The 62,641-nt window shown below is 40.5% G+C and overlaps 3 protein-coding genes across 5 annotated transcripts; all 3 read left to right on the forward strand.

Annotated features, from left to right (window-relative positions):
• Positions 1 to 6,403: 6,403 nt before the first annotated feature.
• Positions 6,404 to 17,444, forward strand: LOC131955072 (uncharacterized). 2 transcript variants are annotated; one of them, XM_059319022.1, is made up of 5 exons: positions 6,404 to 6,547; positions 12,031 to 12,157; positions 14,067 to 14,160; positions 15,101 to 15,331; positions 15,829 to 17,444. In XM_059319022.1, the coding sequence occupies exons 2-5, from the start codon at positions 12,031 to 12,033 to the stop codon at positions 16,772 to 16,774; spliced, it is 1,398 nt and encodes a 465-aa protein (XP_059175005.1). In that variant the 5' UTR covers positions 6,404 to 6,547; the 3' UTR covers positions 16,775 to 17,444. The 2 variants fall into 2 exon arrangements, with proteins under 2 accessions (XP_059175005.1, XP_059175006.1); XM_059319023.1 differs by lacking the exons at positions 6,404 to 6,547; positions 12,031 to 12,157 and adding an exon at positions 12,265 to 12,301.
• A 9,990-nt stretch (positions 17,445 to 27,434) lies between these two features.
• On the forward strand, positions 27,435 to 36,752 carry LOC131955075 (uncharacterized). Of its 2 annotated transcripts, none has more exons than XM_059319029.1 (14): positions 27,435 to 27,529; positions 28,168 to 28,220; positions 28,571 to 28,625; positions 30,066 to 30,122; positions 30,402 to 30,462; positions 30,634 to 30,721; positions 30,962 to 31,051; positions 31,220 to 31,255; positions 31,366 to 31,444; positions 31,618 to 31,665; positions 32,071 to 32,153; positions 32,332 to 32,408; positions 32,750 to 32,820; positions 36,395 to 36,752. In XM_059319029.1, exons 1-14 carry the CDS (start codon positions 27,476 to 27,478, stop codon positions 36,491 to 36,493), a joined length of 951 nt encoding a protein of 316 aa, XP_059175012.1. In that variant the 5' UTR covers positions 27,435 to 27,475; the 3' UTR covers positions 36,494 to 36,752. The 2 variants fall into 2 exon arrangements, with proteins under 2 accessions (XP_059175012.1, XP_059175011.1); XM_059319028.1 differs by lacking the exon at positions 36,395 to 36,752 and adding an exon at positions 34,274 to 34,872.
• Positions 36,753 to 45,729: 8,977 nt separating this feature from the next.
• Positions 45,730 to 59,803, forward strand: LOC131955076 (toll-like receptor 4). Its single transcript, XM_059319030.1, has 4 exons — positions 45,730 to 45,747; positions 48,764 to 51,268; positions 57,568 to 57,731; positions 58,889 to 59,803. Exons 2-4 carry the CDS (start codon positions 48,784 to 48,786, stop codon positions 59,084 to 59,086), a joined length of 2,847 nt encoding a protein of 948 aa, XP_059175013.1. The 5' UTR covers positions 45,730 to 45,747; positions 48,764 to 48,783; the 3' UTR covers positions 59,087 to 59,803.
• The last annotated feature ends 2,838 nt before the right edge of the window (positions 59,804 to 62,641 follow it).

The following is a 62,641-nucleotide window of genomic DNA, read 5'->3' on the forward strand; positions in this document are numbered from 1 at the left end:
CAACAATTTTCAATAGGGCCAGTTTGACAGATCTTCCAACTTGAAAATATGAACAAATCAATGTTTGTACTGATCAAGGTACAGCCATTAACACATCTTTTTTTTTCGGCAGGATAAATAAATAAATAAAAAACTATTAAAAAACAGCAACCTAAAAAAATAATACTCGGGTTTTTAATTGAATTATTTAATTTAATAAATCAGTTTGAGTATTGAATGAATTAATTTGATGTTTTGTTTAAATAAATTATGCATTTTTGAGTTATTATTTTTCGTAATAGTATCCGAACTTTATATCTGATGTGTGGAAATTACAAGTAAGATAACCTGAGCCCCTTCCCCTTCAACCTGTAAACGTCCACAAAACGCGAATTCATTATGACCCCCCCCCCCTTCTCCCCCCCCCCCCCCCCACCTCCACCCCACCCCGCTTGGACGTCATAAATGGATGCCCCAAAGGTACAGGGTGGTAGTTCGGGTCTAGGAAGAGTGATTTATTTTGGGTAAAAGGCTGTATAAAGGGTGGGTAGGGCGTAATATGATATTTAACTAAGTTGTGCATTGCAGCCTACAGACCGTTTTCAAACGGGAAACTGGGTCGTCTAGTGTATATTTACATTTCCATTCAGAAAATATAAAACACCAAATTGTGCGTAGCTTTTAATTTAAAAAAAAAACAAACCATCAAGTAAGTCTAGTCGTCAGCACGACAAAACCATAAAATCGAGGTTGAGGTTTTCTAACGTTTATTTTAATAAACATGAGCCCGATTAAAAAAAAATAATTAATGGCACTTTCGAATCTTTTCCCGGAGCACTTAAAGATTAATGTGATTTGGGGCGGTTCAATATTTGTGACAAGGTAAGCTTGTTGCGAGTAATTTCTCTTTGGCTGCCCAAGCATTTAAATTGTTACAGCTGGTTTGTTAGCGTTCAATTAGGCACGATTTTTTAAAGAACAAATCATCTGTCAACATACATATTTATAGATTTGTGAGGACGGGGAGTTAAAAAACAACAACAGCCTAGCACATACTTGGTATAATCTGTATGTGTGTAGCTCTAGCTCACAGGAGGTTTAAAGGTTTTTTTTTGGGGAGGGGGAAAATAAAAATGGTGGTCAATGGAGAAATACCCGGGGGTTCAGGTCAAGCGTAAGGGTTGTGTCCAGAGGGTTCAAATGTGCGTGTGTGTGGAGAGGGGTAGGTGTTGTGACCCCCGGGGGATTCAAGTCAGGTGTAGGTGTGTGTGGAGGGGGGTAGGTGATGTGTCCGGGGGGTTCAAGTGTGTGTGTGGGGGGGGTGAGGGGTGTTGTGTCCGGGGGGTTCAAGTCGGGTTTAGGGGGTTGTGCCAACGATTTGTTTATTTAGGACCACTAGAAAAGTGTTTATGACAATGTTCAGAGTTATTTACGTTAGCGAGTTCTAGAGTAAAGTTGATACATGTAAACATAGACGATCGGCAATAGGTAGACCATAGAGTAGCATTGATAAATGTAAAAATAGGCATCGGGAAGATGTTTGTATCGCTAATGCCATCTTAGAGCAATGGTCAGTGTATGCTTAGCAATGGTCAGTGTATGTAGCTTAAGACCAGGGGACATCGCTACAAATGTGAAACGACCATTGTTACAAACTTAAGACACCAGAGGCCATTGCTTGAGACTTAAGACACCAGTGGCCAATGCTACAGACTTAAGACACCAGGGGCCATTGCTTGAGACTTAAGACACCAGAGGCCATTGCTTGAGACGTAAGACACCTTGGGCCATTGCTACAGACTTAAGACACCAGAGGCCATTGCTTGAGACTTAAGACACCAGTGGCCAATGCTACAGACTTAAGACACCAGAGGCCATTGCTTGAGACTTAAGACACCAGAGGCCATTGCTTGAGACTTAAGACACCTTGGGCCATTGCTACAGACTTAAGACACCAGAGGCCATTGCTTGAGACTTAAGACACCAGAGGCCATTGCTACAGACTTAAGACACCAGGGGCCATTGCTTGAGACTTAAGACACCAGAGGCCATTGCTACAGACTTAAGACACCAGTGGCCAATGCTACAGACTTAAGACACCAGAGGCCATTGCTTGAGACTTAAGACACCAGAGACCATTGCTACAGACTTAAGACACCAGAGGCCATTGCTTGAGACTTAAGACACCAGAGGCCATTGCTACAGACTTAAGACACCAGAGGCCATTGCTTGAGACTTAAGACACCAGAGACCATTGCTACAGACTTAAGACACCAGAGGCCATTGCTTGAGACTTAAGACACCAGAGGCCATTGCTACAGACTTAAGACACCAGAGGCCATTGCTACAGACTTAAGACACCAGACTTAAGACACCTTGGGCCATTGCTACAGACTTAAGACACCAGACTTAAGACACCAGACTTAAGACACCAGAGGCCATTGCTACAGACTTAAGACACCAGACTTAAGACACCTTGGGCCATTGCTACAGACTTAAGACACCAGACTTAAGACACCTTGGGCCATTGCTACAGACTTAAGACACCAGACTTAAGACACCAGAGGCCATTGCTACAGACTTAAGACACCAGAGGCCATTGCTTGAGACTGAAGACACCAGAGGCCATTGCTACAGACTTAAGACACCAGACTTAAGACACCAGACTTAAGACACCAGAGGCCATTGCTACAGACTTAAGACACCAGACTTAGGACACCAGAGACAATTGCTTGAGACTTAAGACACCAGACTTAGGACACCAGAGGCCATTGCTACAGACTTAAGACACCAGAGGCCATTGCTTGAGACTTAAGACACCAGAGACCATTGCTACAGACTTAAGACACCAGAGGCCATTGCTTGAGACTTAAGACACCAGAGGCCATTGCTACAGACTTAAGACACCAGACTTAGGACACCAGAGGCAATTGCTTGAGACTTAAGACACCAGACTTGACTTAAGACACCAGACTTAAGACACCAGACTTGACTTAAGACACCAGAGGCAAGCACTGCTGCCAAAACTTGTGATGGAATCGATTTCTCTCGGCGTCAGCAAGCGGGTCACATGACCTGATTGAGTATAAAAATTAGGGCATATCGATTGACCAGCAAAAAAAAATTCCATTGACGTGACACTGCGCTTTTGTTTTCTTCCTTGTCCTAATTGTGTCTCATATTTGCGACTCATATTTGTGTCTCATTTTTGTGTCTCATATTTTTGTCTCATATTTGTGTCTCATATTTGTGTCTCAGATGTCTCGTGGTGACATATTTGTGTCTCAGATGTGTCACACGCGCGGCAGTGTGTATCAATTTGTGTCTCAATTGTGTCTCGAATTCCTGTCGTATTCCTGAATTAATTCTGTCTTGATCAAGTCATATTGCTAGCAAAGTAAACGCGAAGTTTAAAGCAGTTTTTAATTGGCAGTCGCTAAATAAAAAAAAATCCTATATTGACATGAACCTTGTAATCGACCCAGTTTGAGGCCAGGGTCACGTCTTTGTTGACTCCTCGGTCCCATGACGACTTATCGTGTCGCTTTTGTGTCGATTCAGTCAAGCGTGGTCGTCTCGTCACGTTAAAAACTATTTCCAGAACAATTCTAGACTTCAGCACGCCGAAGAATATTTGAATGGACGTTTTTAATTTCCTGGGAATGTCGGTTGGTCAGTCCTGGATAGGAAATTTAATTCAATAACGTACTTTATGTTTGGTGTAATTATTTAATCCCTGGCGCTGTGTGTGTATGTATGTATGTGTGTGTGTACGTGTGTATGTAAGATCATGGCCCAGGTAATTTTTGAATTCGCGTTTTAAAGCATTTTTTTCTTTCTTTATGTTCCAACAGGTGGGGGGGGGGTCCCTCGTCGGAGAAAACTTAGACCCCCAGCCACTGGTTGAAGTATAGACCCCCATCTACTGGTCACTTTGAAGCATAGACCCCCATCCACTGGTCACTTTGAAGCATAGACCCCCATCCACTGGTCAATTTGAAGCATAGACCCCCATCCACTGGACACTTTGAAGCATAGACCCCAATCCACTGGTCACTTTGAAGCACAGACCCCCAGCCACTGGTTGAAGTATAGACCCCCATCCACTGGACACTTTGAAGCATAGACCCCCATGCACTGGTCACTTTGAAGTAAGACCCCCATCCACTGGTCACTTTGAAGCATAGACCCCCATCCACTGGTCACTTTGAAGTAAGACCCCCATCCACTGGTCACTTTGAAGCATAGACCCCCAGCCACTGGTCACGTTGAAGCACAGACCCCCGGCCACAAGCCTTTTTGAAGTGTAGAGAACAGAAGCCGTTATTAGCAGTGAGCTAGAGAGTGAAGAAAGAAATGTAAGGATGCTGGAATGTCTGACCCGTGGGGAGGCTCGGCTGATCGATTTGTTCGAGAGGTTAGGCCTTGGACTCCCCGGGGAGGGAGACGAGAATTGTGTTAGAGGAAAGATGAATGTTAGCAGAGGAGGAAAGATGAAAGTTAACAGAAGAGGAAAGATGAAAGTTAACAAAGGAGGAAAGATGAATGTTAGCAGAGGAGGAAAGATGAAAGTTAACAGAAGAGGAAAGATGAAAGTTAACAAAGGAGGAAAGATGAAAGTTAACAGAAGAGGAAAGATGAAAGTTAACAAAGGAGGAAAGATGAAAGTTAGCAGAGGAGGAAAGATGAAAGTTAACAAAGGAGGAAAGATGAAAGTTAACAGAAGAGGAAAGATGAAAGTTAACAGAAGGAGGAGATATGAAAGTTAACAGAAGGAGGAAAGATGAAAGTTAACAACGGAGGAGATATGAAAGTTAGCAGAGGAGGAAAGATGAAAGTTAACAAAGGAGGAAAGATGAAAGTTAACAAAGGAGGAAAGATGAAAGTTAACAGAAGGAGGAGATATGAAAGTTAGCAGAGGAGGAAAGATGAAAGTTAACAAAGGAGGAAAGATGAAAGTTAACAGAAGGAGGAGATATGAAAGTTAACAGAAGAGGAAAGATGAAAGTTAACAAAGGAGGAAAGATGAAAGTTAGCAGAGGAGGAAAGATGAAAGTTAACAAAGGAGGAAAGATGAAAGTTAACAAAGGAGGAAAGATGAAAGTTAACAGAAGAGGAAAGATGAAAGTTAACAAAGGAGGAAAGATGAAAGTTAGCAGAGGAGGAAAGATGAAAGTTAACAAAGGAGGAAAGATGAAAGTTAACAAAGGAGGAAAGATGAAAATTAACAGAAGGAGGAAAGATGAAAGTTAACAAAGGAGGAAAGATGAAAGTTAACAACGGAGGAGATATGAAAGTTAACAGAAGAGGAAAGATGAAAGTTAGCAGGAGGAAAGATGAAAGTTAACAGAAGGAGGAAAGATGAAAGTTAACAAAGGAGGAAAGATGAAAGTTAACAGAGGAGGAAAGATGAAAATTAGCAGGAGGAAAGATGAACAACCTGAATTTAGAGGGAAGACAAAACTAAAAACGTGACGCCAATTCTCGGGTACAACAAACCCTAATCAAATATTTAAAGCGGCTGTCGTCGTTTCGGTGTCCAAAAAGGTCGTGACAGAGTGGGGTGTCCGCCCCAAGGTATTGATATCAACACAGCGAGGCGTGGTTACACATTCCATTTCAGATGTTATTTGACCCAGTTCATTATAAGCACAAGGTTTGTGTACTCATACAACTCCTGGGTCCACAGAAGTCTTGCTGTCTTGCTGTCTTGCTGTCATCATGCTGTCTTGATGTCTTGCTGCACGTCACTTAAGTTCTAGTTTCGTTAACACATCCCATTGACGACATAAGTATGCCATAACATAAGGAATCATGTTTAACACACACACACACACAAATATGTATATATATATGTATATATGTATATATATATATATATATATATATATATATATATATATATATAACACACACACATATATATATATATATATGTATATATATATATATATATATATATATATATATATATATATATATATATATATATATATATATATATATATATATATATATATAATATAAAATTATCACAAACATGATTTAGAATTATTTGTCTACTGCTGGCATATTTGCATGTAGCAGCAATACCTAGACCAATACCCACGCTGGAGCGTTTTTATCTGTACTGTTAGCAGCAGTTAGCAGCCTTTTTACTACCAGCTGTGTACGACACCCGCCCCACCCCTACGCTACTGTAATCGTTCAACTAAATATTGACGATTATATTATGGCTTTGTTTTTAAATATGCAGACAAAACCAGGATTGAGGTTTAAAATAAACGATGTCTTAATATCGTTGTTTTCACGGTTGGGAAATAAACTTAGCTTCCCTCCCTCTCTCTCTCACGCGTTCTCAGACTTTCTCACAACTCATGATAAAAAAAAAACCGATGGGAAGCGATGTGCGGTTCGTCTGCCGGCGCGTGGGGGGATGTGACGCTTTTGGACGAGTCCATTTTTACGGAACACGGTGGGAACAGGAATAAAAGACTAAATGACGGCAGCTGAATGCTAGTATTGGATATCACACAGCAATGTACGGATCGGGAAATTCTCTCACAAGGTAACACATTTTTACGCTAGTTATTTTTATTTTATGAACTGTGTTAATCGGCAGAGTAGTCACGTTAGTGTGCCTAGAATTTCAGTTTTAATCATAGCATAGTAGTGTGGGGGTGGTGTTTGTGTGAGGGTGGTGGTTGTGTGAGGGTGGTGGTTGTGGTTGTGTGAGGATGGTGGTTGTGTGAGGGTGGGTGGTTGTGTGAGGGTGGTTGTTGTGTGAGGGTGGTGGTTGTGGTTGTGTAGGGGTGGTGGTTGTGTGAGGGTGGTGGTTGTGTGAGGGTGGTGGTTGTGTGAGGGTGGTAGTTGTGGTGGTTGTGTGAGGGTGGTAGTTGTGGTGGTTGTGTGAGGGTGGTGGTTGTGTGAGGGTGGTAGTTGTGGTGGTTGTGTGAGGGTGGTGGTTGTGTGAGGGTGGTGGTTGTGTGAGGGTGGTGGTTGTGTGAGGGTGGTGGTGTGAGGGTGGTGGTTGTGTGAGGGTGGTGGTTGTGTGAGGGTGGTGGTTGTGTGAGGGTGGTGGTTGTGTGAGGGTGGTGGTTGTGTGAGGGTGGTGGTGTGAGGGTGGTGGTTGTGTGAGGGTGGTGGTTGTGTGAGGGTGGTGGTTGTGTGAGGGTGGTGTTTGTGTGAGGGTGGTGGTTGTGTGAGGGTGGTGGTTGTGGTGGTTGTGTGAGGGTGGTGGTTGTGTGAGGGTGGTGGTTGTGTGAGGGTGGTGGTTGTGTGAGGGTGGTGGTGTGAGGGTGGTGGTTGTGTGAGGGTGGTGGTTGTGTGAGGGTGGTGGTTGTGTGAGGGTGGTGGTTGTGTGAGGGTGGTGGTTGTGTGAGGGTGGTGGTGTGAGGGTGGTGGTTGTGTGAGGGTGGTGGTTGTGTGAGGGTGGTGGTTGTGTGAGGGTGGTGTTTGTGTGAGGGTGGTGGTTGTGTGAGGGTGGTGGTTGTGGTGGTTGTGTGAGGGTGGTGGTTGTGTGAGGGTGGTGTTTGTGTGAGGGTGGTGGTTGTGTGGGGGTGGGTGGGGGTATATTAAAAAAAAGAGGACATCACTTTTAATAGCTGACAGAATTATTGACAAATTCCGTTTTAGAAAGGTTTTCATCCCTCGGGCTTCTCCCATTGAGTGGGTTGTACACGAGGGATTGGGGTGGGGGTTGAGGGGGGTGTAGAAGCGGAAGTAATTTAACATTGTAAACATTTGTTGCAATACTTAACCCTAACTACTGCGTGTCGATTAGACACCACACGCAATTGCAAACACATTTAAACGTTCCCACAACTCAACTCTAACATAGCTAGAGTTGGATTAAGGGTTAGTGTTAATTCACTGTTAATAGTAGTCAGCATACTACGCTCAGGCTCCAAAAGTAGGGTTAGCATCAATACATACCAGTTAGCGTTAGATTCTGTAAGATACACGCTATTGCAATACATACCAGTTAGGGTTAGGTTTTGTAAGGTACACGCTATTGCAATACATACCAGTTAGGGTAAGGATCTGTAAGATGCACGATTTCAATACATACAAGTTAGGATTAGGGTTAGATTTTGTAAGATACACGCAATACAAATCGCCATTAAACAAACCGTATTTTTTATATTGTCAAAGGTCAGCCTGACATGCAGGTTCTAAACAAACAAGGGTGTCAAAAATTTGGTCCGATCACGTGACTTGAATAGGTGCTCCAACCTAGGCAGGTACAGGGATGGGTGTGAAATAGTTGAAAGGTGTCACTAATCCGCTCTCATTAATCGGCAGGTCTATATTACTAACTGTTGTACCAACAGAGAGAGGGTAATACTTCAATATTTGCAGCCCATCCTTGGAGTGAGATATACATATATATATATATATATATATATATATATATATATATATATATATATATATATATATATATATATATATATATATATATATATATATATATATGTATATATATATATACATATATTCAGACAGACAGACGGACAGACTGACGGACAGACAGACAGACAGACGGACAGACAGATAGACAGACAGACAGACAGACAGATGGATGGATGGATATACAGAGAGATATGCAGAGAGATGAACGAAATATACAAATATTTAATACAGCTAATCTTTTACTTACAATTGACCAGTATGAAAGCCATATATTCGCGTGTTTAAGTTTAAGTGTAAAAAGAGCGTTATAACGGAGCACAAAACTGGCGCTCTGATTACACTCATTAACGTCGTTAATTTATTCACTTACTGTCCGTCGCTAAAATAAACGAATTTTAACTACTTGTAAATTTATTGTCGTCACGTCAGGGTAGAGCATATTAAATAGGCGAGAGTTTAACTTGAGCGTTAAATTTGTGCGAGAGTTTAACTTGAGCGCTAAACTTGTGCAAGAGTTTAACTTGAGCGCTAAACTTGTGCAAGAGTTTGACTCTGAGGTTGCGATTGTATCGAACCTAAATAAATCAGTGGCGGTTAAGTAAGAATCGACGTGTCCAGGTGTGAAGTAATTAGTCTCACCTGGATTGCTGCCCCACTTGAGGCGGCTGATTGTCTATAGAACGTTTTGTTTTCTGGCTATGTCAGATTTTAGCTGATACAATACTGTGTTTTCATAGAAGTGGCCTAGATTGATGTGTATGTTGACAGAAAGATGGACGGACAGACAGACAGACAGGAAGACAGGCAGGCAGACGCACAGACAGACAGACAGACAGACAGACAGACAGACAGACAGACAGACAGACAGACAGACAGACAGACAGACAGACAGACAGACAGACAGACAGACAGACAGACAGACAGACAGACAGACAGACAGACAGACAGACAGACATTTACCAATGCACCCATGATCTTTTGGCCACAGTTCTAGAGCAGTAGGTTACTTTAACACCTGCATCTATTAGGTTAGTGTCGGAGCCTAATCCAAGGCAACTCCCAGATACATTCGGCAAGTGTCGGCAAGTTTCGGCAAATTTCGGCAAATGACAGGGTTGAGGTACGGACTATTGACGGGAGCGATGACGTGTACACGAGTATTGATCTAAGTCGCTTCCAGATTGTCATACTCTATGACCCCCACCCCACGGGCCCCCTGCTTGTACCTTTCTATTTCAATCAAGTCATCCCAGCAGCATACACTATGGCGTTAGTGACACTGTCATGACAATCACATAATCACATACACTATGACGTTAATGACACTGTCATGACAATCACATAATCACATACACTACGGCGTTAGTGACACTGTCATGACAATCACATACACTACGGCGTTAGTGGCACTGTCATGACAATCACATACACTACGGCGTTAGTGACACTGTCATGACAATCACATACACTACGGCGTTAGTGGCACTGTCATGACAATCACATACACTACGGCGTTAGTGACACTGTCATGACAATCACATACACTACGGCGTTAGTGGCACTGTCATGACAATCACATAATCACATACACTACGGCGTTAGTGGCACTATGTCATGACAATCACATAATCACATACACTACGGCGTTAGTGGCACTATGTCATGACAATCACATAATCACATACACTACGGCGTTAGTGGCACTCTGTCATGACAATCACATAATCACATACACTACGGCGTTAGTGGCACTGTCATGACAATCACATACACTACGGCGTTAGTGGCACTCTGTCATGACAATCACATAATCACATACACTACGGCGTTAGTGGCACTATGTCATGACAATCACATACACTCTGATGTCACTGACACACGGTTGAAAGTCATAACCCAATGACCTGTGACTCGTGACCTGAGACATACACATTATATGACGTCTATAACGACAAAGTCTATGACACTGATATACACACATATATAACATCACGACATACACAGTAAATGACATCCCGACTAAATAACAACAGTGACGCACCTACTACTTTCTATGTTTACAACTTAGTATCTCCGCATGAAGACAGGGCAGCCAGGTTCCGATAACTCGTTCACACACAACTTTACAAGTGAGTTATTCCGCCTTGACTCAGCCGCCAGGGGCCGATAACTCTGATGATATACAGTCTCGTTTACAAATCCGCTGATTTAGTGCCAGCGTTGTTCCCCTTGAGTCGAGTGCCCGCCCAAGTAACCCACATCTGGTTTGTGTTATGGTTAGGTTAACTGATGATGGAGTAGCAGATGCAAGGAAGAGTGGGGGTGGGGTGGGTGCGGCGCCTTAACCTAACCATCTCAGCCGTACATAATTAACAGAGCTAAAACCCGTTAATTATCAAGCGGAGAATTACCTGCGGAAACTCGAAAATAATTAAACTCAACAATCACCATTGACAGGATGATGAACTCTTATTATCTTGTTTTCTAACGACCTTCAGCCAAGTTTTCTCCCTTGGTTTAAACTTTTACAAGAATCAAGTTTCACAAATTACGTACAGTGTACAGGTGTGTACGTCAGGGGTAAGAGGTGGGGGGGGGTATGATGTATCGGAGATTGTGGAATATTTTTAACACGGCATTGAGTATGTGTTTGAGTAAAATTCCCTTAAACCAATACTACAGGCCATCTCTTATTTTTTACAATTATGGGCACAAACTGACATCATGAGCACAAACAAGACAATTATTGGCACAAATTGACAAGCATAAAAAGGCAATTATGGGCACCAAATGACATTAATGATGCTAGGAAATCGAGAAAATGTCAAGTTTTAAAATTCCCACAACAATTTGTAATGTTTGAGGGCATTTAGGAGGAGAAAGCAGGATGATTTTATTCCCCAGATCATATTTAGGATCAGTGGCGTAGCGAGGTCGGGTGTCACCCGGTGCGGCACTTAATGGTGTCACCCCCTCAGAGGCGTTGCGACCCTTCCCGGGGACAAACTTTAAAGTTTTCGATTTGCACCCCCCCCCTCAAACTTTCGATTTGTACCCCCCCCCCCGCCTCAAACTTTCGATTTGCACCCCCCCTCAAGTTTTTCTCTATATATTTTGCTATTTTTTGCCTTGGTGTCACCCCCCTAAATGGTGTCACCCGGTGCGGTCCGCCCCCCCCCTCGCTACGCCCCTGTTTAGGATGTTCCCCAGATAAAAGTCAGGTCTATTCCCCAGATGATAGGATGTTTCTATTCCCCAGATGATAGTCAGGATGTTTCTATTCCCCAGATGATAGTCAGGATGTTTCTATTCCCCAGATGATAGTCAGGATGTTTCTATTCCCCAGATGATAGTCAGGATGTTTCTATTCCCCAGATGATAGTCAGGCTGTTTCTATTCCCCAGATGATAGTCAGGATGTTTCTATTCCCCAGATGATAGTCAGGATGTTTGTATTCCCCAGATGATAGTCAGGATGTTTGTATTCCCCAGATGATAGTCAGGATGTTTGTATTCCCCAGATGATAGTCAGGATGTTTCTATTCCCCAGATGATAGTCAGGATGTTTGTATTCCCCAGATGATAGTCAAGATATTTCTATTCCCCAGATGATAGTCAGGATGTGTCTATTCCCCAGATGATAGTCAGGATGTTGCTGAAGTGGAAGTACCGGTGGTGTTGGAACAAGGGGAGCAGCCTGGCCGTGCTGTGTTTCCTTGGGGGTCTGTGCATGTTCTTCTGGCATGTCTCACTAAACTCTGCTGGTGAGTACTGAACTAGGACGGTGGAGTTAGGTCTGTGCATGTTCTTCTGGCATGTCTCACTAAACTCTGCTGGTGAGTACTGAACTAGGACGGTGGAGTTAGGTCTGTGCATGTTCTTCTGGCACGGGTCATTGAACTCTGCTGGTGAGTACTGAACTAGGACGGTGGAGTTAGGTCTGTGCATGTTCTTCTGGCATGTCTCACTCTGCTGGTGAGTAGTGAACTAGGACGGTGGAATTAGGTCTGTGCATGTTCTTCTGGCATTGGTTATTGAACTCTGCTGGTGAGTACTGAACTAGGACGGTGGAGTTAGGTCTGTGCATGTTCTTCTGGCGTGTCTCACTCTGCTGGTGAGTACTGAACTAGGACGGTGGAGTTAGGTCTGTGCATGTTCTTCTGGCATGTCTCACTCTGCTGGTGAGTACTGAACTAGGACGGTGGAGTTAGGTCTGTGCATGTTCTTCTGGCATGTCTCACTCTGCTGGTGAGTACTGAACTAGGACGGTGGAGTTAGGTCTGTGCATGTTCTTCTGGCATGTCTCACTCTGCTGGTGAGTACTGAACTAGGACGTTGGAGTTAGGTCTGTGCACGTTCTTCTGGCATGTCTCACTCTGCTGGTGAGTACTGAACTAGGACGGTGGAGTTAGGTCTGTGCATGTTCTTCTGGCATGTCTCACTCTGCTGGTGAGTACTGAACTAGGACGGTGGAGTTAGGTCTGTGCATGTTCTTCTGGCATGTCTCACTCTGCTGGTGAGTACTGAACTAGGATGGTGGAGTTAGGTCTGTGCATGTTCTTCTGGCATGTCTCACTCTGCTGGTGAGTACTGAACTAGGACGGTGGAGTTAGGTCTGTGCATGTTCTTCTGGCATGTCTCACTCTGCTGGTGAGTACTGAACTAGGACGGTGGAGTTAGGTGAACAGGTACACTATATGTGGTTTGCCAGGTATACTGTAGGTGGATGGCCAGGTATATTGTAGGTGGGTGGCCAGGTATTCTGTAGGTGGTTGGCCTGGTATGCTGTATAAGAGCAAGCTTTAAAATGGATTAAAAAGAAAATAAACCCACTTTACTTGACTAAAACGTGTTGATCGCCCGTGAAATCTCAGCCATATTTTTAGGCCTAGTTGAGGTGAAAAAATGTCGATTAGCTAATACTTTGGGTAATATGAGCTAGAACAACATTAAAGGGCTTACAGTTTGTTGTATTGATTGTGGTTTAATAAAGGGTTGTGTACAGAGGTTGTGTCATTTTGTTGGCTACACGGGGTAAGTTTCTGGGTTGCACGGAGATGTACGTTTGTGGGCTAAACGGAGGTGTAAGTTTGTTGGCTACACGGAGTCTGGGTCAGTTCGTGGGCTACACGTAGGGTTTCTAAATTAAATGAAAGACTCGTTGCATAATTTATAAGCTAGTGGCCTTGTTTCGTTCGCTAATAAAGGTCGTCTATTAATGATGACGCAATTTTTCGGCCGATTCTTAACCCCCACCCTACCCCTTTCATATTCTCTGCTGAATTAGATGAAAACTCCAGTATTTTCCACTAAATTAGATGAAAAGCTTCTCGTATTTTCCACTAAATTAGATGAAAAGCTTCTCGTATTTTCCACTACATTAGATGAAAGCTTCTCGTATTTTCCACTAATTAGATGAAAGCTTCTCGTATTTTCCACTAATTAGATGAAAAGCTTCTCGTATTTTCCACTACATTAGATGAAAGCTTCTCGTATTTTCCACTAAATTAGATGAAAGCTTCTCGTATTTTCCACTAAATTAGATGAAAAGCTTCTCGTATTTTCCACTAAATTAGATGAAAAGCTTCTGATATTTTCCACTAAATTAGATGAAAGCGTCTCGTATTTTCCACTAAATTAGATGAAAGCTTCTCGTATTTTCCACTAAATTAGATGAAGGGCTTCCCATACATCCCTACTTTGACCAGACCTCAGAGGCGGAAGTGATGACGCACCAGATGACGACAGCGAAAGAAATACCAAAAAGGTTTGTTGCTTAGCTTTGTGGTTGGTGGTTGGTGTGATATGGCTAGTGTGTAGCTGGTTTATGGCTGGTGTTTGGCTGTAATATAGCTGTGATATGGCTGATGTATGAAATGATATGGCTAGTGTGTAGCTGGTTTATGGCTGGTGTTTGGCTGTGATATGGCTGATGTATGAAATGATATGGCTAGTGTGTAGCTGGTTTATGGCTGGTGTTTGGCTGTGATGTAGCTGTGATGTGGCTGATGTATGAAATGATATGGCTGGTGTTTGGCTGTGATATAGCTGTGATGTAGATGTGATGGGGCTGTTCTTTGCCATATCCAGCGACGTGTATAGAACGTCACAGCTGACTTACTAAAAAATGTCTGTTTGTGTGAAGGGTAAGCACGGAATGTATTGACTCTGGTCAATGAAAAATAAACTCATTTGGTCTGCACTATAGAAAACAAACAACATTGATTTGGTGAGGAAACAAACGTGGGGAGGGGGAGTAGTAGTGGGGGCAGTAGGGCGTGGTCTTTTTTATAATTAGCACGTCAACAGAGCACTGCAGGTGTGACACAATGTGACTCCGACACGATGTGAACATCCCACACAGTAAATCCCGACTAAACTAATAACAAAGACACAAATACGGTGTCTCAACATATAGTGTCTCCACAAATACAAAAAAATGTCTCCACAAAATTTCTGTTTGATAAGCCGAGTTCTGCCGCACACACAACACAGGACTCTGAAATTAAGGTTAAAGTGGCAGTAGGGATCGTGGTTGAATGGTAGAGCTTTCAGCTGCTAACCAGAAGAAATGAAACAAAACAATCAGATAGAAGCAACGTGTGCAGGGTTAAGTAAGGGGCTTTTTAAAAAACGTCACATGTACCAAGAGCCAATGTTTCAAAACCCCATTTTATGATACCCACAATACTACGTTGTTTTTTTAGCACCGGCACAACTTCCGTCGTCAGGAGCGACCGCAGTCGTCTGCAGACGGAGCAAGTCAAGTACGAGGAACATCGTCGGAGGGTGGGTCACGTCTGCCGCAACCAGACCCGCCCGCCCCACCCCACAAACCTGCTGTGGTTGGTGAAGAAACTGAACAACCCTCTCATCTCAACCCGAACCAGAGCCTTGTTCTGTCCAGTGGGCAAGGTCGCCTCGACCTTCTTCACCAGGTAAAAGTTGTTTAAATCACGTGGGTACAGGTAGATACCACAGATATAGGGTCATGACAGTTCTTATTAGGCGCTAGACGGACACGCTTTGAAACTAAAACCTATAGCGCATCAAACAATTTTTTAAAAAGTATCTAAGCATACGGACGGTGTGGTCGAATGTTAGAGCATTCGACTGCTAACCAGATACTCGAGTTCGGATCCACCTCTTTCTTGTACCTGACTCACAGTAGGGAAAGTAAAGGCGGCTGGGAAAATAGCTGAACACACTATCCTATAATAACCGAGGTAAATAAAACAGGTGAACTCTACTTCATCTGCTCCATGGACCGTTCGGTTCAAAATGTTGCTTTACTTTTTGTTTTAATCTACAAAAAGATAGCTGAGCAACTGACCAACTGAGTAACTGACCAACTGAGCAACTGAGCAACTGACCAACTGAGCAACTGACCAACTGACCAACTGACCAACTGACCAACTGACCAATGTCTCCCCAGGTTCCTGATGATCATCGAACAGCCGAGCCTGGCCCACTCCCCTTACGACATCCCCATCGAGAAGGCCTCGAGGGAGAGCATCCGGAGTCTAAAGTCTCTCCGCACGCTGCAAGCCATGAGCTCCTTCATCACCGGCTCCACCAGCATCGTGTTCGGCAGGAACCCCTACTCGAGAATTTTCTCAGCCTACATCGATAAAATGTTATCCCCCAACCCGTACTACTGGAAGAGTTGGGGGGAGAAGGCGCTAAAGATGAGTTCGATTTTAAAAGCGAACGGAACGTGCGCCTCTAACGTGACATTCGAGCAGTTTCTCAAGGCCGTGGCCTTGGACTTGTACAAAAGAGATTTACATTTAAAGATGGTGTCGGCGGAGTGCCAGATGTGCGCCCTGAACTACAGCATCGTGGGCAGGCTGGAGACGATGAGAGAGGACGTGGACTACATCGCCGCCAGACTCAACGTCTCGTCTGGCTTCCAACACGAGCCGGACTACGGCCTGGCTGCGGCCATGGACTCGGTCAAGGACACGGTCGACAGCGCCTTCTCGTGGAGACCAGAAATCGGAAAGTGCATATCCTTCGACGAAATGGGCCGGCGTATATGGCGGAAGTTCCAAATTCGTGGCGTGATTGACAGTAACATACACTACCCATTCCGTCCTGACGAGCTGGCTGACATGCGCACTGAGACGTTCATTGCAGCCTGCAGAGCCGCCATTTTGGCGTCTAAAGACAAAGCCCAGTTAAAGAAACAAAAAAATCAAGCGCTGTTAGAAGCGTACTCCTCCGTCAACATAACACTGCTTTACAAGATTAGTCATATATACAGTGATGATTTAACTATGTTTGATTATGAAAAGTTGCCAGATAAATTATTTAAAAACCGAGATAAAATTGAAAAAACTGGATATTTAGATTGGTGGACTCCTTGGAATTTGAGATGATTTTTTTTTTTAAACTCCACATTGTGACGACATCTAGTCAGAAAACATGTGATTTTTTGTTCCGCCTTTGGTACTGGTCTACATCATTAGATCTATTTTGTTCCAGTACTGGTCTACATCATTAGATCTATTTGTTCCAGTACTGGTCTACATCATTAGATCTATTTTCTTCCAATATCTGTCAGAGCTGTCCACGACAACTTCCCCCAATGTTAGAACGTAGAATAACAAAAGACAGCAACACGCGGCCATCTTGATGGTGTGTTGATCACGTGATCCTGTTTTAACCATTCCTCAGCTTTGTTTCCCAAACGTGGAGTCATCTCAATCTGACGTCACGCTATTTCGCAATTCTTCCATCTTCGTCCTACTACCATCCCACTACCATCCTAACCCCTAACAATCACAATACCATCATTAATATACCATCGTAACACTGTCATTACTTAGTACATTATCAGTACATTACAAACTTCTACTAATATAGCTTTAAAACCACCACCAATTATATCATATATCACCACTACAACAAAACACCATCATTACTAGATCATTACACCAGGCCTACAATAATTCATTACATCATCAGCCTACCATCATTACACCAACACCAACCTTTTACCATCAAACACCATCCCACATCAAACAAACACAACAACCCCCCCCCCCCCCCCACAAAAGAAAGATAACGCCACATTGCTCCTACAGTTCGCACACCGCCATTCAAATATCAGATTCCCCAGCTGAGGGGACTCTGACGTTTTCTCCTGGCTTCTCGCCGCTCATTCGATAAAATGTCATTTACGTTAATTCATTACAAAGTAATTTATTAAAAGAGATCATTTTAAAACCTTGTTTTGAAGTAAATAATGTTATCCACTGATTAACTTGTTATGTGTTTAAGTTCTATATTTATGTAACGTGTTTACGTGTAATTAAGTGACGTGTTTACGTTTATTTGTGTGACGTGTTTACGTGTATTTGTATGAAGTGTTTACGTGTATTTATGTGACGTGTTTACGTGTAATTAATTGACGTGTTTACGTGTATTTGTATGAAGTGTTTACGTGTATTTATGTGACGTGTTTACGTGTAATTAAGTGACGTGTTTACGTGTATTTGTATGAAGTGTTTACGTGTATTTGTGTGACGTGTTTACGTGTATTTGTATGAAGTGTTTACGTGTATTTGTGTAACGTGTTTACGTTTATTTGTGTGACGTGTTTACGCGTATTTGTATGAAGTGTTTACGTGTATTTGTGTGACGTGTTTACGTTTATTTGTGTGACGTGTTTACGTGTATTTGTATGAAGTGTTTACGTGTGATTATGTGACGTGTTTACGTGTATTTGTGTGACGTGTTTACGTGTAATTATGTGACGTGTTTACGTGTAATTATGTGACATGTTTACCTGTATTTGTGTGACGTGTTTACGTGTATTTGTGTGACGTGTTTACGTGTATTTATGTGACGTGTTTACGTGTAATTATGTGACGTGTTTACGTGTAATTATGTGACATGTTTACGTGTATTTGTGTGACGTGTTTACGTGTATTTAAGTGATGAGTTTGAGGCGCTTCTTTCGGGTGATGTCACTTGTCAGTGTCAGCTTAGCTAGAAGGAAGGCGACTTCTGTAGATAATTTCCAGTTTCAAGAAAACGACCCCCCCCCCCCCATCACCTTACTATGCTTCAAGGTATCACACCCCGGGTAGGAGCCTGAAACACACATATTTAACCACTTTCACACACTTTAAATTAATTTTAAGGCAGGCTGTATGTAAGTGGGCCATCAATTAATGTATGCTGTAAGTGGTCTATTAATTAAGGCAGGCTGTAAGTGGTCTATTAATTAAGGCAGGCTGTAAGTGGTCTATTAATTAAGCAGGATGTAAGTTGGCCATCTATTAAGGTATATTGTTAGTGACCCATAAATTATAGCATGTAATAACTTGCCCATAACGCATGACATGAAATGTTGCCCATGAATCAGGACATGAAATGTTGCCCATTAATCACGACATGAAATGTTGCCCATTAATCACGACATGAAATGTTGCCCATTCATCACGATATTAAAAGAACGATGTGATTCGGGACCCGACCTCTACATTTAGATTTCTTGTTCACCTATAATGGTGCAATAAGGTCGATAGTCCCCCCCCCCCCAACCCTTCCCCACGACTCTGTGATCATTAGACCTGGACTAAAAGTAGGTCATATTTAATTATCAGTTGGCTTATAAAGAGGCAAATAGAATTGTGATGAACTTCTTTACTGTTGCAAGGTACAGGCGGTCGTTGCGGATGAGTGATCAATCAGTCACGTGGTTGGTTTAATTTGATTGTTTTTTTTTCTTTTGTTAAGAGCGGACTTCTACACATATAAAACATCTTCCATACGGTTAAACACTTCACCTTTGGCTCGTTATATATGACATGTATGAATATATATATATATATATATATATATATATATATATATATATATATATATATATATATATATATATATATATATATATATATATAATACGTGTGTGTGTGCGTATGTGTGTGTGTGTGTGCACGTTGATGTGTAGCTATATTGGTAGTTGTATGTGCGTGTGTGTATTGTTTACTGCCAATTTAAAAAAAAAAGTTCAGCCCAGATCGATTTGCGTTTAAAAAATCTCTACTTAATGAACAGCCCAATGAACAGACCTTTGAAGAGACGTTCCATTAATCAGACTATCGTAACAAACAACCCCCTAACCATGATCAATAGCTCAATGAGTTGTCCTTTGTTCTCCTTTATCTGCACCTACGCGACAAGTGGGGACATTGTTTTGGTTGGTTTTGTCTAGCGGTCATAAGAAAATTGTTGCTAAGTGGCTTTACAAGGGTTCAGTAAGTGTGTGGGGGGGGGGGGGGGCTGGCTTGGTGTGTCAGGCCGTATCAATGCTGGATCTATGTTGGTTCTATGTTGCACTGTGCTGCAATGTATGGAGATTGGTGTTGCAGTTTGACGTTTTTATTTGTATACAGCTGTGTAGGCAGGTGGACATTAGGCAGTGTTTCCTTTTGCACCCCTCACTAGTCATCCCCCCCTGGTGAAAAATGTCTGGGAAAAATACACACTGGTTCTAAGGAGTTAAATTAGAACCCACATGGATCCCCCCTCCCTAAAATAAAGTGTTTTGTCTGAGATATTTTGTCTAAGATAGTTTGTCCTGAGATAATTTGTCCTGTCACCATACTTATTATAGGCATATATATATAAGTATATGGTCATATGCAATATATATATATATATATATATATATATATATATATATATATATATATATGCACACACATATATTGACATTGATTTTATTTAAACTTGAAACACCCCCAAACACAACAATCCTGTCTACTATTACACTGTACTATCTGTGTCTGCTTGTCGAAAACATTAAGGGAGGGTAATGAGACTAAGAAGATTGTTAAAATGGAGGTGGTTGGTGGGGTGGTTGGTGGGGGTGGTTTGTGGGGGTGGTGGTGGGGGGAATCATCTCTTATTCACTAACGAGAAGAATTAATCATTTTAAACTCATGAAATTTTTACATTTGCGCCTCCCCCTCCCCATCTCTCCCCAGTTGTCCACCCCTCCTGTGCACGCGTGCTCACTTTGATTGATGTCCGCCTCCTTTTGTTGACAAAAGAGAAGATAACTCAGGAGCACGGCTGCCATCAACTCCACGGCCCTGTTATGTATGGCTGTGTCGCTACCACTGTACCATGTTATGTATGGCTGTGTCGCTACCACTGTACCCTGTTATGTATGGCTGTGTCGCTACCACTGTACCCTGTTATGTATGGCTGTGTAGCTACCACTGGCTGTACCCTGTTATGTATGGCTGTGTAGCTACCACTGGTTGTACCCTGTTATGTATGGCTGTGTAGCTACCACTGTACCCTGTTATGTATGGCTGTGTAGCTACCACTGGTTGTACCCTGTTATGTATGGCTGTGTAGCTACCACTGGCTGTATCCTGTTATGTATGGCTGTGTAGCTACCACTGGTTGTACCCTGCTATGTATGGCTGTGTAGCTACCACTGTACCCTGTTATGTATGGCTGTGTAGCTACCACTGGCTGTACCCTGTTATGTATGGCTGTGTAGTTACCACTGGTTGTACCCTGTTATGTATGGCTGTGTAGCTACCACTGTACCCTGTTATGTATGGCTGTGTAGCTACCACTGGCTGTACCCTGTTATGTATGGCTGTGTAGCTACCACTGTACCCTGTTATGTATTGCTGTGTAGCTACCACTGGCTGTACCCTGCTATGTATGGCTGTGTAGCTACCACTGTACCCTGTTATGTATTGCTGTGTAGCTACCACTGGCTGTACCCTGCTATGTATGGCTGTGTCGCTACCACTGGCTGTACCCTGTTATGTATGGCTGTGTAGCTACCACTGGCTGTACCCTGTTATGTATGGCTGTGTAGCTACCACTGGCTGTACCCTGCTATGTATGGCTGTGTCGCTACCACTGGCTGTACCCTGTTATGTATGGCTGTGTAGCTACCACTGGCTGTACCCTGTTATGTATGGCTGTGTAGCTACCACTGGCTGTACCCTGCTATGTATGGCTGTGTCGCTACCACTGGCTGTACCCTGTTATGTATGGCTGTGTAGCTACCACTGGCTGTACCCTGTTATGTATGGCTGTGTAGCTACCACTGGCTGTACCCTGTTATGTATGGCTGTGTAGCTACCACTGGCTGTACCATGTTATGTATGGCTGTGTAGCTACCACTGGCTGTACCCTGTTATGTATGGCTGTGTAGCTACCACTGGTTGTACCCTGTTATGTATGGCTGTGTAGCTACCACTGGCTGTACCCTGCTATGTATGGCTGTGTCGCTACCACTGGCTGTACCCTGTTATGTATGGCTGTGTAGCTACCACTGGCTGTACCCTGCTATGTATGGCTGTGTCGCTACCACTGGCTGTACCCTGTTATGTATGGCTGTGTAGCTACCACTGGCTGTACCCTGTTATGTATGGCTGTGTAGCTACCACTGGCTGTACCCTGTTATGTATGGCTGTGTAGCTACCACTGGCTGTACCCTGTTATGTATGGCTGTGTAGCTACCACTGGCTGTACCCTGTTATGTATGGCTGTGTAGCTACCACTGGCTGTACCCTGCTATGTATGGCTGTGTCGCTACCACTGTACCCTGTTATGTATGGTTGTGTAGCTACCACTGGCTGTACCCTGTTATGTATGGCTGTGTAGCTACCACTGGCTGTACCCTGTTATGTATGGCTGTGTAGCTACCACTGGCTGTACCCTGTTATGTATGGCTGTGTAGCTACCACTGGCTGTACCCTGTTATGTATGGCTGTGTAGCTACCACTGGCTGTACCCTGTTATGTATGGCTGTGTAGCTACCACTGGCTGTACCCTGTTATGTATGGCTGTGTCGCTACCACTGTTATGTATGGCTGTGTAGCTACCACTGGCTGTACCCTGTTATGTATGGCTGTGTCGCTACCACTGTTATGTATGGCTGTGTAGCTACCACTGGCTGTACCCTGTTATGTATGGCTGTGTAGCTACCACTGTTATGTATGGCTGTGTAGCTACCACTGGCTGTACCCTGTTATGTATGGCTGTGTCGCTACCACTGTTATGTATGGCTGTGTAGCTACCACTGGCTGTACCCTGTTATGTATGGCTGTGTCGCTACCACTGTTATGTATGGCTGTGTAGCTACCACTGGCTGTACCCTGTTATGTATGGCTGTGTAGCTACCACTGTACCCTGTTATGTATGGCTGTGTAGCTACCACTGTACCCTGTTATGTATGGCTGTGTAGCTACCACTGGCTGTACCCTGTTATGTATGGCTGTGTCGCTACCACTGTTATGTATGGCTGTGTAGCTACCACTGGCTGTACCCTGTTATGTATGGCTGTGTCGCTACCACTGTTATGTATGGCTGTGTAGCTACCACTGGCTGTACCCTGTTATGTATGGCTGTGTAGCTACCACTGTACCCTGTTATGTATGGCTGTGTCGCTACCACTGTACCCTGTTATGTATGGCTGTGTCGCTACCACTGTACCCTGTTATGTATGGCTGTGTCGCTACCACTGTACCCTGTTATGTATGGCTGTGTAGCTACCACTGGCTGTACCCTGTTATGTATGGCTGTGTAGCTACCACTGGTTGTACCCTGTTATGTATGGCTGTGTAGCTACCACTGGCTGTACCCTGCTATGTATGGCTGTGTAGCTACCACTGGTTGTACCCTGTTATGTATGGCTGTGTAGCTACCACTGGCTGTACCCTGTTATGTATGGCTGTGTCGCTACCACTGGCTGTACCCTGTTATGTATGGCTGTGTAGCTACCACTGGCTGTACCCTGTTATGTATGGCTGTGTAGCTACTACTGGCTGTACCCAGTTATGTATGGCTGTGTAGCTACCACTGACTGTACCCTGTTATGTATGGCTGTGTAGCTACCACTGTACCCAGTTATGTATGGCTGTGTAGCTACCACTGGCTGTACCCTGTTATGTATGGCTGTGTAGCTACCACTGGTTGTACCCTGTTATGTATGGCTGTGTTGCTACCACTGACTGTACCCTGTTATGTATGGCTGTGTAGCTACCACTGTACCCAGTTATGTATGGCTGTGTAGCTACCACTGGCTGTACCCTGTTATGTATGGCTGTGTAGCTACCACTGGTTGTACCCTGTTATGTATGGCTGTGTAGCTACCACTGACTGTACCCTGTTATGTATGGCTGTGTAGCTACCACTGTACCCAGTTATGTATGGCTGTGTAGCTACCACTGGTTGTACCCTGTTATGTATGGCTGTGTAGCTACCACTGACTGTACCCTGTTATGTATGGCTGTGTAGCTACCACTGTACCCAGTTATGTATGGCTGTGTAGCTACCACTGGTTGTACCCTGTTATGTATGGCTGTGTAGCTACCACTGACTGTACCCTGTTATGTATGGCTGTGTAGCTACCACTGTACCCAGTTATGTATGGCTGTGTAGCTACCACTGACTGTACCCTGTTATGTATGGCTGTGTAGCTACCACTGACTGTACCCTGTTATGTATGGCTGTGTAGCTACCACTGTACCGTGCTGGCTGTACCCCGGGGCCACGGTTGCAGTCCCATTTAATTGATACTTTTAATATTCGGGTAAATAATTGGGATCTACTAAGGGGTACTCGTAAATTAACGTTTAGCAGCTTTTTGCCAATCTCTCAACACCCATCACATATCGCTACATCGTCAAAAAAAAACCGTCAAATTTCATGGACTGCCCCTCACAGCACTTTATGACAAACATCTAACGCACCAACCACACCAGAGGCGCAGCTAGAGGCGGGCGGGTGGAGCGTCTGCCCCGGGCTCTAACATTACGGGGCGCCAAACAGGATAGGAAATAAATAAAAGCTCATTCTTAGCTGCATTCTAACTTATGCACAGTTCAAATTAAGAAAATAGATTGCTTCTTGGCTTTACCAGTTTATGCCTAATCCTATACAAATTGTGTGACACCAAAAAAAAAAGGTATAAGGAATTCTGACTGGTAACAAGCGCCCTAAACCTTTCCAAATGAGGGTGGTTTCAGGAAATGGACGGGGTGGGGGGGGGGGGGCGTTTTTTCGTCTATGTGAAGAACTATATTTAAATGGAGGTTTGAGGGTTCAAAATGGATAGTTTGTCCAGGGCGCCAGAATGTGTCGTGACGCCCCAGCCTTACACCCATCAGGTGTGTGATGTTCTTTATGGACGACTTCCTAACCTAAGTCTTCATTAAGGGTTCTGTTGGTTATATCACTGACAGTATTAAAAAAGTTTTAAAATAATACTTACACTTTCAAAGCTTACCTCTGTGGTTAGAATAATGGCATGTAGGCTGTCATAGAACTAGTGTATGGGCAGGTAAAAAAAAAGCCAATTTAGCGACAAATACAGATGCAAGTCGAGGATCGTTCAACATTTTTAAACCTGAAATAAATAAGACAAAGTCGTTAGAGAAATTCACGATAATGTGATAGGGGTTGTCTATAAATGACGTCACACTCATAAGAGCAAGGGGAAGGGTCCGAACTTTTGTGACATGGGAGAGAGTTCATAAAGAATAATGTCACTTTTTTACTTTCTCGTATAGAGAAAGTATTGTAATCGTGCAAAAAAAATCGAGATTTTTACAAATCTCGACGTTTTACACCTCACTGATACGGAAAAACATAATTTTGCAATCTTGTCCGTATGTCTGTCTGTGTGTCTGTGTGTAAACACGATAACTTGAGTACCGTTACAGCTAGTTTGATAAAATTTCATACATAAGTATTTATCAAAATCGTACATCCTGATCAACTTTTGAGCGATTTCCGATAACCGGAAGTGGTACTTTTTCTACTTTGAATTTTTCAAAAGCCTACAACTTGCGTACTTTTGTAGATAGATGCATGTAATTTCACAAGTAAGTAAAAGATCTAATTCTCTACCTTCTGTCAAATTTTGAGGAATTTCCGTTGACCGGAAGTACTAATTTACGCTATTTCCGATTTCTCAAAAAAACGCATGTAAATTTATAAAGTACTAATAATATCCCGCACTTTTATGCACATTTTATTAGGCGTTCACTTGGTGTGGGACGGAGTGGTCTAGCGGTAGAGAGCTGGACTGCTAACCCCTTAGTCTCGAGTTCGAATCCGAGTTCAAGTCAGTAGACCGTCCCTGAGTCCACCCAACTCTGATGGGTACCTAACTCCTGTTAGGGAAAGTAAAGGCGGCTGGGCATAGTGCTGACCACACTATCTCTTCACATGCCAAGGTCACAGAAACAAGTGAACTCTACTTCACTTGCCCCATAGACCGTCAGGTTTGAAAGGGAAACTTTTCACTTGGTGTCAATTCTTTTTTTTTACGAGATTCTATTCTATTATAAAAAAAGTTTAAGTAATTAAAAATATTGTCGATGTCCTGAGTTGCCATCCCTCGTAATTTTATATGAGAATATTCGAGAAAGTTTAGGGGAGATCACTCCCGGTTTATTTTCAATTTGAAAAGTGATTAATTATTTGGAGATTTTTCGTTGTTGTACAAATGGTTATAAAATGTGGTCAATATATCTAATACTGTCATAGCCTTGTAAATATTCTGCAAAAACTCCCCGTTCTTATAGAAAAAGAATAAATTTAGGGGTAAGGCAATGTGTTTTATTATTTTATGGAGGGGTGGGGCATTTTATTTTTTTGAGTAAATGTTTTACGATGGAGGATGGAGGGAATTACTCGTTAAAAACGTGAAGTTATTTATAGATATTGTTGTAGTTTACAAAAATGCTATTTAGAATTTAATTAGGTTTATTCCAAAAGAATCTATATATGTAATTCTCTTCATGGGGACCATGCGAGACACCACCACGTAAACCGTGGGGGTGGGGGTGGGGAGGGGAAACGGAAGGGAGGTTAGTGTCGAAAAACACTAATTATGAAGTACTGAAAAGTAGAAAATAAAACAACTAGATCTAAATAGCGGCGTTTAATACGTGGCATATCAGCTCGTAAAGTAATAAAAATTAAACACAAACTCCGAAAGAAAGATAACTATCTTAATTTTTAAAGTAATTGTCAACTCAATGTTATTTCCCTTTCCAATGAATACTTTTTCTGTACCGGGTTTCTAGATACTGCTACATGCCTATTTAACTTGAGTCTTTAAATGTGTAATTGTCATGATGCTTTTGATTATTAAAACAAAATGTTATTTCTGATGGTACATCTAGTTTCTAACACTAATGTAGGATCTACAAACTTATATTTATAACTTAGAATCCCAGTACTTTAATACTACTAGCAATCCGCGTCCGGCGCTGCTAATAAAAATAAAATAAAGCACGACAGTTACATTTTATATCGGCATTTTTATTCCTATATTAATTTAATCCCGCCATTTCATCATTTAATTTCATTGTTTTTAGCAAATATCTAAAATTACTCATTCTTAGACCGAGTTAGACCTCATTCTTCTAATCTTTATGTAGGCTAGTCACCATGTTTTCAGATCTAGATCTAGATCTAGATCTAGATCTAGAGTCTACGTGCCATTATGCCTTTTTATGGCTATACAAAAAATATAAACAAATAAAAAAATAAATTGATTTTACTTATTAATTGATTTAAATATTTTTGTAGAAAAATCAACCATATTGAATTTTAATATAGATCTAGATCTAAATAAATATATTTTAAATCATCGTTGCAAAAATAATTTTAAGCTGTATTTAGGCCTAAATACTTTTAAATACATATTTTGTTAGGCCTTTCTTTTCACAAAAATGTGGTTTACAATACAATTATTGATATCGTAAAAAAGTAGAATCTACTTTATTATATTTCTAGTAATCTATATTCCACTGTATAGGCCTAGATCTAGATATATTTATTATTTGATCTAGATCTAGAGTCTAGACTGTCTCTAGATATATATATATATTTATATATACCAGATCTAAATCTAAAAATCTGTAGGCCTAGATTCTATTATACTATTATATTATAATAATATAAAATCGTACCAAACAAAAAATGGTTTAACATCCTGATTTACAGAATATTTACTTATTTAGACTGGAATCTAGATCTAGATCTAGATCTAGGCCAAATTCTTATTTGAACGTGAAATGACGAATGTTACTTCTCTATGCTCTAGTTTTCCTAATGATCCTGATAAGTGCGTAAGTAAACATATAAAAAAGTAAGCAAAATATTAGTTTTTGTTAATGGCATTATTATGGTGCAGTCCTCTTGATCTACATAATACTGTTACAAAGGGAAGTGGGTGTCTCCCTAACTCACTTGAGTGGTATGGGAAGCTAGAATTCTAGATCTAGATGAAACTAGTTAATTTACCTCTGCTGGCCTAGAATTTTAGTAGATTAGACATATTATTATTAGCAGAGCTACCCAACAATAAAAAAATGTGCATAAGCCAGTCAAGTAATAACATTTTAATCAATGGGCCAATTCTGTGCATTCATTAGGCACTAAACTAAACTAGATAAATCATTTACAGTGGCATAGGCCAGGTGTATAGGCCCTGGGCTTAATATAATATCTAGGACATTTTTAAAACAATCAATTAAAGAATAATAATGTTCTATACATTTTGCATGAAAATAAATTTAAAGAGCCTAAAAATCCTACAATCATAATAATGTTTCCTGTCTATGGTGCTTCTGGTTGATTTACAAATTTACTTGCATTTTTAGTTGCTTTGATTTTTTAATTATAGCTGTTTAGAACCAGATATAGATATAAAGCTAAACAATTATATATTATCTGCTATGATTGACAAAAATATTTTCTTTTGCAGGATGTGATTATTTCTTTAAGAAAAACATCAGGAGCTTTGTCTTTCATAGGATGGTAAGAGAGAAGAGGGTTTTCCTCAAATAGCATCTGCAATTTAAGCCCTTACCCACTGTTGTCTCATGCAGTAAAAAAAAAAGCAGATTTACCCCCCCCCCCCCCCTCTTTTACAATAATAGATTATTTTTATGAAACATACCAGCTTCAATTTCTTTACCCCATTCACTCACATCACAAAATGTATAATGCCATCTATGCTGTCATTAGTGAATAATACCTAATGTTTATAATATTTTACTTTTTGAAAATTTGTAAAACAACTTTATTTTGATGATTCTGTTCATTCATTAATTAAACGAACAAAAATACTTAATAAGTCTGTTGACACATGTTTGAATGTATTTCAGTTTGTTCATGATATGCATCATCTGGATTTTCAAGAGATATGTTGTCTTTGCTCAGGTCAGTTTTTCCAATCTTTACAAATGTGGCAGAAGTGTTAAGATCAGCATAGAACCTTTGTCTGACTATACACAACGCAATCTTTTTGCCAGCATTTATTTGCCTTAATTTCAAATATAACACAGACTCATGTACAACCAGGGGCGGAACTACCATACCGCCAGACCCCGCAATGCGGGGGGGCCCAGGACGTTTAGGGGCCCAGTTCCGACCAAAAAACAATGAATTTGTTTTTCAAAAATTATGTTTTTCATGCATCTTAAAAGTGGTTTTGTAAAAAAAAAAAAAAAAAAAAAGGTCTACTATAGCAGAGATTGTTGCGTAGAAAAATATTTTATAATCTACAAGAGCTATAGTTTGAAAGGTAGGCAAACATTCACACTACTTCCATGACTTACTGCCCTTCTTTAAAATAGGGATGCCCACAAAGCTCATTTAAATATTTTGTACTATGTATATTAAAAAGCAATTAAATTCTCTGAATTATTATTTAAATAAGACGTAATAAACAATGGTATAGCCATAAAAATCAATGTTTTCAAAATTGATATTATAAAAGCCAAAAATGAAAAGAATAAACATAACGCGAGAAACCATTCACGAATCAAGCTTACGTCTTTATATATTTTTGACCAGCATGTATAGAAGTGTTTATGATAATTTCTAGCTTAAGATGAGTTTGGACCAAATTTGTCTGGATTGTTCTCTCAGAATGGTTTTATATTGCAATGAAGTAGACTAAATTACTCAGTTAGGATATAGATATATATATATATATATATATATATATATATATATAGGGGGCCCTAATTTTTTCTTTGCGGGGGAACCCTTTTTTTCTAGTTCCGCCACTGTGTACAACCCTACAGACCTAATGCTTTATATTTATTATACACTTTCCATCAGCAGTGTATCCATTAGGTTTAGTATATGGAAAATTAAAACTACATATCATTGTATATACAATTATTTAAGTTCCCAACCAAAAGATTGTTTCACAAATAGAAAATTAAATCCCTTTTGTGCTACACAAATTTTCATCATGAACTTGAAAAAAGCAAAAATAATTACTTTATTAACGAGACAACAAACAACTATTACTAAGCCCTGCATATTTTATTTGCCATATATTTAAATGGGCTAAAGTACTTCATTGTACATTTTATGTATTACAACTTAACTCATGTCAACAGCAGGGAAAAAATGAAAACACATTACAAAGCAATTTTAGAATAAAAACCTCCTTTTTTTCTTTTTAGAAAAAAAGTATTTTTAGGCTACTGATTTTCATTATTAACATGAATTGGTATCAAGTTATAAACAATTCTTTAACGGTAATGCAGTTGAAAATCCCATGTGACACCTTTATTGAAATATTTAATGTCTTTGTTGAATATTGATTCAATCTTGGAATATTCTAGTGGTTTACCTATCTTTCAGCGCTTGATCCTGTATCTAAGTATAGCCGCAATGCTGGACAGTATAGGCTATCTTATGGTGAGTGTAAATGGTATAGTCAACTCATAGTGTCATATTGGCTACCTCTTCGTGTTGTAAAGCTTCCCATGGTGCATGTATTTTCATGTGCAAAATTAAAGAAAAAAACCAAGTTTATTAACAATGATTTTTCTTTCTAATTTCCTTTTGGAAAAACAAGTAATTTGTTGTCATAAATCTCCTATCTTTACTTGCTTGTCAGTTATATATCTGTGTAGTTTTAAAGCTTTGTTTTACTACTTCTATACAAAACTTAAAGGTTTACAAAATATATTTTAGAGTGCAGACATTGAAGATGGCCCAGTATGTAATTTTCAAGGATGGTGGCTAACTTTTTTTGGTAACTAAATGTTTTTTTTAAAAATGTACATTTTTTAAATTGCTTATTTTAAGTATGTAAAATGTGATCTTGTACACATGTGTCAGCTAATCTTTAATCTTGCCAAAATGCTGTGTTGCCTTTAGGAACACCGTTGTCTTAGCCACATTGTTCGGTTTCTTTTATTCCCAGATTGGGTGGTTTTGCTGAGTGTTTCCTGCATTACTTTTAATTTATTCATGAATGCAGTCAAACAAATTTCAACAGAGAAATTTGAATGGTGAGTTTAAATAAAAAACTAAAACTGGTAATTTTATAGTCTGAGACAGTTGTGATTACATAACTATTTGAGCAAGGTTTCTGCTAGCTGTTATTTTTGGCAGTGATGATTTAAAGAATTAGTTTGTGTTAGTCAAATATATTTACTTTTATTCAGATTTATTTTAGAACTCCTATTCCCTTAGTACTTAGAGCTAGATAGTACTTTTAAGGTAATAGAATCTCTGTGATCTATATGCAGGCTGTACCTGGCTGTTTGTGTGCTGGTGCCACTTCTGATTTCCTGTTTACCTTTTGCTGGTGACCACTATGGACCTGCTGGAGCCTGGTGGTGAGTCATGCTCTGTTTTTAAACCTTCCAACTTCTGGGATAGTCTAACATTTGATTTTTGATTAAAAAAAATATTTTTATTAAACCTCAAATAAAACTCTAATTTTAGATTTTTGTAAAAAAACAAATTATGAACTCTAATCTTTGGTTTTTTTTGTTTGTTTTTAGTTGGATTGTAGAGGATTTTGCTTGGAGAGTTGGTGTGTAAGTATATATACTGTTAGTTGTAATGCAGTTGTCCACAAATTAATGTTGTTTGTTGTGAATGCATGTGTTTCAACTCTGTAAAATGTACATTTTTGTTTTTTCTCTAGCTGGTATGGGCCACTTTTCATCATCATTCTGTGTATGATGTTTGCTTATGGCTACATCATCTTCAGCCTCAGACAAAAGGTCAGGATATCTTGTCAAATAAAAGATGTGTACAAGTTATAAACTATATGTAAATATTTAACAGATGAATTTGTAATAGTGCATTTAATTTTTTTTATTTTCTATATGTAAATATTCAACACATGAATTTGTAATAGTGCATTTATTTATTTTTATTTTCTATTGCATTCCAGGCATCCAATTGGGAGGGGACATATGACCCAGACACAGAAAGGCAACATGTAAGTAAAGTCTATTCTGATTGGTCAAGTGCCAAATTTTAAATTGGTTGATTGTGTTCTGATTGGTAGTCTCAGAGAGATACAAGTATAACAAGGCTTTATTATACCAAAACAAAAACATTTTTAACATTGAACATTTAGGGTTTCACTCAAAACATACCCTAGCTAGAAACCATTGAAGGATCTCCATAACTTCTTGATCTTTAAAAATGGGGGAGTTACTAGCCACACTAGAGAAGTGCTGACCACATCTGTATAATTACTGGCCTGTAATAGTTGACATGTGTGATAATCAACTGACCACATCATTTTAATAATGACCACCTTTCTGTTTGTACCCTTATTGAACATTAAAGACCCAAACAATATCCAAATATAATTAATTCATTTTTCCTTCCCCTCTAGCACTTGCTGAAAGAAGATATCAAACCACTAAGAGTCTACCCATTTATTTATTTGGCTGTTTCACTTTTCCCTTTAATTAACAGGTTTGTCCATTATTTTACTCCTCATCAATTTGTTAAGCAGAAATTATAATTAAAAATTAGTTACTTAAAATTTTAATAATAATATTTTTAACTCTTCACTTGTTACTGTGTCAAAGAACATTAACTCTAGTACTTGTTTACTATTGTAACTAAAATGATCTTTTCTTTGTTCTTCCAGAGTCCAGAATGCCATAGAACCAGACTACCATATATTTGTTTTGGTTTTACTCTCTTCAATATTTTCCCCACTTCATGGTCAGTAACACAATATTTGTATTTTATCATTCATAATTCTTTTGTTCCCTAAACCTGTAGCCATTGTTATAATCCAGACCACTTAATGTAGTTGTGATGAATTTTAAAATTAGCTGACCCCTCCCTCAAACAAATACATCAGAATTTAACATACCTGATCATTTGCAGCAATTGTATTTTTTATTTACTCCTCTGAATGTTAGGTTAACTGAAGTATCCATGACCTGTATTGACATGGTTAAGTTTGACCTTGAATAATGCAGCTGCCTGAAATTGTTTGATTTTGTTGCAGTCTAAATTTGTTGGAATTTATAGCAGTTTAAAATTGTTTCACTTTGTAGGAGCTCTGAATGCCATTGCATTTGGCGTAGATAAAGACACACTGTCAAAACTGCGACCAAGTGAAATCAAGGTCAGTAAATTTTTCTTTTCCTTGTTCCATCTCTCCATTTTCTAATGCATGCCAAAAGTTTTTTTGTTTCACATTTAAAATTTTGGTCTGTTACTCTGATTGAACATTTTAATCTAAATATCTAAACTGTATGAACTGGAGCTAGCAACCATGTTTGGGTTTAAATTGGTAGTAGTAATATTCTGTAGGAAAATTATATTTGCTAGTTAATCAGCTGAACATGTAATTATGTAGCCTATTAAAATAATTTTAGACAAATTTCTGATAACATTTTAAAATAATTTTGTTGGTATGATTAGTTTTAAAACAGTTAATCTAGCTAATTGCTTTTGAGAAAATTTTATTGACATAGCTTTTTATTTTTTAAACATTGCTTAAATATTTTCGTAATTAAGTTTTAAAAGGTAGAAAAGCTGTAGTTTTTAAAATTACACCCCTTAAACTATTTTTAAATGAAATATGTATTTATTTGGGTGCATGTTGCGCAACAAATTTAGATACATTTATGTTGCCTCTTTTTATAATTCATTTGGTTGACAAGTTAGCATGTTTTGCTTCACTTTGTTCAAGTTTTTTTGTTTGTTCTGTAACTGCTTAATGTTTGGATATTCTATTACGGAGTGGTTCAGTTAACCAGGTAGTGGTTATAGCTACCCATACAATGATTAGCTACAGTGCAACAAAGGAACAGCATGGTACATCTCTTGATTACTTATACAAATCTGGAGTTCAGATCTTGAGCCAAAGTTTTGTAGAAGATTCAGCTGAAAAGTCAGGGATAGTTAAGACAACTAGGCATAATGCTGACCACACTGTCCATTCATATGGTGTGGTCAAAGTTTTGTAGAAGACCCAGCTGAAAAGTCAGGGAAAGTTAAGGCAACTAGGCATAGTGCTGACCACACTGTCCATTCATATGGTGAGTTCAAAGTTTTGTAGTAGACCCAGGTAACATGTTAGGGAAAGTTAAGACAACTAGACATAGTGCTGACCACACTATCCATTCATATAGTGAGGTCAAAGAAACTTATCATCTACCTCATCTGCCACATGGCCCATCTGGTCTAAAAGGGAGCATTACTTTACTTTTACATATAATATATTATGACCTCTATACATTCCTGTATACTGATTTCTATTAGGTTATTGATATCTATGTTGGGGGCATTTGTTTATTTTCATGCATTATTTATTTTGTTTTGTTTATCAAACATTGCATGATTAGACTACTTATAAGCATGAAATTGATTGATGTGGTTTATTTTTATTTACATTTTTACTTTAGTTGACTCTAAAATCATACTTTCATTCAACTGTATAAAGCATAGAAAATTAAATTAATTGATGTTTTTTTGTGTGTGCCAAAATAATTTTTTTTTTTAAAGATTAAATTTTTTAGATGGTTAAACTTAAAAAAAACCTGCATGAAAATGAAACTTGTCTATTGTCTTAGCTTGCTCTACTAAATCGGAAGTCTCGGCAAAAGGTTCGAGAGTATCCGTATTCTTACGCCACCTTCAACATAGACAACGAGGCCCCACTCTCTGAAGAAGAACTGGCAGGTCAAGGAGAAGATAATCCAAGTAGACCAATTCTTCATAGATAGCATTAGCTCCCCTGGATATTCCATCTACTTTGTTGTTCCTGTAAAAGAAAAACATTCACAATTGTTGATGAAGGAAACAAAACAGTGAGGCATCAAGAGCTGTATCAAAATAGTTTAGTCTAGTATTCTGACAGTGGCATGTAGAAAGTAGTCCTGTGTTTTGTTTGAAAAGGTCAGTGACCTCAGACATGTGCTATTAAAAAAAAGTGAGTAGCCATTGAAATGAAACTTTAGGGTTTTTATTTTGTTGTAAGAGAAATACAGGCTGTGATTTTGTTGTGTAATTGAAGAACACACTTTTTGTAGAGTTCATACAGAGATGGTGATTTTTTTTTAGTTCAAGATCTGTTGATGATAATTGATAGAACCTAAATTGTATGGTTGATTGATCAGATTATAAGAATGTGGTTAAATGAGATTTTTGTCTTGGTGTCACGCTGTTCTCAGTGGTGACACTGATGTCAGTGGTGACACTCTGATGTCAGTGGTGACACTCTGATCTCAGTGGTGACACTCTGATCTCAGTGGTGACACTCTGATCTCAGTGGTGACACGCTGATCTCAGTGGTGACACTCTGATCTCAGTGGTGACACTCTGATCTCAGTGGTGACACTCTGATCTCAGTGGTGACACTCTGATCTCAGTGGTGACACTCTGATCTCAGTGGTGACACTGTGATGTCAGTGGTGACACTCTGATGTCAGTGGTGACACTCTGATCTCAGTGGTGACACTCTGATCTCAGTGGTGACACTCTGATCTCAGTGGTGACACTCTGATCTCAGTGGTGACACTGTGATGTCAGTGGTGACACTCTGATGTCAGTGGTGACACTCTGATCTCAGTGGTGACACTCTGATCTCAGTGGTGACACTCTGATCTCAGTGGTGACACTCTGATTTCAGTGGTGACACTCTGTCAGTGGTGACACTCTGATCTCAGTGGTGACACTCTGATCTCAGTGGTGACACTCTGTCAGTGGTGACACTCTGATTTCAGTGGTGACACTCTGTCAGTGGTGACACTCTGATCTCAGTGGTGACACGCTGATCTCAGTGGTGACACTCTGATCTCAGTGGTGACACGCTGATCTCAGTGGTGACACGCTGATCTCAGTGGTGACACTCTGATCTCAGTGGTGACACTCCTCAGTGGTGACACTCTGATCTCAGTGGTGACACTCTGATCTCAGTGGTGACACTCTGATCTCAGTGGTGACACTCTGATCTCGGTGGTGACACTCTGTCAGTGGTGACACTCTGATCTCAGTGGTGACACGCTGTTCTCAGTGGTGACACTCTGATCTCAGTGGTGACACTCTGATCTCAGTGGTGATACTCTGATCTCAGTGGTGACACTCTGATCCCAGTGGTGACACTCTGTGATGGTGACAAACAGTAGTTGATGAGTTATTATTTTTGTGGTGCAAGTTTTGGGTGTATTTAAATTGTCATTAAAATAAGCAGAAATTTTGGATGTATCAATCTAACATTTATGATTGTCTGAATTTTTTGGTTATATATTACTTCTTGCATTTGTATACTATATCACATAGTATTTATTTGTTTGGTGTTATTAAAATACATTGTGGAGCAATACATGTCAACTGTTTTTAGGTTCATGTATTTACAAAAATAATAAAAACATGTCAGATATTTTCTCAGGGTTTCTTACTTGAATATTTATTTTTTAAAGCTATTTGTCTAGTAAACCACAAGGGTTTTAGGGTGTTTTTTTTCTAGTGTCCTACTAAAGTTATTTTGTCTAGTGTACTACTAAAGATATTTTGTCTAGTATCCTACAAAAATTATTTTTTTCTAATGTCCTACTAAAGTTATTTTTTCTAATGTCCTACTAAAGTTATTTTTTCTAATGTCCTACTAAAGTTATTTTTTTGTGTGTCCTGCTATAAAAAGGTTTTGTGTAGGTTATAACTGCCATTTTTTTTACACATTTTTACTCGTTTAGCTTGCGTTCCGCGCAAAGATGGCACCAAGAACAAAAGTAGCCGAGTACCCACAGCCTCCAGGTGATATGGATAAACTAGAGGAGATAACACTGGACTAGAGGGCATCTGGACTAGAGGGCATCTGGACTAGAGGGCATCTGTATTAGTGGGCTTCTGGACTAGAGGGCTTCTGGACTAGAGGGCATCTGGACTAGAGGGCATCTGGACTAGAGGGCATCTGGACTAGAGGGCATCTGGACTAGAGGGCATCTGGGCTAGAGGGCATCTGGACTAGAGGGCATCATTGATAACACTGGTTGGTAGGTGAAAGCACTGGTACACGGGCAGCAAATGTAGAACACGGAACTGTTAACATTTGACAGTTCGCCAGACAACGCTAGCAGACAGGACAGCTGTAGAACATTGGACAGTATTAGTACACAGGACAGCTGTAGAAGACAGGACAACACTAGTAGACAGGACAGCTGTAGAACATTGGACAGTATTAGTACAGAGGACAACACTAGTACTAATAGACAGGACAGTATTAGAACGCAGTAGTTGGCCTACATTATGATATCTAGACTTGGGTTATTTAATCACATACTGTTGGAAGTTAAGGAAGTAGTTATAGTTATAGTGTTAAATTATTTAATCACATACTGTTGGAAGTTAAGGAAGTAGTTATAGTGTTAAAAACGAACAAACAAGCATACTAGTTGGGTTATTTTACTAGATCTAGTAATCAACTTCCACTCATAAATCACTTTATGGCTGTGTACGTTAATTTTCACATCCTTATCCCTACTATATTTCTCATTTTATTTGTTGTACAAAATATATACGTCTCCCATTTTTACTTGTGTAAAATACATATAAACTAATGTATTATTTTTTAATTAATTAAGCATTTTTTTAGAGTTTTTGATATTTTTTTTAAACGTATTTGTGGGATGACATTTTTTGTTCGTATCGTGTATGGGGGGGGGGGGGGTGGCACAAGGCACGCGTGGTGAGGCTAATGTTGGGCTTAGCGTTGTTATATAAGTTATAACAGCAGGGACGTATTAGGGGGAGGGCGGCCGCCCCGGGCGCCGACCTTTGTGGTGACCAAACTGGTTAGAAAAAAATGACAGAAGTTTTTTATACAAAGTTCAAGTTAAGAAAACAATTCGGCAACTTGGTTTTACGGGCCCATTTTTCTGTTTTCTAAATCATGTGTGTGATAGCAACATAAACATTCTAAAACGAAAGAGACTGGTAAAAAATCAACGTGAATACCTATACAAATGGGGGGGGGGGGAAGTGGGGGCGAATTTGATATTTCGCCCCGGCCCTCGTATTTTGTCGTTACGCCTCTGTAAACAGCCTGCTCTATTTATGTATAACAACTTATAAAATATTATTATTTAAAATAAATTTAGTTGAATTAGCTAACTAACACGTCTAATCCATTCTGTTAACTAGATCTACTTAAAATATTCTTGATCTTGTCGAACCAGTATCTTGTGAAATCAAACGGTCCAGGCTGTAGGCTCAAAAACTCTCGTTATTTTTTGTAAGGCCAGATTTTATTTTCAAACTCAGTTTTTTGTTTAAATCTTGTACACAGACCAGGCACTAGACATTATTCACCATGTAGGAACCTACATTAGCTCCAGCTATTTAGCTGTGTGTTGTATTTAAACGAGCATTAAATACGACAGAGCGCTAAAAGCTAATCCAATATTAATGATGATTTACTCTCCATTCAACCATGACAATTTTCGTCAACACATTTTCGGCATTCAATTATTTTTTCCTTTTCTTATAAATGTACGACAAGGTCATGAAAACTTTTGGTCGGGGTTGACAACTTGAACGATTCATGACCCGGTATTTTAAGGGTAGCTGGCTTTATTCTGCTCCCCTGGGGCGTGTCTGGCCTTGCTGTAGGGGTGCCTGCTTATCTCTGCGACCCTTGTTATATTGGTTGTGTCTGGCCTTGCTTATCTCTGCGACCCTTGTAAGTTATATTGGTTGTGTCTGGCCTTGCTTATCTCTGCGACCCTTGTTATATTGGTTGTGTCTAGCCTTGCTTATCTCTGCGACCCTTGTTATATTGGTTGTGTCTGGCCTTGCTTATCTCTGCGACCCTTGTTATATTGGTTGTGTCTGGTCTTGCTTATCTCTGCGACCCTTGTATGTTATATTGGTTATGTCTGGCCTTGCTTATCTCTGCGACCCTTGTTATATTGGTTGTGTCTGGCCTTGCTTATCTCTGCGACCCTTGTATGTTATATTGGAATCTTTCAGCGAGTGCGTGAACGTGTGGCAACATTGTGTAAAGGGCTTAGGCGGCGAGAGAGGGCATAGGAGTTTGTATGAAAAACATGAGAGCAATCAGAATTTTTATGACCAGGGAATGGTAAAGTTGTATAGGACGCAAGTGTTTGTTGTATGGAATGGAAAGGGCGTGGTGGACGGCCGTTTTCAATAGACGGTAGCTGTTGTGTAATGTATTGGAGGTAGGGAGGGGTGGGTGAACTCAAGGCGCGGGGTGGGGGAATCGAAGCGCAAAAGTTTTTTGTTGTGTAGTGCACTGCCGGCAGGGAGGGGGTGGTGGATTCCCGAGGCCATCGACACTAAAGTGTCCCCCCGGAACTCATGTAGTTAGCATCACGTGACCATCATAAGAAACATCCGTATCGGCTGCAGACATGCATGGCTGTGTGCTTTTTCAAAAGTTGCTCGCGAGTTTAAAATACGAACACTGTAAAAAAGAGAGTGGGTGCTGTTGTGAATTAAACCTGATTTGTACATTCTGAGTGAGAGAACAATATCCACTTTCGCACAAGACCCGAATAGCTACCCAATGCTAGACGGAGATTGTTCACCTGCGCAGAAGTGATTGTGCTAGAGCCAAACCAATATTGCATCTGATAGAACAAGGGACGCAACTCGTAAGTTGATACTGGTGACACCTGGTGGCACCTGGTGACACAACCTAGGTCAACAGAGATCTATCTACACCTTTTTTCTTTCCGGCACGAATGACCTTGACCTTTTGGGATTTCCTGGCACTATTTTCACCTAACAATGCCACCTTCTGTGATAACTGGATTCGATACATCCCAACGTGACGACCTCTCCTGATGGTGATATCGATTCTCCTAACTGTAACCGTCTCTTCCAAAATAAAATAAAAATTCCCTACAAAATCCACATAGGAATGTAATATTAAACACACTTAATCTTTACGGCGTAGTCGAATGGTAGAGCGTTTGGTTGCTGGTCCGAAGGTCTGAGTTCGGATCTCGGATCGAACTTGTGACAGGAGAGCGTCTTTGAGTCCACCCAGCTCTGATGGGTACCTGACTTACGTTAAAGAAAGTATAAGGGGCTGGATATAGTGCTGACCACACCATCCCTTCATAAGCTGAGGTCAAGAAAGATATGAACTCTACTTCATCTGCCCAGCAGATCGCTTGTTCTAAAGAGGAACCACTTAATTCATTTTAAAAAATCGTTAAAAGTTTTCATCTAAAAATACTAAAGATAGCCAAAGAAAAGTTCATGTAAAATAACTAAAAAAAAAATTTAAAAAAAAAAAAGCCTTCTGGAATAACCCCAAGTGTATTTATATAACATGTTGGTTAGGTTAGACGTCACTATCACGAACACATTTTCCCGTTGTTTTTTTTTAGTTTATTAAAAAGTTTAACGTTACCGAATACATCCAAATAAACGCCGCCCTTCAACATGGGACACAACGCATTCAACACATTGCTATAACTTCTTGACACAATGTGACTTTGACACAGGAATGTTTATTGTGCCGTTAGCCCGGCTATGGTGGTACATTTTGCAGCGCACATTTCAATGGTCTCTGAGATTTATGATTCAATGCTAGAATCGGCCGATTAAAGGCAGCACCGCTTGGTTATAATTATATTTAATTTTAAGCTGTGGTATATATAAATTGATGCATTGACCGAGACTTTTTCAGTTGACCTCAGCTAAATATCAACCTGACCTATAGAGAGGTCAGGCTGACCTACATCTCAACGACCTACACTTAGGTCACCCTGAACTACAACAGAGAGCTACCTATATGTATATCGTAAAATAAGGTCATTAAATCAGGTCATAGGTCGCCAGAGAGATATAGGGAGAATGTGGGTAAGTAAATAGTACTAGACTGACAACTATAGGGGGAGGGTGTGGGTAGGCTTCATTGTTCTTCTTTCATGTATGGACGAGGTAGTGGTTTTTTTTTCAATGTGGTGGGTTGTATGTGTGAGGACAGCAGGCGGTGGTTATGTGTGAGGGCAGCAGGCGGTGGTTATGTGTGAGGGCAGCAGGCGGTGGTTATGTGTGAGGGCGGTGGTTATGTGTGAGGGCAGCAGGCGGTGGTTATGTGTGAGGGCAGCAGGCGGTGGTTATGTGTGAGGGTAGCAGGCGGTGGTTATGTGTGAGGGCAGCAGGCGGTGGTTATGTGTGAGGGCAGCAGGCGGTGGTTATGTGTGAGGGCAGCAGGCGGTGGTTATGTGTGAGGGCAGCAGGCGGTGGTTATGTGTGAGGGCGGTGGTTATGTGTGAGGGCAGCAGGCGGTGGTTATGTGTGAGGGCAGCAGGCGGTGGTTATGTGTGAGGGCAGCAGGCGGTGGTTATGTGTGAGGGCAGCAGGCGGTGGTTATGTGTGAGGGCGGTGGTTATGTGTGAGGGCAGCAGGCGGTGGTTATGTGTGAGGGCAGCAGGCGGTGGTTATGTGTGAGGGCAGCAGGCGGTGGTTATGTGTGAGGGCAGTGGTTATGTGTGAGGGCAGCAGGCGGTGGTTATGTGTGAGGGCAGCAGGCGGTGGTTATGTGTGAGGGCAGTGGTTATGTGTGAGGGCAGCAGGCGGTGGTTTTGTGTGAGGGCAGCAGGCGGTGGTTATGTGTGAGGGCGGTGGTTATGTGTGAGGACAGCATGCGGTGGTTATGTGTGAGGGCGGTGGTTATGTGTGAGGACAGCATGCGGTGGTTATGTGTGAGGGCAGCAGGCGGTGGTTATGTGTGAGGGCAGCAGGCGGTGGTTATGTGTGAGGGCAGCAGGCGGTGGTTATGTGTGAGGGCGGTGGTTATGTGTGAGGGCAGCAGGCGGTGGTCATGTGTGAGGGCAGCAGGCGGTGGTTATGTGTGAGGGCGGTGGTTATGTGTGAGGGCAGCAGGCGGTGGTTATGTGTGAGGGCAGCAGGCGGTGGTTATGTGTGAGGGCGGTGGTTATGTATGAGGGCAGCAGGCGGTGGTTATGTGTGAGGGCAGCAGGCGGTGGTTATGTGTGAGGGCAGTGGTTATGTGTGAGGGCAGCAGGCGGTGGTTATGTGTGAGGGCGGTGGTTATGTGTGAGGACAGCATGCGGTGGTTATGTGTGAGGGCAGCAGGCGGTGGTTATGTGTGAGGGTGGTGGTTATGTGTGAGGGCAGCAGGCGGTGGTTATGTGTGAGGGCAGCAGGCGGTGGTTATGTGTGAGGGCAGCAGGCGGTGGTTATGTGTGAGGGTGGTGGTTATGTGTGAGGGCAGCAGGCGGTGGTTATGTGTGAGGGCAGCAGGCGGTGGTTATGTGTGAGGGCAGCAGGCGGTGGTTATGTGTGAGGGCAGCAGGCGGTGGTTATGTGTGAGGGCAGCAGGCGGTGGTTATGTGTGAGGGCAGCAGGCGGTGGTTATGTGTGAGGGCAGCCGGCGGTGGTTATGTGTGAGGGCAGCAGGCGGTGGTTATGTGTGAGGGCAGCAGGCGGTGGTTATGTGTGAGGGCAGCAGGCGGTGGTTATGTGTGAGGGCAGCAGGCGGTGGTTATGTGTGAGGGCAGCAGGCGGTGGTTATGTGTGAGGGCAGCAGGCGGTGGTTATGTGTGAGGGCAGCAGGCAGTGGTTATGTGTGAGGGCAGCAGGCGGTGGTTATGTGTGAGGGCAGCAGGCGGTGGTTATGTGTGAGGGCAGCAGGCGGTGGTTATGTGTGAGGGCAGCAGGCAGTGGTTATGTGTGAGGGCAGCAGGCAGTGGTTATGTGTGAGGGCAGCAGGCGGTGGTTATGTGTGAGGGCAGCAGGCAGTGGTTATGTGTGAGGGCAGTGGTTATGTGTGAGGGCAGCAGGCGGTGGTTATGTGTGAGGGCAGCAGGCGGTGGTTATGTGTGAGGGCAGCAGGCGGTGGTTATGTGTGAGGGCAGCAGGCAGTGGTTATGTGTGAGGGCAGCAGGCGGTGGTTATGTGTGAGGGCGGTGGTTATGTGTGAGGGCAGCAGGCGGTGGTTATGTGTGAGGGCAGCAGGCGGTGGTTATGTGTGAGGGTAGCAGGCGGTGGTTATGTGTGAGGGCAGCAGGCGGTGGTTATGTGTGAGGGCGGTGGTTGTGTGTGAGGGCAGCAGGCGGTGGTTATGTGTGAGGGCAGCAGGCGGTGGTTATGTGTGAGGGCAGCAGGCGGTGGTTATGTGTGAGGGCAGCAGGCGGTGGTTATGTGTGAGGGTAGCAGGCGGTGGTTATGTGTGAGGGCAGCAGGCGGTGGTTATGTGTGAGGGCGGTGGTTATGTGTGAGGGCGGTGGTTATGTGTGAGGGCGGTGGTTATGTGTGAGGGCAGCAGGCGGTGGTTATGTGTGAGGGCAGCAGGCGGTGGTTATGTGTGAGGGCAGTGGTTATGTGTGAGGGCAGCAGGCGGTGGTTATGTGTGAGGGCAGCAGGCGGTGGTTATGTGTGAGGGTGGTGGTTATGTGTGAGGGCAGCAGGCGGTGGTTATGTGTGAGGGCAGCAGGCGGTGGTTATGTGTGAGGGCGGTGGTTATGTGTGAGGGCAGCAGGCGGTGGTTATGTGTGAGGGCAGCAGGCGGTGGTTATGTGTGAGGGCAGTGGTTTTGTGTGAGGGCAGCAGGCGGTGGTTATGTGTGAGGGCAGCAGGCGGTGGTTATGTGTGAGGGCAGCAGGCGGTGGTTATGTGTGAGGGCAGCAGGCGGTGGTTATGTGTGAGGGCAGTGGTTATGTGTGAGGGCAGCAGGCGGTGGTTATGTGTGAGGGCAGTGGTTATGTGTGAGGGCAGCAGGCAGGCGGTGGTTATGTGTGAGGGCAGCAGGCGGTGGTTATGTGTGAGGGCGGTGGTTATGTGTGAGGGCAGCAGGCGGTGGTTATGTGTGAGGGCAGTGGTTATGTGTGAGGGCAGCAGGCGGTGGTTATGTGTGAGGGCAGCAGGCGGTGGTTATGTGTGAGGGCAGCAGGCGGTGGTTATGTGTGAGGGCAGCAGGCGGTGGTTATGTGTGAGGGCAGCAGGCGGTGGTTATGTGTGAGGGCAGTGGTTATGTGTGAGGGCAGCAGGCGGTGGTTATGTGTGAGGGCAGCAGGCGGTGGTTATGTGTGAGGGCAGTGGTTATGTGTGAGGGCAGCAGGCGGTGGTTATGTGTGAGGGCAGTGGTTATGTGTGAGGGCAGCAGGCGGTGGTTATGTGTGAGGGCGGTGGTTATGTGTGAGGGCAGCAGTGGTTCTCGGGTGTGAAATATAGCTAATGGCGGGTTACCGGGTGTACCAGTAGCTGGTGGCGGGCAAGGTCACGTATATGACCCATGGTCACGTGTGTGGTTTAAGGTCAATGGTTATGTGGTTAAATGGTTAAAAGTTAACCTATTCTAAGTTCGGCTGTGTTTACACTCAACATTGCTGTAGACCAAAATAACCCGCGAGCCTTTAAGCAACTCATCTTCAAAGCACCCCCTTCCAGGCTCCCCCCCCCCTCCTTTTTGGTGATTGAACCCTAACGCTAATCCAAACACCCCCATTCATAGCCATATTATTTTACACTGAACCCCAAACCAATTCAGACATCTTCATACCCCCCCCCCCCCCTCCCTTTTTACATTCCGCCCCAGTTTTTCACACAAGAACCGCCCATAACTGTATATTTATTTACATTTGGCCTTCGACAACACATTTTGACAAAGCGAGCGGAACTCCCCAACCGTAGCGCTTGTTTTGTACTGCGTGAACTGCTAGCTACAGAAAGCGGGTCTTGTGGTAAATAAAAACTCACGAGACAGCCCGGGATTTCAATCTGAATGTATTGCTTGGATCTCACGGTAAGGCAAGTCAGGTAAGATACGACAGCCTGCATTGAGAAAATGATTTACATATTGAGCTCTATAGCGTTACCTCAACGATAGAGGTTGTGAAAAGAAGGGGTGGGGGAGAGGGTACAAAGACTGGTCTCAAAAGGGTGTATTTTTTTTAAAAATAAAAATTATGACTTGGGCATGATTTAATAATAATTTAATACCCACTTCTCTATAGAAATAGTTGGAACCGTGGTAGTGGAGTTGCTAGAGTCTAGAATTTTGTCACCAGCCCCGCAATTTAATCTTGCTTTAACTTTTCCTGTACGAATGCCCAAATGACGTTGTAGAAAAAAAAAGTTCCTTTAGGGTATAAAACAGTTGATATTATTTTTATTGTAAGCTTTTCTTTAGTTCACAATATCTTTTTTTTTTATTGTTTAATAAATAAGTTAATCAAAGACAATATATTACATCTTTGTCGGATTTTTAAAAAAAATTGTGGTCTTTTTAAAAGCCACTCAAACACTTACGTCCCCCCCCCCCCCCCCGCTCCATACAACAAGTTCAACCACTAACACCACATTTACATGTGTGCTATATATGTCGAGAAAAAAACATACAAGTTAATGTTACATAAAAACATTTTTCCCACGGAACGTGTATACTTGTTGCGAATTTTCTTTTTCTAGACAAGTTTACATGTCGCCAGTGTGAACGCTGTGTAATATTACAGGCCTACAATAAAACGTTTTTTTTTTATAATATAAGGGAAATGGGGGAGGGGTGGTGAGGGTTGACGACATACCTGTCTGTATCAAACATCCAACTCTGACCCCCCCCCCCCCTTTCCCCAGGATGCCCAGACAGCTGTGGCAGAAGAACCAAGATGATACATTGCAATCAAGTCTAATAGTTTCTTTAAAGGTCTTCTCTTATTAGTATTTATTAACTTAGTTTTTTTTTAAGTTTTTATCTTTCCATGGGGGGTGGGGGGGTATTCTAACTGCCTTGACCTTCTCAGTTTTGTACCCCCCATGCTTGACACTTTGAGTTATAACTATGAACAACGATAAGCTTTGTCGCAGTCTACGGGAATCCCCTCAGTTTTTTTTCATGACAAGAGTATCTAAAAATAACCTCGGGGTCATGTGACACTCGTGGTAGGCTCAAGGTCTGCGACGACAGTCTTTCACTAGCGCTGTACGAAAATGGCGCACTTTGATGCAGCTTTTGATAAACAGTTTTTACACGAGTTTGGTTGAACGTGTCAATACGAAGAGCCAAACACTCAGGTAAGCTGTTGTTTTTTAAAGCTTCTCTTATCAGGTATGGCAAGTTTGACTTTTCTTTTAAAATACTCCAAAGCTTAAGATTCGGATATTGATAAAAGCACCAAGTGCCATACTTAAGTGCGTCTAGGATTACTTTTCCAATCAATATCTTACTCAATACCTCAATGCACTTAATACCTTAATGACTGCGCTGTATCAGTGGTGGTGTAACGTAGAGCCCTAACTGGAAAGACGCCAACCCACAAAATGATTTTTTTAAAAATGAAATACAAGGGCAAATACAACACAATGATCTCAGTTATAAAACGAATAAAATACATGGGAAAATATACCACGATCTTAGTAATAAAACAACCACTCTTCCAAATCGGCCAATTTAAATTATTATCTTTTACATTTTACCAAGCTATAAGTTTTGTTACATTTAGTTAATTTAATCATCCGATCAGGTATTGTATATAGAGCCTGTATAATATTGTGAGTGTAATTGTAGTGGTAGACAATCATTTGTTTTTGTAAACGAAGTTGAATTAATTCGGGGTTAGGCACCTGTGCCGGTTGAGCTAAAAGGTCCTTACCTGAAGATGATTGGAAGGAAACTTCAGAAAAGATGGACAACTGGAACTAGAGAGTTTAAGATTTAGCTAGATTTTTAAAAAAAACATAATCATGTCAATAAAACTAATGTATCTTAAAAACATGAAACCGGCTGGCTGCAGTGGGCACACAAAAGGTCTACAGAGTGGGATATACAAGGTCTACAGAGTGGGATATACAAGGTCTATAGAGTGGGATATACAAGGTCTATAGAGTGGGATATACAAGGTCTACAGAGTGGGATATACAAGGTCTATAGAGTGGGATATACAAGGTCTATAGAGTGGGATATACAAGGTCTACAGAGTGGGATATACACGTTCTACAGAGTGGGATATAGAAGGTCTACAGAGTGGGATATACAAGGTCTATAGAGTGGGATATACAAGAGGTCGGCGCCCGGGGACATATGTCCCCCCCCCCCTCGCTACGCTACTGTATTACCCCCTTCATGTGGGGGTGTTACCCTTTTAGTGTGGCCTCTTATCCCAAAGCTGGGATACAAATCCCAGTTTATTTGGTTAAATTAATCTTTTCTAATTTCTTATCATGTCTGGGTATGTGTACAAAATGTGCTCCCCCCCCACCCCCGTCATAAACAGATTTGTGTTGCTATTTTTAACCAACACACCATACATGGCTGGAAGTTTGAACACTTGGTGGTGCCTTGTGTTCCCCCACTTCTCAGTTGAGTTATTCAGCTATACCTGCAGCTATACCTGCAGCTATACCTGCAGCTATACCTGTAGTGTTTGATTGGCCACTACAACTGCATGCAGTAGATGTCCGCGTCATGAGCACCGCTACGTACATACACGACTACTAGAGCAAATATGTACTTTTTTCTTGGATAAGACTCTCGACTCTTAACAAACCGCTAGTCGCATTATGCAGAATCGTGTCTTGCCTGTTTATCTGCCGGTATTTCTGTTAGTGTATAGGTCATGGATTTATAGGTCAGAGTTAGGGTCAGGAATATTGCTATGGTTAATGTCATGGCTAGGATTAGTGTAGCGATACTATCACTCGCCTAAAATCGCCTCTACTGTTATTTCCTGGTGTCCTTGGTTTCTTCAATATATTTCTCCATCGAGAAGTGTGCCTATGATTGCTGCTTATAGATTAGTCATACCCACATATTCATAGATATCGCTGATGATACTTCAACTCAACTCTATAACTAGGGATATTCTTATCTCTAGCCCTTGAGTTAAAGTATCTTCAGCTCTAGTAATGAGAATATCTGGATATGACTAATCACACCTAAATCCCCCTCCCCCCTTTTTTAAATTTTTTTTAAATTTTAATTTAAAGGTGTGGGTGTGTGATTAGTTGGCAAATAAACTTAATCTTAACTAGATTAGATAAATCATAATTAGATTAGCTTAATCTTAACTAGATTAGATAAATGATAATTAGATTAGCTAAATCTTAACTAGATTAGATTAATCTTAACTAGATTAAATTAATCTTAACTAGATTAGATTAATCTTAACTAGATTAGATGGCACTGATGTCAAAAGAAAGGGACCAACATCTCCGACAAAACAGTAGAAAAGTATTTTGTAATCTACTTGATAGTTTTTTTAAGTATTTCAAAGACAGAAAAGAACTAAGGTTTCTGTGAGAGTCTAACAATAGTAGAACCCATTTATAAAATTCAGTTACAATTAATTGTTTCGTAAGTGGGTAACTGCTAGGTAACTGCAAATCGTCATACGGTTTGCGTCAGGTGTACACAATGTATATAGTGTGGCATGTGTACATGCTAATTGTTGACATTTAACCCGAGCGGCTGTTGACGTTTGTACACATTGCTTGGCCTGGGTTATCAGACACGACATGGCCGTCACGTGGTCGGAAATTGCTGTACACCCACGTGACAACACAGATACCAAAAAGTCTTCCCCCCATGCACGCTGGCATGTTTCACTTCCGGATGATTTCCAAGTGTTTTGACTCGGAACTTCCGGCAAGTCACGTGACTGCTCTCTTCCATACGTCTGCAGACGTCTGTAATGTTTACACCTCTCTACTTCACCTACATTACTTTTCTTTACCAATGGCCACTTGACAGGGTTTGTAAACCGCGAACCCGAAGACGCGGGTTCAAAATCGTGATCTCTCAGCAGTCAAACCGTCGTACAACTGAACAAGTTTGATCAGCTGGTTTCCAGACTAATCGTGTTCTACAGTTTTCTGTGAAGCTCTTGAGAGAAACGATAAGGGTTTAGTACTTGGTTAGAATCATGCTAACACTAACTGTGGTAATGGTTTGGGTTAGGTTTAAAGTCTAAGTATCTAGACGGTGATCTTATACAACCATGCTTTGAGTGTGTATACTTAAACATCATCTATAATTATCGCGTGCTGATTGTTTGTATGTGTCCTACTCCATAGTTTAATTTTAAAAACCTAAGAAAAACTTCATCACTAACATTTAAATCTTCCAGGTATTGGACCAATCGCAGTCATGATAACAAAATTTACTCTCTCGTGTTTGCTTCTGGCTGTTTTAACCAATGGATCGGAGGAATACGATTTGCGTCCTCCGGAAATGACGTCTTCGGTTACTGGCGAAATTAATTCAAATTCGGGTTATAAAAATACCTGGTCTGATAATAAGTCAACCAATCAAAAAGTTAATAATTTGATTCGTATGGTGATCCCATCCAACGATGTTGCTCCTGTTCACGATGTTGATAAAAAAGACGCCGACCCCACAAAAAACATTGAACTACAAAAGTCCTCACCTAGTCGCACTAACAAGCAAACACTGGACTTACATGTCAATAACAAAATGACCTCTAACCTCAAAAACAACTACAAATTAGAATGTTTTCTTGAAGCTACAAAAAGCCCAGCATGCAATTCTACTTCCTACTGCATATATTCGGGATGTAGGTGCTACAACGAAACAAATTGCTGTGATTGCAGCGGCCTTCGCCTGACGTCCGTCCCTGACAAACTGCCGCCTAACATAACAAAACTTGACCTGTACAACAACGATTTAACTGAGATAAAATACAGTGCGTTTGGAAATTACTCACGCCTTAAAATATTGCATTTGAATTCAAACAACATTTCAAAGCTGAACGAAAGCTCGTTTTTGGGTCTGGAAAACTTGACGTTTCTCCGACTAGACGATAATTCCCTAGCGATGACCCCTGACACGTTTCCCGTGGGTGTCTTCAAGCCTTTGGTGTCCCTCACGGCCTTGAGGTTGAATAAAAACTTTAACTCGGCGGTAGGAGGGAACAATTTTAGTTACCCAGATTTAGCGCTATCTGACTTGAAAAACTTGAAGGCGCTTTATATAGACGGGCTGACGAACGCGTCGTTTGGAGTGGGATTTAGTAGGATGACTTCATTGGTCAACTTGACCGTGACTGGCTATCTGGACGGATACTGTAATATAACTAGTTTAAGCAACACGACATTCCAGTACCTGGGACACATCAAGGTCCTCAACCTCAGCAACTGCCACCTACGTGGGGGGCATATTGACAAGGATGCCTTCACGCCTTTGGTGAGCCTAGAGATGCTGGACATCCACTACAACGAGGACATTGGAATCAAACACCTGCAGCATATCATGCACGGGCTGAGGAACAACACGAACCTGTGGTGGCTGGACGTTAGCACCATCGAGTGGCGCTACTCCACCGGAACTCAAGTCAATGCCAGTCACGTGACCAACCTCCCCAAGTCCTTGACCACTCTCAAGGTCGCGGGGAACAGCATTGAGAAGATAGACAACGATACGTTCGACCATCTCCCCCCAAACTTAACTCTTCTGGACATCGGAAAAAACCGAATCGTGTTCGGGGTTTTCCTTGAATTTCTCCCAAAACTGACCAAACTCCAGACTTTACTGATCAACGGCGAAGATTTCCTCTACAACATCCCCACATCATACAAGAAAGAATTCATCGAACATTTTCATTCCAACCGCAAGAGGAGAAGCGTTGGGGATGACAACGCTCTAGTATTCCACCTCCCACCACAACTGTCCCGGATAGAAATGGTTAACGCTGAGTTGCAGTACCGTCTGTCACGGCTGACGATAGACAGCAACAACTCCCTGACAGACCTTGTGTTGGACAGAAACTTTTTGCCTGAGCTGCAAGGTCCGTTCATCGGCTTCAATCATTTGACCACTCTCAGTATCTATTCGAGCTATGTTAGTTCCCTGGAGTGGACGTTTTTCTCCAATTTCCCGCGTTTGGAGAATCTTAACCTCGGCACAAACCTACTTGGGGATTTTTTAAACACTCTTGACGATCCTGTTTTCGCTAATTTGACAAGTCTGAAAAAGTTAGATCTTTCTATTAACACCATTCAAAATTTAAGTTATGGTTTATTCATCGGTCTCAATAATCTTACTATTCTAGATCTGTCAAACAATCGTCTTTCGGAATTTAATGTAAATATCAGTGGGATGAAAAACTTGAGACTGTTAAATCTGAGTCACAATTCGATCTCGTCACTTCCTGATGACGTGATGGAAAGCATTGATTGGCTGATTGACCACCAGATACCGGTTGAGGTGGAGCTTAACAACTGCCCTATTCTTTGCACGTGTCAAAACTTGAAATTCCTAACCTGGATGGTCAAGTCTCCGGGCTTTAAGTCGTTCAAGAACTATATCTGTGCTCACGACGATGTGTACGTACGCTTGACCGACGGCTACAACAAAACCGTGGAGCTGCTGAACAAAGAGTGCGCATCCAACGAGAAGCTCTTCCTGTTTGTTGTTGCCGCCACGCTGCTCGTGCTGATTGCTCTCATCGGTCTCATGATCTTCCGCTTCCGGTGGAGCCTGCGGTACCTGTACCACGCGGCGATGCTGAACTTCCATAGACGACACGAGACAAAAGGCAACAAATTTGACTATGACGTTTTTATCTCCTACGCCAACCCGGATGAACTTTTCGTCCTTGAGATTGTCGAGCCGGGTAAGTCTTTAGGAGAAGATAATGTATCTTTTGGTAATATACATATTAGGGTGTTGAAGTTTCCTTGATAATCACATTGTCTATTTGCCAATTACATATTTTATGGCTATTTCGGTTTAACCCAATTACCTTTGTGTTGATTGTTCTTTGATTTTAAAAAAAAAAAGCCGAGCTGGGTCATTAGTTACTTATGGTTTCCTTTTTATTTGGTCAGCATAAAAAAATGTTGGAAGTTTATACACGAATTTTTTTTCTTTAAAATTAATAATCAAGAAATTAAATGACTTACTCTTTGAGTTAAGGTGAATATTACAGTAAAAATACTTTTTAAATCTACTTACTTGAAAGACTTCCTCAATACTTCCATTAATATTGAATTAGCATTATTTTTACACATTATACATGATTTATATTTAGCCAGGGCATTACCTGGCCGGATCAGTTGTTTAGTATTCCAAAAGATTAACAAAACAAAAAAAATAATAAACCTGGAATGATCTACCCTAAACTTTCTCAAATATTCTTATATAAAACAACAGGGGATGGCAACTCGGGATATAGACATGATTTTTAATCCATTTTTAATTACTTAAACTTTTTAAAATAGAACAGAATCTCGTAGAAAAAAAAGAACTGCACACTGCTTCTGTGAAAAACCTTTCTGTTAAAGACCATTACCTGTGTGTTTAGTAATCATCATAAACCCGGCATTGCCCACCCAAACCACAACCAACCAAAACAACAAAACGCAAACATAACGCTAACACAATTACAAATACAAACGAAAACAAAAACCTAACAACAAACCCAACCACAATCACAAACACCAATACAAACACAAAGAAAAAACAAACAAAAAAGCAAACGAAAACAAAAACCTAACAACAAACCCAACCACAACCACAAACACCAATACGAACACAAAGAAAAAAAAACGAAAAAGCAAACGAAAACAAACCAAATCCAAACGCAAAACCAACCACAAACACAAACCCAAAGAAAAAAACATGTATATATATATATATATATATATATATATATATATATATATATATATATATATGTATATATATGTATATATATATATATATATATATATATATATATATATATATATATATATATATATATATATATATATATTTATATATATATATATATATATATACAGCTAACACCACGGTCAGCAAAGCATCTCATCCCATACCACTCCACCTCTACACCATACCACTCCACCTCTACACCATACCACTCCACCTCTACACCATACCACTCCACCTCTACACCATACCACTCCACCTCTACACCATACCACTCCACCTCTACACCATACCACTCCACCTCTACACCATACCACTCCACCTCTACACCATACCACTCCACCTCTACACCATACCACTCCACCTCTACACCATACCACTCCCGTCCATCCGTTTGTCAATTTAAAAAATAAGTTAAAAAGAATTTGTCTATTAAAAAGAACGATTTAAATCAGTTATAAAGTTAATACAATGTGAAAACATAATGAATTACATTTTAGGGAATGAATCTAATATATAAAGCTCAGTTCTGTAACGTGTGGCAAAAAACAAAAAAGTTTGTCGTTGACACTTCTACGGATTTAAGTGTTAGATTTTTTATCGTGCTCAAAGTCTAAATTTACGAGTCGAAAAATTACCATTGAAAGTCTTTAAAAACAATTTTCATTCTATTTACTTAGAAGAATAATTTTTAATTATGAACGCGACATAAAATTTTTAAAAAGTGTATCGACGTTTATAAAATTTCTAAAATTGTGTCGGAAATGTATTGACTGCAAGTTACTTCCCTTTAATGAAAAATAAATCCTTAAGAAGAGAGAATTAACATTTTATTACTTTGTTTTTGGTGTTAAGAAAAAAAAAATAATTACACAATTAGCGGGGATTGATTAAGTGCAATGTCGTTAGGTATTTTTAACACTGCCTTTTATTTATTCTATACACTGAACATACTGTTCAATAATTATTATTTTTTTTTAAAATCAATAACATTTAATAAGCCAGGTCCTACAAATCATATACGTTTATTTCTTTCCATTTACGGATAAGCTTGGAGTATTATCATTTTTGTTCACTAAATTGAAACAGGCGCGTCCGCCGGCGCCCCTGCACGGTTTGATTTGGCACCCTGGGCTATCATGTGAGCGCTATGCTGCATAATTTTGTTTTAAACAGTGCGATAGACTATGGATAAGAAAGGTTACTATAGTCTTTAAGTGAATCAAATCCGGGCGTCCTCCGGCACCCCGACAGGGTGCTATTTGGCGCCCCGGGCCTTCCGGTGTACGCTATGGTATCTACGTTCGCGTGAGTTCAAAAGACTATAAATAAGTTATGCACTATAGGCGTTAACTAAGTTCAATCAGGCGGTGACGTCATGGTGCGTCCTCTGGCGCCCAGACAGGGTGCTTTTTGGGGTCCCGGGCCTCCCGTGTTCGGTTTCGCGCCTACGTTCACTAAAGTGAGTGCAAAAGACTATGAATAAGTTGGGGTACTATAGTCGTTTATTAAGTTGAAGTAGGCGATTCAGCCCCGTGAGCACTTTGCGTTTATATTCGCGTTAGTGTTTTCTTTGTGTTTAGGTTGGGTTTGCGTTAGTGGTTGCGTTTTGATTTGGTTCGTTTTTGTTCTTTCTTTTTTCGTTTTCGTTTGTGTTTTATTTTCATTGGGTTTGTGTTTGTATTTGTGTTTGAGGTTGGTTTTGCGTTTGGATTTGGTTTGTTTTCGTTTGTTTTTCTTTTGTGTTTTTTTTTCTTTGGGTTTGTGGTTGGTTTTGCGTTTGTATTTGGTTTGTTTTCGTTTGCTTTTTCGTTTGTTTTTTTTCTTTGGGTTTGTGTTTGTGTTTGTGGTTGGTTTTGTGTTTGGATTTGGTTTGTTTTCGTTTGCTTTTTTCTTTGTGTTCGTATTGGTGTTTGTGGTTGTGGTTGGTTTGTTGTAAGTTTTTGTTTTCGTTTGTATTTGTAATTGTGTTAGCGTTATGTTTGCGTTTTGTTGTTTTGGTTTTGGTTGGTTGTGGTTTGGGTGGGCAATGCCGGGTTTATGATGATTACTAAACACACAGGTGATGGTCTTTAACAGAAGGGTTTTTCACAGAAGCCAGAGCAGGGCCTGGCCGGGACGGCTAGTCTAATATATAAAGCTCAGTTCTGTAACGTGTGGCAAAAAACAAAAAAGTTTGTCGTTGACACTTCTATGGATTTAAGTGTTAGATTTTTTATCGTGCTCATAGTCTGAATTTACGAGTCAAAAAATTACCATTGAAAGTCTTTAAAAACAATTTTCACTCTATTTACTTAGAAGAATAATTTTCAATTATGAACGCGACATAAAATTTTTAAAAAGTGTATCGACGTTTATAAAATTTCTAAAATTGTGTCGGAAATGTATTGACTGCACAGTTACTTCCCTTTAATAAAAAAAATTCTTAAGAAGAAAGAATTTACATTTTATTACTTTGTTTTTGGTGTTAAGAAAAAAAAATAATTACATAATTAGCGGGGATTGATTAAGTGCAATGTCGTTAGGTATTTTTAACACTGCCTTTTATTTATTCTATACACTGAACATACTGTTCAATAATTTTTTTTTTAAAATCAATAACATTTAATAAGCCAGGTCCTACAAATCCTATATGTTTATTTCTTTCCATTTACGGATAAGCTTGGAGTATTATCATTTTTGTTCACTAAATTGAAACAGGCGCGTCCGCCGGCGCCCTTGCACGGTTCGATTTGGCACCCTGGGCTATCATGTGAGCGCTATGCTGCATAGTTTTGTTTTTAACAGTGCGATAGACTATGGGTAAGAAAGGTTACTATAGTCTTTAAGTGAATCAAATCCGGGCGTCCTCCGGCACCCCGACAGGGTGCTATTTGGCGCCCCGGGCCTTCCGGTGTACGCTATGGTATATACGTTCGCGTGAGTTCAAAAGACTATGAATACGTTATGTACTATAGTCGTTTACTAAGTTCAATCAGGCGGTGACGTCATGGTGCGTCCTCTGGCTCCCAGACAAGGTGCTATTTGGGTTCCCGGGCCTCCCGTGTTCGGTTTCGCGCCTACGTTCATTAAAGTGAGTGCAAAAGACTATGAATAAGTTGGGGTACTATAGTCGTTTATTAAGCTGAAACAGGCGATTCCGCCCCGGGCTAGACTCTGAGCACTGTGCGTTTATGATCGCGTTAGTGTTTTCTTTGTGTTTAGGTTGGGTTTGCGTTAGTGGTTGCGTTTTGATTTGGTTCGTTTTTGTTCTTTCTTTTTTCGTTTTCGTTTGTGTTTTATCTTCTTTGCGTTTGTGTTTGTATTTGTGTTTGTGGTTGGTTTTGCGTTTGTATTTGGTTTGTTTTCGTTTGTTTTTTCGTCTGTGTTTTTTTCTTTGGGTTTGTGGTTGGTTTTGCATTTGGATTTGGTTTGTTTTCGTTTGCTTTTTCGTTTGTTTTTTTTTTCTTTGTGTTCGTATTGGTGTTTGTGGTTGTGGTTGGGTTAGTTGTTAGGTTTTTGTTTTCGTTTGTATTTGTAATTGTGTTAGCTTTATGTTTGCGTTTTGTTGTTTTGGTTTGGGTTTGGGTGTGCAATGCCGGGTTTATGATGATTACTAAACACACAGGTAATGGTCTTTAACAGAAAGGTTTTTCACAGAAGCCAGAGCAGGGCCTGGCCGGGACGGCTAGTCTAATATATAAAGCTTAGTTCTGTAACGTGTGGCAAAAAAAAAAAAGTTTGTCGTTGACACTTCTACGGATTTAAGTGTTAGATTTTTTATCGTGCTCAAAGTCTAAATTTACGAGTCAAAAAATTACCATTGAAAGTCTTTAAAAACAATTTTCATTCTATTTACTTAGAAGAATAATTTTCAATTATGAACGCGACATAAAATTTTTAAAAAGTGTATCGACGTTTATAAAATTTCTAAAATTGTGTCGGAAATGTATTGACTGCACAGTTACTTCCCTTTAATAAAAAAAATTCTTAAGAAGAAAGAATTTACATTTTATTACTTTGTTTTTGGTGTTAAGAAAAAAAAATAATTACATAATTAGCGGGGATTGATTAAGTGCAATGTCGTTAGGTATTTTTAACACTGCCTTTTATTTATTCTATACACTGAACATACTGTTCAATATTTTTTTTTTTTTAAATCAATAACATTTAATAAGCCAGGTCCTACAAATCCTATATGTTTATTTCTTTCCATTTACGGATAAGCTTGGAGTATTATCATTTTTGTTCACTAAATTGAAACAGGCGCGTCCGCCGGCGCCCTTGCACGGTTCGATTTGGCACCCTGGGCTATCATGTGAGCGCTATGCTGCATAGTTTTGTTTTTAACAGTGCGATAGACTATGGGTAAGAAAGGTTACTATAGTCTTTAAGTGAATCAAATCTGGGCGTCCTCCGGCACCCCGACAGGGTGCTATTTGGCGCTCCGGGCCTTCCGGTGTACGCTATGGTATATACGTTCGCGTGAGTTCAAAAGACTATGAATAAGTTATGTACTATAGTCGTTTACTAAGTTCAATCAGGCGGTGACGTCATGGTGCGTCCTCTGGCGCCCAGACAGGGTGCTATTTGGGGTCCCGGGCCTCCCGTGTTCGGTTTCGCGCCTACGTTCATTAAAGTGAGTGCAAAAGACTATGAATAAGTTGGGGTACTATAGTCGTTTATTAAGCTGAAACAGGCGATTCCGCCCCGGGCTAGACTCTGAGCACTGTGCGTTTATGTTCGCGTTAGTGTTTTCTTTGTGTTTAGGTTGGGTTTGCGTTAGTGGTTGCGTTTTGATTTGGTTCGTTTTTGTTCTTTCTTTTTTCGTTTTCGTTTGTGTTTGTATTTGTGTTTGTGGTTGATTTTGCGTTTGTATTTGGTTTGTTTTCGTTTGTTTTTTCGTTTGTGTTTTTTTCTTTGGGTTTGTGGTTGGTTTTGCATTTGGATTTGGTTTGTTTTCGTTTGCTTTTTCGTTTTTTTTCTTTGTGTTCGTATTGGTGTTTGTGGTTGTGGTTGGGTTAGTTGTTAGGTTTTTGTTTTCGTTTGTATTTGTAATTGTGTTAGCGTTATGTTTGCGTTTTGTTGTTTTGGTTTTGGTTTGGGTGTGCAATGCCGGGTTTATGATGATTACTAAACACACAGGTAATGGTCTTTAACAGAAAGGTTTTTCACAGAAGCCAGAGCAGGGCCTGGCCGGGACGGCTAGTACATTTTAAAATGAAAGTAAATGTCGCACACAAAAAATGGCGAAATTCCAAAAATAAATAACTTCCACAGAGCTAGTCAAAAGAGGGGTCAAAGTTCACATCCACGGGCGCAACTTTGTGGCGGGAAACTTTATCGCCTCCAACATCGTGAGCGCCGTCAGCATGTGCCGTAGGACCTTGGTCATCCTGACCGGGAACTTCTGCAAGAGTCACTGGTGTAAATACGAGGTCCAGGTAGGTGGAATTATTATTGTGCTTGCAAGTGCTTTTAAAAATATCTAAACAGTAATTCCAGTTCTAATCTAGAACTAAACGATTAAAACCTTTTCTTTATAAGCAAAAAATAACGTTTAGTTTTGGTTTGCCAGTAAATAATAATCTATTATTAACAAAATGCGTTATTTTAAAAAATAAAATGAACTGTTATATTTAATTTAGGCGTTGATTTAAAAACCACTGAAATCTGTGTCTGATTTAAGACAAGACTGGCACATTGTTCAGCTCTAAGGGGTGACACCACATGAAAAATGTTTTTCTTTATTATGCATGTTAATGATAATGTAACAGATTTATTTGTTCACGGTATTTGTTCTCTAAACAAAAAAATGTATAAAATCATATTTTGTAGTTCTAGCTGCCCCGAAAGCCATGAAATGTTTAAATTGAACACATTTTCAAAACTCTCCATCTTTGCTCGCTCAATATTCAAAACAAAATCTCATTTAAGATATTCACTTTGCTGTTTATTTTTTAACTTTTTAAATGTATTTTTAAATAAGAAAATATACAACAACAAAAAATAAGTAGACGGTTTTACATAAACTTTAATATTTTCTAAGTATTGCAGTAAAATGAAAACACAAAACTTGAAAAGTAGTGTAATGCTCAAAACGTGTGCAAAGTTTCACTTTTGTGTTACACTAGGTTAATGGGACGGCGTAGTAAAACTTACGAAAGTTGTTTTTTTCCTTCAAAAAGATAGAATTGTTAACTACGTGTAAATTGGTTTATTCTTTTATCTTAGTTTAAGGCGTACTAACCCAGTTTTTTTAGTATTGCAATCACAATAAACAGTGTATTTTTCACTAAAAAATGTGTAGGCCGATAATTTTAAAATTATAAACGAAAAAGAAATAAAAGTTTAACAAAAAAGTTTAACCGCGTGTTTTGTTTTATCTAGTAACAATTTAACCACCTAGCCCACATCATTAGTTGATAACAGATCGCGAAAAGGCTCAATTTCTGTACCTTAGTACGATTGGTCAATAGAATTAATGAATCATTTTCCTTTAGTAATCATTTAAACATTTAAGTAAGCCTATATATGGCGGCATTGCCTTGACCGTAGTGGTTGCCTAGACCGTAGTATGACCTTGACCTTTCTATTTCAGATGGCTAACATGGAGTCGGTCCACGACGGACGTCCGGTGCTGATATTCCTGGTCAAAGAGAACATGGCGGCCAAGAACCTAGGCGAGCTCATGTCCTTCCTCCGCTGCAACACTTACGTCCCCTACCCACAGGGGGAGCAACTCTCGGAGCGGGAGATGAAGGCCATGTGGGACAAATTGGCGCAGGACCTGCGCTAGCTGTAGGACCTCAGCGATGACATTCAGGTCTAGATCGTCTCATGGAGAACATTTAGGTCTAGATCGTCTCATGGAGCTAATACGCTGGCTGAAGGACATTCAGGTCTAGATCGTCTCATAGAGGACATTTAGGTCTAGATCGTCTCATGGAGCTAATACGCTGGCTGAAGGACATTCAGGTCTAGATCGTCTCATTGAGGACATTTAGGTCTAGATCGTCTCATGGAGCTAATACGCTGGCTGAAGGACATTCAGGTCTAGATCGTCTCATAGAGGACATTTAGGTCTAGATCGTCTCATGGAGCTAATACGCTGGCTCATAGTTTGGAGGACATTCATGATGTCCTATTGCTGGCCTTCCAGGATCCTCTACACCACAGTACTTGAATGGCAAATACCCTTGAGCTCTAGCAGTCATTATTTTCGTGTGCCGACAGCCATCCTTGCAAGGTTCACACAACAATGTAACTGGATATCATTTATAGCCTCGGGCATATTGCTTCATCAACCGTATAAACGGGTCCTTCAAAGAAAAATATTGGATTACTAATCAGGCGTATCGTTTTACCACATACGATGCCCATTAAACCAGTGATAACAAAAACAATTAAACTGTTTGGAGTTTAAATCAAAATCGATGTTACAAAGGAAAACAAGGTTTTTTTTAAGCTTTGACAACCTTTTGACAGCCTCTTGACCGTTGTGTGATTTCTTATTACGGCATGGTGTCTTGTATTAATCAGGAAAAGAATTTTTCAATATAGAAAATTCTTTTTTCCCTTAAGAAAACATATTGTAATAAATGCTGTAACTGTATATGTATTTTTTTCTTACAAATTGGTTGCAAATTATTATTTTTATTATTGTTGGTTATAAATCATTTTATTTTTTAATTTAAAAAAGAACGAGAGCCCATAAGTTTTATTGCTTCTTAAAAACATTTCTATATATCTTCCATCAATGAGAGATATGATTTTTTAAATATATATTTAGAATCAGTCGGTACACATCTTCCTAAGATCCACTCTTTGATGCTTTTCTCTAAACGTGCAGTTTTTCCGTGAGAGTCAAACGGTATGCTTTCTACAAATCTTTTTCATAAACAAAAACAAAAGAACGATTTATCGGAAAAAAAGGTAATCGTAACTTGTTCCTGGAGCTATCACTACCCCATTTGTTTGCAACATCAATTTTCGTTATATCAATGGATACATGTTTTATTTTTGTATTGTGGGAGGAGATTGACAAATGACTCACAAAATGGCTTCCTGTGTTATTTAACCCATGCTACTTAGATCGGCCACATGAGGTAGACATATTAGAATTGTAAGCTATAACATTAAAAATAATTTCCCCGCATCATCACTATTATAGTTTAACTTATCAACCGTAATGGTATTTAAACTACTTAATAACTAGTTGTTTGCACCCGTTGAGGAAAAGTTGCAACGGGGCCTATTCTGCTAATTTTCTTTTATCACATTTTGACCCTTCTATTATGAAATATGGCCTGCAGATATGTAAACCATAGCTCTATTCGGGTTTGTATCTGAATCTTAAATTCCAAACTAACTCAGTATTTGAAGAAACGACAAATTTTGACACAGCTGAAGGTCAAGAACTTGTACGCTAACTTCGGTGAGTATGTAAATCTGAAGACAAACTCGTAAGAATATGAGAATTTGTTAAACTGGAGACACTTTCCTCAAAAATGTGAGAGTTAGGAGACACCATCTGCCAGAGCAAAAGAATCTCACCATTATTCAGGTAAGTTAAAAAAAAACCCACACCTTTATAGTGCGGGAGGATGCTTTTTGTTACACTGTGTAGTATATCACACTGACATATTTATATCAAAGATTATTATAATAAAAGGAACATGTAGAAAATAATAAATATGTATTCAGTTAATAAGAAACAACGAAGCCTCGCTTCGATATTTTAAATAAACAAGAGTACCCAAAATGCAACAGTTATAAAAATGTTTACTAATAATATAATCAAATTAAATACCGGTAGACCAAGTTTATCGTAACTTCGCTTAGGACAAATTGATTTGTCCTAACAACTGATTTGAACAAAAAATAACTAAATGTACGCTTTAAAAAAAAATTACAATTTTACATAGCATATATTTGTCTTGAATTAACAATAGCGGAAGTAATCTTTTTTTGCCGTTCAATAAAAATATTCACATTTGGTTTGGAAAATACTAGCTGGCAAGTACAAACACGAGAAGATGGTGACATACATATTAGCCCTATTGGAAACGTCATATCATTGTTTCATAGTGGGCTTTATCGGTAGGTCATTGGCGTGACATTGCCTCTGTGTGTGGTTGAGGGTGTGGGGTGTGTAGGGGATCTGCTAGGTATACAGTTAGTAACATATTGTATTGCTAAGGGCATGGAATTACACCCCTCCCTATGTACTAGTCTATAAGCTGTCTCTGTTCTAGAAGGTTTAACATTATTTTTATGAAGGCGGAAGTGTGTCGTGCTTGCGGATTAGCAACAAGCCAAATCATAGATTTCAATGACGATACTTTAACCCCAGGCCTTTCCTTATCTTCAACTTGGCTCTTATACAAAAAAAAACCGAGGCTCTTATATAAGAAAATCCGTGTATGGCTAATAGACACGAGCATACCATGTCAGAAGTTTTTAAAATTTTGTTTGTGTGGTCTGCGTGCGGGTTCCCTTGGCTTGTAAACTTATGCTGAACTGGATTAGGTAGCACTTACTTCAACGTAGTTTTACATCAACGCAAGATGGAGGTTATTTCATAACTTGAAAGCAAATGTAGTCAATGGAGCATCATTTTTTCAACCAACGGTTCAACAACAATAACAGCAAAGGAATTGTGTTTCGTGAATGCCTAAAACGTGTGCTACTTTCTGACCTAAGTATAAAAAGTCGCTTTGTCCGAGCTAGGTAAATAAAGACTGACTCTGTACGACACCATATATGTCAGACGCTCATTCTAACATCAGCTAATAATTATAGTACTGTCTAAAATTTGTCTCACTCACTCCATAATTTTACACATAATTTAAACAAAACCGTACAATTGTTTTCACTAAAACTTCCAGCTCCCAGTTATTAGACCAATCACAGTCATGATAACAAAATTCACTATCTCGTGTTTGCTCTTGGTTTTTTTGACCAATGAAGCGGGAGCATACACTTTACGTCCACCGGACATGACGTCTTCAGTTACTGTTAACGGAAAGTCTGATTCTAAAAATTCCTGGTTAAATGACAAGTCAACCAATACAAAAAATAACAATGTACATCGTATGGCAATCCCATTTAATAACGTTGTATCATTTAAGAAAAAAGACGCCGTCCTGACAAAAATGAAAAGTAATTCCTCACCCAGTAACAAACTAACAATGGACTTAGGTGTCAATAACCAAGTGACCTCTGACCTCAATAACAGCAACAAAAGAGAATCTCTTCTCGAGTTGTCAAAAACACAATCATGCAATCCCAGAAGGAATTCAACTTACAGCATATATTCGGGATGTAGGTGCTACAACGAAACAAATTGCTG

Source organism: Physella acuta, unplaced genomic scaffold, assembly GCF_028476545.2.
Source record: "Physella acuta isolate Inbredline_101_S28 unplaced genomic scaffold, ASM2847654v3 ptg001052l, whole genome shotgun sequence".
In the NCBI taxonomy this organism is placed as follows: Eukaryota; Metazoa; Mollusca; class Gastropoda; family Physidae; genus Physella; species Physella acuta.

Bases quoted from the DNA above. Each gene is read 5' to 3' on its own strand.
- LOC131955072 (XM_059319022.1), top strand. From the start codon at position 12,031: ATGATAGTCAGGATGTTGCTGAAGTGGAAGTACCGGTGGTGTTGGAAC. The intron at 14,161-15,100 runs GTTTGTTGCTTA...TTGTTTTTTTAG, and splicing joins GCGAAAGAAATACCAAAAAG to CACCGGCACAACTTCCGTCG. The intron at 15,332-15,828 runs GTAAAAGTTGTT...ATGTCTCCCCAG, and splicing joins GCCTCGACCTTCTTCACCAG to GTTCCTGATGATCATCGAAC.
- LOC131955076 (XM_059319030.1), top strand. From the start codon at position 48,784: ATGATAACAAAATTTACTCTCTCGTGTTTGCTTCTGGCTGTTTTAACC. The intron at 51,269-57,567 runs GTAAGTCTTTAG...TAACTTCCACAG, and splicing joins CCTTGAGATTGTCGAGCCGG to AGCTAGTCAAAAGAGGGGTC. The intron at 57,732-58,888 runs GTAGGTGGAATT...TTTCTATTTCAG, and splicing joins GGTGTAAATACGAGGTCCAG to ATGGCTAACATGGAGTCGGT.
- LOC131955075 (XM_059319028.1), top strand. From the start codon at position 27,476: ATGACGAATGTTACTTCTCTATGCTCTAGTTTTCCTAATGATCCTGAT. The intron at 30,123-30,401 runs GTGAGTGTAAAT...AATATATTTTAG, and splicing joins ACAGTATAGGCTATCTTATG to AGTGCAGACATTGAAGATGG. The intron at 30,722-30,961 runs GTGAGTTTAAAT...ATCTATATGCAG, and splicing joins TCAACAGAGAAATTTGAATG to GCTGTACCTGGCTGTTTGTG.